This window comes from Gossypium arboreum, chromosome 10 (genome assembly GCF_025698485.1).
Source record: "Gossypium arboreum isolate Shixiya-1 chromosome 10, ASM2569848v2, whole genome shotgun sequence".
In the NCBI taxonomy this organism is placed as follows: domain Eukaryota; kingdom Viridiplantae; phylum Streptophyta; class Magnoliopsida; order Malvales; family Malvaceae; genus Gossypium; species Gossypium arboreum.
Window position 1 is genome coordinate 112,604,204 of NC_069079.1, and position 72,089 is coordinate 112,676,292.

The 72,089-nt window shown below is 33.1% G+C and overlaps 3 protein-coding genes across 4 annotated transcripts; 2 read left to right on the forward strand and 1 right to left on the reverse strand.

Annotated features, from left to right (window-relative positions):
* The first annotated feature begins 14,551 nt into the window (after window positions 1-14,551).
* Window positions 14,552-37,394, forward strand: LOC108489128 (uncharacterized). Of its 2 annotated transcripts, XM_017793425.2 has the most exons (19): window positions 14,552-14,750; window positions 15,033-15,855; window positions 15,982-16,188; window positions 16,355-16,416; window positions 16,913-17,393; window positions 18,408-18,608; window positions 19,154-19,409; window positions 23,338-23,578; window positions 23,685-23,854; window positions 23,943-24,527; window positions 25,322-25,488; window positions 26,552-26,768; window positions 26,862-27,059; window positions 27,639-27,998; window positions 28,299-28,503; window positions 29,196-29,410; window positions 30,212-30,363; window positions 31,003-31,258; window positions 36,768-37,394. In XM_017793425.2, the coding sequence occupies exons 2-19, from the start codon at window positions 15,059-15,061 to the stop codon at window positions 37,023-37,025; spliced, it is 5,028 nt and encodes a 1,675-aa protein (XP_017648914.1). In that variant the 5' UTR covers window positions 14,552-14,750; window positions 15,033-15,058; the 3' UTR covers window positions 37,026-37,394. The 2 variants fall into 2 exon arrangements, with proteins under 2 accessions (XP_017648914.1, XP_052875838.1); XM_053019878.1 differs by lacking the exons at window positions 14,552-14,750; window positions 15,033-15,855; window positions 16,355-16,416 and having other exon boundaries at window positions 16,065-16,188.
* Window positions 37,395-38,196: 802 nt separating this feature from the next.
* On the forward strand, window positions 38,197-38,917 carry LOC108489668 (uncharacterized). The gene has a single exon (XM_017794351.2). It carries the CDS (start codon window positions 38,272-38,274, stop codon window positions 38,764-38,766), a length of 495 nt encoding a protein of 164 aa, XP_017649840.1. The 5' UTR covers window positions 38,197-38,271; the 3' UTR covers window positions 38,767-38,917.
* Window positions 38,918-39,002: 85 nt separating this feature from the next.
* On the reverse strand, window positions 39,003-42,195 carry LOC108489667 (rhodanese-like domain-containing protein 7). The gene is made up of 5 exons (XM_017794350.2): window positions 41,798-42,195; window positions 41,086-41,337; window positions 40,893-40,991; window positions 39,740-40,033; window positions 39,003-39,609 (listed from the first exon to the last, which is right to left on the reverse strand). The coding sequence occupies exons 1-5, from the start codon at window positions 42,191-42,193 to the stop codon at window positions 39,226-39,228; spliced, it is 1,425 nt and encodes a 474-aa protein (XP_017649839.2). The 5' UTR covers window positions 42,194-42,195; the 3' UTR covers window positions 39,003-39,225.
* Window positions 42,196-72,089: the final 29,894 nt, after the last annotated feature.

Sequence of the window (72,089 nt, forward strand, 5' to 3'; positions counted from 1 at the left end):
CGACACATGAAACACATTATGTATCTTTCCAAACTCAGACGGTCAGGACAGTCGATACGCCACTGGCCCAATTCGCTCAGTAATCTCATACGGTCCGATGAATCGTGGACTCAATTTCTCTTTTTGACCAAACCATAATATATTTTTCCACAGCAACACCCTTAGAAACACTCGATCCCAGACTTGGAACTCAATATGTTTTTGTTTCAAGTCTGCGTACGATTTCTATCGATCCGAAGCTGCTTTCAAACTATCGCAAATTACTTTCACTTTTTCCTCAGTCTCTCTGATCAAATCAACCCCGTGAATCTTATTTTCACTGAGCTCACTCCAGTACAATGGTGTTTGACATTTATGACCGTATAAAGTTTCGTAGGGTGCCATCTTTATACTTGATTGAAAGCTATTATTGTAAGCAAATTCAATCAGCGGTAGATATTTCTCCCAGCTACCTTCAAACTAAAGAATGCAACAACGCAACATATCCTCAAGTATCTAAAGAACTTGCTCGGATTGACCATCCATTTGCAGGTGAAACGCGGTGTGAAAATGCAGCTTTGAACCCAAAGCTTCTTGTAATTTCTTCCAATATCACAAAGTAAATCTTGGATCTCTGTCCGAAACAATAGATATGGGAACACCATGTAATCTCACAATTTCGGAAATATATAACTCAGCTAATTTATCAAGCGAGAAATCAATACGTACCGTAATAAAATGAGCTGACTTCGTCAATCTGTCAACAACAACCTAGATCGCATCTTTCTTTTTTGGAGATAAGGGAAAACCCTGTACAAAATCCATTGTTACTCTATCCCACTTCCACTCAGGAATCATAATAGGCTGTAATAAACCTGACGGTGCTTGACGCTCAGCTTTGACTTGCTGACAAATCAAACATTTCAAAACAAATTCTGAGATATCTCGTTTCATGCCGTGCCACCGATAAAAATATTTCAAATCATTATACATTTTCGTGCTTCCCGGATGTACTGATCAATAACTACTGTGTGCTTCATTTAGAATCTTCCGAATGAGCTCAGAATTTCTTGGTACACATTGTTGAAACCATTTTTTTGAGAAAACGAGGATCGACTTTGTTTGAAAATAGAAATAAAAATTGGAAGTCGCCACCGACCTTTATTGGGTGCGATCGGATCACCCTTGTTTTAATAAAACATTTTAGTTTATTAAAACGACATTTTGGTCTACGAATTTTGAGAAAACGGGTTCGGGAGTCGGTTACGTACAAGGAAGGATTAACACCCCCATAACGCCCAAAATTGGTACCTAATTGATTAATTAATATCTTAATATCGAAAATGGATAATCGGGAATGGATTTGAAATACGATCTTTTCTATAAAGTTTTTTAAATTAGCTCAAAACAATTTGTTTAAAGATTTCCTTATCTCGAGATATCGGAGTATCACATCCCGTAAGTTAGGACACAATACCACGAGTTCCTGAGCACAAGGTTGTCTTTTAATTTAAATGAGAGTTTCGTGTGTTTTAAAACTCGAAAAGGATATTTTGCTATTTAGAAATAACGAGAAAATCGAAACCCCGTAAGTTAGGGCACAATTCCTTGATATCTCAAAATGCATAACTTTGCCTTATTTGGAAAATTTTATTGTTGAATAGTAACGAATGCAATATTTAAACAACAAATGTTATTTATTTGGAGTAAAAGTGGGACGATTCATATTGGATAAAACATTGAAGTTTAATAGACGATACGATGACATGAGATAAAAATATAGTAATGTGCATGGAATGATAGTGCGTAGAATAATAATGCATGAATAAAATATTATACTAGAGAATGACAATAATATGAAAATATAAATAATGAATCATAGTACATGCAATAGCAACAATCATACAATATTTAAATGATAACATCAATAAATAAGGACCAATGAATTAAAGTATAAACAAAATAAAATAAATAAAGTGTGAACAAATGATAATAAATGAGTTTTAAATAAGTAATATAAAAGGTGTCTTAAAATCCATTACCACACAAAAAAATGAATAATTTTAAAATATATAATATGTATATATAAAAGGGTAAAATAATATGTAAAAAAACCTTAAAATAAATAATAATAAAATCATTTGAAATAAGTAAAATGGGTTTAAAATAAGGTATATAAAATAATTTTAAAATAAGTAATATATAATAGTTAATTTAAAATGATATATAACAAGTAAAAAACATATAATATGTAAAAGAATTAAAGGGACAATATAAATATACTTTGTAATAGTAACAATTCAAAGATAATAAAGAGAGAGTTATTTGAAATACATAATATACAATAACTTAAAATATATAAAAGAAAAATTTTAAAATAAACATATAATAATTTTTAAAGAATTATAAATATCTAAAAAAACTTGAAATAAACTATATATAATAGCTAAGGAATAAAAAACAATAAATAATACATATAAAGTAGATTAAGGTAATATATATATACATAAAGCAAGTTAAGATAAATAATAAGAATTTGAATAATCAACATATTAAAATAAGTTAGAATAAATGTAAATAAGTAGCATATAAAATACTTGAAATAATATGTACATAAAACAAACACACAAAAAAGGGTCAATAAGTGAATTAAATAGATTTAGGTCATGACTAAAAATAAATTAAAATTGAGGTATAAAAGTATAAATACTGAATAGTTAATTAAGGATAAAAAACGAAAACCAAATAGGATCGAGGGCTAAATTTTAAAATGAAGAAGAAGGCAGAAAATGGGAAATTTGATTGAGCGGGGTTGAAAAGGAAAGGACTAACGCATAAATCCCCTTTTAGGAAAATGCCAAACCCCCTCACTATACTAAATGGCATCATCTCATCATCATCATTTAAAATCAAAAACCTTTCCTTTTCATCATTTCATCTCCAGTTCTTTTTTAAACAAAACAGAAAACTTTTTTTTCATTTTCTCCCCCCGTTTCTCTCCTTTTGGCTAGGGTTTTAAGACCCATCCTTTCCGCCGCCATCCCAACTCCACCATGGATGGTGGTTAAAACCGCAAGGAACGTTTTTGGGGCCGTTTCAGAGCCATTCAAAGGCCACGTTTCCTTTAGCCCAAAGACAAGAAGGAAGGAGATCCTTTTACCCCCTTTAGAATTGGCTCCGTCGACGGAGGTGAGGCTCCGACAGCGCGACTCCGGTACGGTCCAAGTAATTGTTTACTTCCTTTTTTGTTTAGAGAATAAATGTCTAAAAAATGATATGAAATGTAAAAAAAGGAAAATGAAAATAGAAATCGAAATCAACCTTTTTTTCTTTTTTTTGCTTTTGATTGCTTAATATGCGTGATACAATTTTTTTTCTTCAAAAAAAATCTCCCCCCCTTTTTACAATCGAGAATCAAAGGCTTTATAGCCGAATGACTCAAAAACAACAATTTTTGTCTTCTACTTTTGTATTGGCCTGTTGCTGCTCTCGTTTGTTTTCTTTTGCAGGTGCCGAGTATGGGTTGTGCGTTGGCGCTCGGGTATGGGTTCGAGTGCAGTGCGACGTGAGGCCGTCGTTGGCCCTTGACACGAGGTATGGGGCGATGGCGACGGTATGGGCGATTGAACTTGGGCGTTGTGCATGTTGAGGCCAGCACATGGAGGCAGCGGCACGAGGGTTAGGGGGTGGTTCCCTTCTTCATTTTAGGGTTTGAATTAGGCTGCTGTTGGGTTTCGAATTTAATGGGTTTTGGGCTCATCTGTTTAATGGGTTTAGGTTTTATTTGGGTTTGTATTTTGGGTCTGTAATTGGGCTAAATTTGGGTTGTACACACATATTTTATCACAAAACATCAAACAGTCATCAGGCCCTATTCAAAATTCTGAATCAGAAGTCGACTCACACTGAGCTCGTTTTGCTTGCAATTCATTATCAAATTTTTGAGCCTCACAAATCTGCTGTAGAAATAACGGTCTCGCTTTCAACTTGGCTACTATCAAACTGCCATCAAACAAAGTTAATTATGTGTTCAAAACATGTAAAGCAAATAATGACTTTCAAATCAAAGCATCAGCAACTACATTCGCTTTCCCCGGATGATGGTCAATCACTAATTCATAGTCTTTTAGTAATTCTAACCATCTCCGTTGTCGTAAATTCAAATCTTTCTGAGTCATCAAATATTTCAAGCTTCTGTGGTCGATATAAATATGACATTTCTCACCAAACAAGTAATGATGCCAAATTTTCAATGCGAACACTATCGTGGCTAACTCTAGATCGTGCGTTGGATAATTCCTTTCGTACGGCTTCAACTGTCTCGAGGCATAAGCTACAACTTTGACTTCCTGCATTAAAACATAACCCAGGCTATTTAATGATGCATCACTGAAAATTATGATTTCTTTACCCAAATCAGGCTGAACTAACACTAGTGCCTCTGTTAATAATATTTTCAACTGTTCAAAGCTCTGTTGACACTTTTCTAACCACTCAAATTTAACATCTTTTTGAAGTAATCTTGTCATCAGAGTCACAATCATCGAGAAGCCACTGGCTAGTCCGAGAAAACTACGGACTTCGGATACATTTCTCGAAGGCTTCCAATCTATAATTGTAGAAATTTTACTCGGGTCAACTCGAATACCCGTGGCTAAAACTATATGTCCCAGAAAACCAACCTCTTGTAACCAAAACTCACATTTGCTGAACTTTGCAAACAACTTTTTATCTCTCAAAGTTTGTAACACGATTCTCAAATACTCGGCATGCTCAGATTCATCACAAGAGTAAATGAAAATGTCATTAATAAACACAACTACGAATCGGTCTAAGTACAGCCTGAAAATCCAGTTCATCAAGTCCATAAAAACAACAGTGCATTTGTTAGTCTGAAAGGCATAACAAGAAATTCGTAGTCTCTGTACCTTGTTCTAAATGCAGTCTTCGGCACATCTGAGTGTTTAACTCGCAACTGGTAATAGCCCGATCTCAAATCAATTTTTGAAAACACTATTGCCCCTTTAACTGATCAAACAAATCATCTATTCATGGAAAAAGGTATTTATTCTTGATCGCTACTTTGTTGAGCTATCGATAGTCTATACACATTCTCATCGTGCCATCTTTTTTTTCACAAATAACACTGATGCACCCCAGGAAGAGAAACTCGGTCTAGCAAAACCTCTATCTGTCAACTCTTGCAACTGAGCTTTCAATTCTTTTAACTCTATCGAAGCCCTTCTGTATGGAGCTATCGATATCAGCGTTGCTCCTGGTACTAATTCAATACCAAACTCAACCTCTCTTATAGGTGGTAAACCCGGTAACTCTTCGAGAAATACATCTGGATACTCGCACACAACTGGTACTAATTCAGTATTTGTTTCTATCACTTTCGTATCAAGTACATAAGAAAGATAAGCTTCACACCCCTTTCTCACAAATCTCTAAGCTAACATAGACGAGATCACAACTGGAAAACTATTCAGATCATCAGATTCAATCTAATAGTCTCATTATTCTGACATTTCAGTTCAATTGTCTTTCATCCACAATTCACTATAGCATCATGTATCGATAGCCAATCCATACCCAAAATCATATCAAATTCATCGAATAGCAACAACATCAAATTAGCCGAAAAACAAAAATCCTGATACATTAACAGACAATTCTTGCAAACTTTACCAACCAAAATACACTTGCCTAAGGGGTTCGATACTCTAATCACAAATTCAGTAGACTCTACAAGCAAAGTCTTACTAGATATTAAATTCATACATATATAAAAATAAATTGATCCTGGATCTATCAATGCATTCACATTAGTATCATAGAGAATGAAAGTATCGGTGATAACATCTAAAGATGACGCTTCTTCACGAGAGTAATAGCGTAGGCTTTAGCAGGTGCTCCGGCTTCGGATCTTATAGCGGAGTCCTTTGTCACCCCTCGACTACCACTCACATTTCCAGTATTTTTTATTGGTCTTCCTTTAGTTGATATATTACTTGGTCTCATATTCTGAAGTCTATCTTTTTCAATCATCTCAGGATAGTCTTTAATAAAATGACCCGGTGAGCCACGTTTGAAACAAGCTTTGGTACTCTTATTCCAGCATTCACCAAAATTTCATCTCCCACACTACTGACACTCGAGTTTGTTGTCTCTCACACTGCCAATACTCGATATTGATGTAGCTTGAGCTTTAGAACCTGAGTATTGTTTTCTACGATTTCTGTTCAAATATTCGTTTGAAGCATTTGGGCGAGTGTACGAATCTCTGAATTTCTTTGATGAAGATTGATATGGCTTACTCATCTACCTTTTTCTCGAGTCTTTAGCTTTTGAATCTGCTTTTATTTTTTCTTTACTAAGATCCTCAACTTTACAAACCCTTTCAACCAAAACAACAAATTCTTTCAACTCTAGAATTCCGACTAGTAGTTTTATATCTTTGTTCAACCTGTTAACGAATCGCGTAAATATAATTTCTTTGGTAGAAACACACTCTTTGGAATACTTACTCAACCGTACAAATTCTCTTTCATACTCGGTAGGCATTCGGCCTTGTTTTAATTCTAGAAACTCTTTGTGCTTTTAATCGAGAAATCTTTGACTGGTGTATTTCTTTCGGAATTCGGATTGAAGGAATTCCCAAGTAACCCGTTCTTCCAGAACCACAGATATCAACGTGTTCCACCATTGATACGCGGTGTCTCTCAGCAAAGATACAGCACATTTAATACATTCATCAGGAGTACAAGACAATTCATTGAATACTCGAATCGTATTTTCGAGCCAAGACTTAGCTCTCTCAATATCATCATTTAACATTAGCTCTGAACTCTTCAGCCCGTGTTTGCAGATCTTGTCAACTGGAGGCTTATTCAATTGTATCGGATCTATAACTTGAGGAATAACGGGGATTTGTTGAGGAATAGGTGGGGGTGAAGGTTGTTAAGCAGCCGGATTCGTTCGAACGAACTCCGTGAACCACTCGTTCATCATTTAGAAGAAGGCTTCTTTAGCCTCTCGTCCCTGACTACCCGTCACGGATCTAGAATCAGATGGCGTTGTCCTTTGCGCGGGAGCAGGTGCATTACTCTCAATCTCATCGACTAGCTCGATTGGGATCCATTACTATACAAAAACACAATTTAAGTTGTTAGGAATCATCACATTATCGTAGAGTATATATAGCATGTACTGCTAGACTTTCACACATGCTACGTTAGTCCTAGAATCGACTAAACTGTAGCTCTGATACCAATAAAATGTAACACCCCTAACCCTTATCCGTCTTCGGAGTAGGGTTACGAGGTATTACTGATCAATTCATAACATATAACAAATATTTATCAAACATAAAGAATTCATTCTCATAAATCATTCAACACAATCACATTGTCCCTTATAAGGGCTTACGATACCTTAAACATGATTTAGAAATGGTTTGGGTCTAAACCGTTAACATATAAAAATTTTGGAAACTTAGAAAAATTTCAACCATGCAGGGGTCACACGCCGGTGTAAACAGACTGTGTGCCTCACACGGCTTCAGACACGCCCGTGTCTCAGGCCGTGTGGAAACAAGGTATGCATACTGACTTAGGTCACACAGTTGACCACACCCCCGTGTGTCTAGGTTGTGCCAAATCTATAGGGTATAATAACTTATGCAACACGACCAAGTCACACACCCGTGTATTAGGTCATATACCAATTAGGGGGTAGACTGACTTCTACCACATGGCCAGTTACACGCTTGTGTGTGAGACCGTGTGGAGCATACTGACTTCAATTCAATTTCAACACCAGAGGACACACGGCCGTGTAACATGACCGTGTCTTACACACGACTGAGACACACGCCCGTGTCTCTGCCCGTATGGATAAAAATAGGCCATTCGCAGGACCAATTTGCCACCCCAACTTTAAAGTATCTACACAAGGCAAAATGGTACCATTTCATTATACAATTAGGCAGCCAAAGTCATCAACCAAATGCACAATTCATACCATTATAATTTCATCTATTCTAATTCTCAAATCACTACCATTTACTTAGCCAAATACATGCCAAAACAATATCAAACAATATGACTCATTTACCATAATTTACACATACATAACTTACCCTATAAATAACCAACACAACATCTAAAATCATAACTCATCAAGGAATTTCTCAAGCATTTATGCTCTACAAATCAATTAACCATTTGAGCAACTATAAAACCATTACCACATTTGTACCAAAACATGCCAAAATAAGCCATCACTTATGGCTATATATACAAACTAAAACATATACATTTACAAGCCATTTCTAATAGCCAAACACATATCAATATTAACATTATTTACAAGCCAAATCTCATGGCTATAATCACAACAAAAATATCACATCTAGCCTATACATGTCATATACCATAATTGTATAATTCAAAAGTACCAACTTAGATATTTGATAGTGCGATGATGTTCCCGACGACTCCCGGATCCGAGCTAGCCTTGATTCACTATAAACGTAACACCCTTAACCCGTATCCATCACTGGAATAGGGTTACGAGGCATTACCAGACTTATACACTAGCATTTGTACAAAACCGAGTCATAAATTTGCATTCCCAATCAAAACTTTTCAAATTTCACCATAAATACCCAATATGGGCTTCGGGGCCCAATACATGCTTTAAAAGTGATTTGGAACTAAACCAGTAACCTTGGAAAACTTTAAAAAAAAATTCTTGAAGTTAGGGGCATATGCCCATGTGGCCAGCCAGTGTGGCTCCCATGGCCGTGTGGTTAGCCTGTGGGCTATTCTGACTTGCAATTTCTTAAGCATCAAAGGGGGCACACTACCTGGGCACATACCCATGTGGCTAGGCCGTGTGGTAAACTGATTTTTCACCATTTTTAAGCCATTTTCACATGATTTTGACACACGATCATACTTGAAACCCGTGTCCTTCATATGACCAACACACACGGCCATTTCTTTTGCCCGTGTACTATCTTGACTACACACTTAAGGATGCAGGGGGCACATGGTCATATCACACACCCGTGGGCTTACCGTGTATCACACACGGTCTGATCACAAGCTCGTGTGCCAGGCCGAGTGGACTCAAAATGAGCTTTTTGTCTCAAGTTTACCAATCCTGCATAACTTAAGCTTCAAGCTAATAATTTCCTCAACTTTTAACTAAACCAGAACTCGATTAAACACACTTAATACATGTCCAATTAAACAATAAATCATCCAACCAATGTACCTTTATTGGTACTATAATTCATATCAAAATTATACTACATTATCATACTGATCAAATTCATGTAAATTCAACTTCCAAAATATGTATATTTTATACCATGCTTCAATATCTTTCATGTTCATTCATTATCATTTACAAAAATAACATCTTAACAACTTAGGTACATGTCATTTTACCAAAAGAAAAGTATTTCACCACTTTGAGTCCGGGATTGGCTTGGATGCTAAGTCCCTAGCTTTCTTTCGTACCTAGTCCTGCGCACAGAAAACAAACCGTACGCTAAGTATGCATTCAGTGGTATTTCTATAAACTAACACTTAAACAAATATTAACATCAAAATGCATTTAAGTTACTTAATTCAAATCTATTGGCACTAGTTATATTTAAAGTTCTTTTTCAATGAAACGTTCAGTTCAATGATATCAGTCAGAAACAGTCGATTTTCAGTACAGTGGCACGATCATTCAATTCAATAGTTCAGTACATTAAATTACCCCTATTAACATAACTCAGACCTGAATGGATACACTGATCTAACCCACACACTGGGATAGTATATAGTGTTTCATCGGTCGAAGCCAGAATGCACCGTAACAGTAATAGTAACAGTAACAGTAGTGGTACACAAAGTACCTCATCGGAACAAATCCGGAACAGTAACAATAGTCGACACTTATAGTGCCTCATCGACACAAAGTCGGAATATCCCTGAACACTTCCAATCCTGTGGCATGCCAACTATATCTGATTAGCCCGACACTATTAATAGGGTTTTCATTTGACTTTCAAATTTTCGTATAACGGTTAATACATTTCAAATGTATCAATACTTACCTTTAATTTACTTACCATACATAATAAAGCAATACATATAGCTTTTAACTTAAAAGCTCAGTTTATAAAAATGCAAACCGTAATTCTCGAGTTTATTCGTTATCTTCGTTCACTTTCTCTTTTCCCTTCTTTGATGATGTTCCGATGCTACGTTAGCTACGAAAAAAATTTACATTTAAAATCATCAACACATATCATTTAATAACACACTCTTCTATTTTCCATGTAACTTTTACATAAATTCCAATTTAGTCCTTCCACCATAACTATTTTTTCTCTTCAAATAAATCTCATATTTTCATTTAATACTTACTTTAAACAATTTTAGCTCTTAATATTATAAAACATCAATTCTGAATTTCTTTCAATTTAATCCCTATTATGTCAAAACTTATTTTTCTTTTTACAATTCAATCTTTCTCCCACTTCTAACTTGAATTTTATCACTTTATTTCATAATTTACTCAATAGTTTAACTTAATAAACATCTAAAATTCACTAACTTCCTAAATTTCAACATAATTCAAGTAGAGCTTTGTTCTAGGATTCTAAAAACATCAAAATTACAAGAAAATGGACTAAATTGACTTACCAATTAAGCTTCAATCTCCAAAATCCTATTTTTCCTTTCTTTTCTTTCCCTTATGTTTCGTCCTTCTTCCTTTCCTTTTCTTTATTTTATTTCTTTTTATTTTCTTTATTTATTTGAACTATTATATTATATTATTATTATATTTTAGTAATTATTATTATTTACTTATAATATAAGTAAACATATGCTTTTATTACATATGTATGTATTATACTTTATACACATGTAGTTAATTTTACCACACATTTGTCACTTAAGGCTTATTTACTTATTTAGTCCCTTAAATTTTCTTTATTCTATAATTAAATTTTCACACTTGATTCAATCTAGTCCTTTCACTATATTAGCCTTAATTCAAGCTAATTCACTTAACCAAAATCTAATTAACCACACTACTAACTTTGTAAATATTTCTAATAAATATTTACGAATTCATTTTACAGAAATAATGATCCAAAAATTTAATTTTTTCGATACCCGTAAACTTTAGGTTGTTACAATAAAACATAGAAAAATAACACTAAGTAAGCTTTTAAACTTAGTAAGCCCGCATGAGATAAGCTTAATGTGATCATATAAACATAAATCAATATGTAACATTCATTAACTATCAAACCTTTCAAGTACTCATTCACAAAACTATATACTCTCATAATCATTTCTTTAATTCAAATCTAAAATGGTTTATTCACATACCTGTATCATCTCGTACCAATCTCATATACGTTATCGTCTTTCATTTACCCATTGAACCATTTGAAATAGAAATCGGATACTCAAAGGTCTCACACGATAAATACCTATACCATGGCCCGAAGCCAAATCAAGGTATCTTATCCAAAATACTGATATCATGGCCTGAAGCCAAATCAGCTTATATGCATGGCCCAAAGCCAAATCAGTTTATCTTGCACCCGAAGTGCTAAATCATGGCCCGAAGCCAACTCAAAGTACCCCTAATGACATGTCACTAGCATCCTAAACTATTCATAAGGTTTAGTTAGGATCCCAACTATCGAATTTTCGTCGAATCATTTCTGAACTTGTCCGTAATCACATAATCACAATTCATGCTATATTAAAGCACATAAAATACATTTGAAATAAAATTATAAAATACGAACTTACCTCGTATTTAGAATTGACGATCGGGTCGACTACTCGATAACCTTGCTTTTCCCCCAATCTAAACCTGAATTCTTTCTTTCTTGATCTAATTGAATTCAAAATTAACTTATTTAATCAATCATTCATTCAATTTAGTCCAAAACATACATTTAGCCCTATTTGCACATTAGCCCCTAAACTTTCACACTTTTAACAATTTAATCCTTATTTCACAAAACACAAAAATTCACATAATTCAAAAAAACCATGCTTGGCCGAATTATATATAGGTCCCTAACAGCCTAAAACTTTCATTTATTTCACATTTCAACCACACAATTTGCACATTTCACAATTTAATCCCTTTTTGACATTTTTGTCAAAAATTACTTTACAAAACTAGTTTAACTATCAACAAACTTTCATAATCTATTATAATTCATCAAATTACTCAAGCATTAAACAATGACAACATGTTAAATATTTAACAATTTTAAAATGTAAGGTACAAGCTAGATAGAATACGAAGCAACGATTACAAAAACAAAGAAATCATTAAAAATCGAGCAAAAAGGGACTTACAATTTGATCTTGAAGTAGCCGATATTTTCAAGCCCTAACTAGCTTTTCTTCATGCTTCATTCGGCCAAAGATGATGATAAAAGAATAATTTTTATGCTTTGTTTTATTTAATTCATCATTAATTATCAAATTCCAAAATAACCTTATTATAAAACTATTATAATCACTTAATGGTTGTCCATAATGGTCCACTCATGCAATCATTGGTCTAATTACCACTTAAGGACCTTAACTTTAAGGTTCTTTAGCTATTAGATACTTTTAGCTAATAGAACACAAGTTTTACGCTTTATGCGATTTAGCTTTTTTTATCAAATTAACTAACCAATCGATAAAATTAGCTCACGAAATTTTCACACATATCAAATAACATGCTGTAAATACCGAAAATAATATTAAATTAATTTTTTGACATCGAATTTATGGTTTTGAAATCACCTTTCTGATTTAGCTAAAACCAAGCTGTTACTTGTTCATTGTCTCATTTTCTTATTCTTACTTCCAAAAAAATTTTAAAGGTCCAATTCACCCCCTCTTGGTTATTTCGGTTGATCGATTGAGCTAACAAATGTCAAAGAAAAAAAATTGCTAAAATGAAAAATTAAAGGATAGCCTACAAAAATAGTCACTTAAGTATGATTTAAATTACATTTTGGTCACTACACTTTATGTTTTGGAAACTAGCATTATTAATTTGTAATATTCTAATCATTGTGTCGCTACCTAACATTAAAGGTGTTATGAAAGTCTCACAGGGCACAAATTGTGTCGTTAAATGCTAACATGTCATACACATTAGTGCTATGTAATTAAACACGTTTTTTAAAATCATTTTTCCTTTTTTCTCATTTTTACTTTATTTTCTCTCTTGTCTCTCCTAACTTACTCTCTCAAGAACACTTTTCCTCCCTTTCAAGCTTTGTTCATGATCATCATCTTCTCCAAACCTTCATCAGCATAGTTCACCATCTTCACACTGCCCAAAATTAAGCATCTCACCAACTTAGTCCCTACGTCCAACCACCACCACCATTCACCATTGAAACTTACCCTCGAAACTCATTATCACCTTTATCAACATCTTCAATACCAGATCCAATTGTCCACTCACCACCAAAGCATCAACTCACCATCATTGCCCCTTTCCAATAGACACCACTTAATTGAGAAATCAACAATAACCGAAAAATAATTAAAAAAAACCATTCCACTCAGAAAACCACAATAATTAACCCTCCAAAAAATAAACAACAAACCATTAAAAATACCAAATAGTCAACAACAAAGGAGGAGAAGAAATCCTTCTTTCGGTATCTCCAAACTAGGTTTACAAAATAGGAAAGAAAAAAAAAAGAAAATAGTGAATAGAAAATGACTTATTATCTTTTATTGTTTGGGTTTTGAGATTTGAGGCTCTTTTCGATTATCTGAATGGAGGAGAAAAAGAGCCTAATCAGGGGGAGAAACATAGCTCAAAATCATATTGATTAGATGGTCAATGGTGTTGGTTCAAAAGACCTCGGATATGGGCATTTTTGAGATTTTTCTGTAGAAATAGAAGCTCAATCTAAAGTCAGGAGGCTTTGAGTTTGATCTTGGTGGCCTTTGATTGTTAGGCTAACGCCAAAAAGTGTTAGATGTAAGAAATGACAAAAAAAGAGAGGACTTTTAGTTAGAAATGACAAAAAAAGAAAGGGCTTGTAGTTTTGGGATGAAAAGAAATGTGAAAAAAAGATGAGGAAAAAGAGAGAAAGAAAAGCCATCTGATGGTGGAGTTTTGGTCGGTGATGGTGACAACATCAGAGCATGCGGTAATGGCTCTTTGCGACAATTAAGGTTTGTTAAAGAGATAATAAAGTGAAAAAAAAAATGAAAGAAAGAAAGGAAATAAAAAATGAAAGTGAAATAAATAAAAAGAAAAAGAAAAATGTTAAAAATTAAAAAAAAAATTAAAATTATATGACCCGAATATAGAAGTTACTTAACAGTTGAATTCTTGTCACATGATATTTTTGTAACATCTTTAATGTTTCGTAATGATTCATTAACTAAAATGTTATAAATTAATAAAGTTAATAATTAAAATTTGAAAAATTAAATTTCAGTAATCAAAATATAATTAAAATATAACAAAATAAATTTGAGTAATATATCCAAAATTAAATGACGTTTCCACGCCTTTCATAGGACCCAATAAAACATAACAAAATCTATCTCCGAGTTACCGACCTTGGCAACTCGCAATTGGCGCGTGTTTTACAGTTTCACAGCAGTCCCGTCTTCCTTCAAAACCTTACGATTCAAATCCCAAGCTTTTTCCTTGTAACACCTTAATCAATGCAACCAAATTCCAACTTAATCTGTTTCCTGGTATTGCTTTTGTGTCTCTATCTCAGCTTTCATGTTCTTTTTCGTTATCTTGTATGTGCATTTCTTTCATCGATTTCTTCTTTCTTCCTTTTTTTTCTTTATATGTCTGCTCACTCAATTGAGTTCCTTTGCTTTCAGCTATTGTTTATTGCTTTTTGCGTCTCGTAATGATCTGGGCATGTTTCTTTGCATCAAAAGAACACAAGCTGCTTGTTGAATTGGCTATTTGAAAACACTCTTAAAGTTTCTTGCTTTGTTTCTAATTTTCTGTTGTTTATCTAGCTTCTATTTGTTCTGCTGTGAGAACAATGGGTAGGAAAAAGCAAGCCAATCCACGTCGATCAGGCGCCTTAATTATAGACAGCACTGGTAATGTCGAACCCAAACAAGATGCAAAAGGGAAGAGGGAACTAGTGGATATAGATAAACCATTCTTTGTAGAAGTTGATAGGGGTTCTTGGCTTTCTGATGAGCATCTTGACTTATCTGAAGTTGTTTTGATTGATTTGAATTTGAGAGAAGGGTATGCTGGTTATAGAATCAGTGAGGAGTTTTATGGGGACTCCAAGTACTCCTTAAGGTTTCGGGTTTGTAATGTCAGTGAGTTCATCAGTCGTATTAAGCTAGGACATTGGCCTGTATTATCTTCTAGTGATGTATCTTTGGAATTTATAGAAAAAAGCATGTCTGATGGTGTGGAAACCGAATCTTTGATATTATCCGGGAGTTTTGACGGTCCAGATGAAGGTGTTTCTGCTCTTGTGCACTTGGCAAGTTTGAAATTTCTCACTTTACGTCCCGTGCTGGAGGTAACAGTTTTGGAGAGCTTGTCGTCTTTTAGAGTGAGGGTGGAGATACTAAAGAGTGTTTTTGATGATTGTGAGTCACTCCTGGAGAAAACGAGGCAACTTTGGAAAAAGAGTATGGTTAATGTTATGGCTTGGCTACGTCCTGAAGTAATGGCTTCTGAGGCTAAATATGGAGTTTGTGAATCAGTGAACATGGAAGTTGATTTGTATCCAGTGACAGAAGATGAAACTTCGCGACCTGGGAAACGAGCAAGGTTTGATGTTGCTGAGTTTTATGAAGCCATAAAGCCATCAAAGTGAGTTGTCTAATCATTTTTTTATAGTTGCTGAGTTTTAGTGATGAATAACTGTCATACTCATGTTCCGACTTCCTAGTTGTGATTCCATTCTAGAAGCAAATCACTTGTATATGTCCTATGCAGAGAGAACTCAATGCTGAAGGATGACATTCCTGACTTGCTCCCAGTTTTGAGACCATATCAGCGGCGTGCAGCTTACTGGATGATACAACGAGAGAAGGGTGATTCAAGAAGTATGGAAGAATGGGAAAGGAGCATGCTGTCCTCTCCATTGTGTATACCTGTGCATTTTCTTGATACTTCTTCAAAAATGTTCTTTAATCCATTTGGGTACGTTTCTTTCTTCAGTTGGCATTTTACTTAATAAGATTGTCATCCATTGTTATTGTCATTGTGGTTTGTTGTTTTTTGCATCTCCCACTCCCACACCCTAGAAAAAAAGAAAGAACAATTTTCTTCTCTTCACTTGCTTACTACGAGGTGATTATGTCTTCAGTGGAAATGTTTCTCTGCATCTGGAGCCCATGTCTCCTTATGTCTACGGTGGTATTCTAGCAGGTACACAATGTGTCAGTTTTTCAGAAACTTTTGCAATCCTATGAACATGTTTGTGTTTAAAAGAGCTGAGTTTAATTTGGCAGTGAACCAGATGAAAAGTTTTGCATTCAGTGTGATTAATAGTTTAGAGACGTTGCAATTTTGCTACAGTAGTTACCAACTTATCTATTATATGCTTCATTTGTGCATATTTTACCCCTTCACGATCTCTGTTGAGTTTATTTGAGTTTGGCCTTTGAATGCCCAGATCTGTGAGATTGTGCTGTTCCAAATTATTATGGGAGTCTAATCTTGCTTGGTTACTAGCCTATGTGGACATTGATACTTTCTAATTCTTTTATGCTATTGTATTCATGCTCCTACAATTTTGAGGTTCCTTTTAATTGATGATTTCTGAGAAAAAATTGCTTAATTTTCAATTGTTTGAAGTTGATATTTACCCAGAAATCTGATGTCACTCTGCTTGCTTTGGCGGTGGTAATAATGAACATCACAGATGAAATGGGTTTGGGCAAGACTGTTGAACTGCTTGCTTGCATCTTTGCACACCAGAAGCCAGATTCTGAAGGTGCTGTATTTAAGGATACTGCGATAAAGGTTACAACTGATAGGAAAGTTAGTCTCAAAAGATTGAAAAGGGAGCGTGTTGAGTGCACATGTGGAGCTGTGAGTGAAAACCGCAAATATAAAGGATTATGGGTGCAATGTGACATGTGTGATGCTTGGCAACATTCAGAATGTGTTGGTTATTCACCTAGAGGAAAAGCTCGGAAAGTCAGTGAAAATGCTGATGAACAAGGACTACAAAAGCTGAAAAGAAGGAAAGAGACAGCCAACATTGTTGTCAGAGAGGGAGAGCATATCTGCAAACCATGTTTGGAGCTCCTACAAGCTACCAACTCGCCCATTGCTACAGGTGCAACTCTTATAGTCTGTCCAGCTCCTATATTATCCCAATGGCACACTGAGATCATTCGGTATAAACTTTTTCCTTGACTTCTTTTTATATGCTTGCAAATTCCAGTATCCTTAGTACAATAGTAATATTAAATTTTGCATCTTTGTTGGTTAGTGAAACTTCTTAGTTTGGTGAATCAAGGAATCTACATATCATCTTGTGAATATCACTTGATCCATCAGATTGTAAATGAAAGAAAAATATCAAAACAAATTAATGATCTGCTGGTTGAATCAAACCTGTTTTTCATGGCCAAATAGGACGTTGGAAGTTGAATCAAAATATATGATATCTTGCAATGGTAAGCTGGAATTTAATATCCACTAAGACTGTTGTGATCCTGATGCGGCTTTCTGTTTAAAAGGCCCTTATTAGAGACAGTAAGCACATCTCATCTGAACTCTGATCCCTCATCTTCAATCATGACACTTGAAGTGTAAGAGCTTGTGGTACTATTTGTTTTTTTGGGGGGGGTTAACTTTGTGTCAGTTTCTGGGCTGGTCTGCTCTGACGCTCCGTAAACTTAATGGTCTCCAACAGGCAGGTTGTGTGGTATGATTAAAGTACTGAACGATTACGGAAAAAATATTATGATGCATGCCTAGGCAATTAATGAAACATAGATAAGTCAAAGTAATCTGGTTGGATGGAAGTTGTAACTGCATCTATGGTTAATGCAACCAGAAACTGAGTCATTAGAGTTGAAATTGAAACCATTATATTGAAAATGAATCTACAATCTATCACAACCACTTTTATGCATGACATCCTAATTACATTTAATTACTTATTACAATTAGTTAACATTTTTAGTCAGTTGATTGCTAGTTAATTGTCAGTTGATTTTTAAGCTCAGGTAGTTAATTATTTCCAGTGAAAAAAATTGAAATACTTTAGATATACCTTATCTGTCAGGTTTACCTTAGTTAACTCTATCTTTGTTGAACTGCTTTACTTTATGGCTTTTACTTGTCATTCATTACTGAAAGGTACTTATATATTTATCCTTTTAACTTTTATTTGTCATTCTTAGTCACACACGTCCAGGTTCATTAAAAATTTGCATCTATGAAGGAGTAAGAACTCCTTCTCTTTCAAATGCTTCTAGAGTGGATATCAATGAACTTGTCAGTGCTGACATTGTATTAACAACATACGACGTACTCAAAGAGGACCTCTCTCACGACTCTGACAGGCATGAAGGTGATCGACGCTTCTTGAGATTTCAGAAGAGGTTCTTCCTAACTTCTTATTCATTTATTTATTCTTTAATTGGCAGTTACTAAAACTGGATGATTGGATTTTTATTTGAAGGCATTCTGAAGTTCTTATATGTTATAATTTCCGTAGTAGTAGGATACATTGCTTCTGAGATTCACTGGGTTCACTAACTTCTTGGATCTGGCTCCTTGGATGTAACCAGGCCTTCCTGAAATTTTATTTTGCCCTTTACAATCTTTTCTTCTTGAGTTCTCTTTGTAAATTCTTTACTTAAAGATTAATGTTTCCAAACTCTGTCCTAGTTGCAGAAGTATACTTTGAATTCTTTAACCGCTTTTTCCCCATCCACGCAACTTCATTTTGTCTGACTTACCTTTAAACTTTTTTCCCTCTCATCCTCTTGGCTTCTTGGAATATAAATTATTGTTATTATTAGATAAAACTAAATGATTTTTTTTAACTAACTAGAACAACTCCTATTAACATAATAAATCTAGCTTTTCTCCTGCTTTCCTTTTTTGATGTCTCAAGATGATGACATGGCTGTCTTTCTGGTAGGTACCCTGTCATTCCAACTCTTCTCACTAGAATATTCTGGTGGAGGGTTTGTCTGGATGAAGCTCAAATGGTGGAGAGCAATACTGCAGCTGCAACAGAAATGGCCATGAGATTATATGCTAAGCATCGCTGGTGTATTACAGGCACTCCTGTACAACGCAAACTTGATGACTTATATGGACTCCTAAGATTCCTGAAACTAAGTCCTTTCAATGTTTCAAGGTGGTGGGTGGAAGTTATACGAGATCCATATGAGGTATGAGGTTTCTTAACATTGTTTGCATTCCAAAAATTACATATGTTCATGGTGGCTTCCAATACACACTTGAATATAATCTTTTGATTATAAATAATTTTTCATAACTCATATAATATAATAGTTTGTCAAAAACTTTAAAACTGCACATGTGTGCCCTTTAAGTATGAATGTAACACCCCTTGCCTGACCCGATTGCTGGGTTTGAGCTACATAATTTCTACCAATTCAACACTTCATTCTCTAACATGATCATTACATCCTTATATCATAACATATAGTTTGAATCGGGATTTATACGAGCTTACGAAAGCTCTTTTGATAACCCGAGACCATTTGAGGATTGAAATGCAAAGTTTCAACATAATTCAGGTTGGAGTCATGACTTCAAGGGTGCGATGTCGCGACCTCCAAAACAATAGGTAGGTTGGCATCACAACTTAAGAATTAAAATGTAAACTTTCCAAACTTCACCGAGTTGGCATCACGACATTAGAGGTACAATGTCGCGACATTAAAGGCTAGTGCCGCGGTCCATGGGGGGGTGTTGTGACCTTGAGAACAATCTACTATAAGTTCATCTCTTTTTTCAACTAGTGTGCAACATCCATAAGGTGGTGTCGCAACTTGGTTGGTAGACTACTGCAACTTGCATCCCGTTTTGATTTCAACCTAACATTCAACATAGTCTGACAATTCTTGTGACCTATATTGGCAATCCTTACAGATAAAGGCTCATCTCAATTCATCAAATCATCATATCATGCCCCTTATGCAATTTAAGCATATGAAATCATTGAAACCAAATATTTAAATGGCACACAACTCATGAAATAAACTAGGCTTAACTAGGCCACATACCAAATTTAACTTTCAACATAAGCATAGTCACACATACAACCTTGACATTCACAACTATGGATGACCATTTACATAACCAAAAACCTTATATACATGCCACAAATTTAGATATCAAAATAAATATGTTTCTATCGTCTTGATGATAGTGTGTTATCTGCACTGGTCCGGCTTGGTGCATTTCGCAAGTTGAGAATCTACTAGTAGGAGAAACAACGATAATACGCATTTAAATGCTTAATAAGTTCAAATGAAAATTACTAAACTTACCTTGCTCATAGGTGAGCATGCTAACTACCAAGGTTTTGGCATACATTTGGCTAAAGCTTGACATCACAACAAAATGCATAACAACATAAGTATCCAAATGTGTTAGGTATTATAACATGTCCAAAACATCTTCAAATCATACCAATTCATACAAGATCATCAACATTTCATATACTACTATCAATTCACAAGTTCATGCCATTTCAATTTAGATCATACATCATAATAGCCTACCAAAGTTCGGTACATATCCTTTTCCGATTTCAAGATTTAATTTTAATGTTTCATCCAATGGAACCCTAGCAAAACAAACTCGGATATGCGGGTGAGCTACACCACACCAAGGTACCGAAGTGCAAAGCTCGTTGGCATCAAATGTTTAAACATTTTCAATTACATCCCTCTATCACACCAAGGTCTTCGTTTAGACAAAACATACTGAATAATCCACAACAGATGCTGGATTCCGAAATAACTGTCATAATCTCCATATCATCAACAATCCGTGCACAAACACACACCTTATTGGCATGCCAATTGTATCCTAACATTTTACTAAGTTCATGTGGGAATTAGTCATTCATATTTGCATATCCATACCCTTTAATAATTCATATTTGCATATTCATACCCTGTAAACATTCATATTTACATATTCATATCTTGTACAGTCACATATCAATCACTTATCACATTTCATTTCAATTCAATCCCATTTACTATCCTTATATGCCAATTTCCACCAAAACCTTAACTTACCTATGAACTTACCTTAACATAAATATAATCAAATAAACACAATAATAAATGTAGCAGAAGGAAAGGTAGTAAGCTCTATATGAACTTACCTTTTTAAAATAAAAAATGGGTAGATTCTTCAGGGATTATTTCACAATTTTTGCTTTTCCTCTACTAGTTGCACTTTGGTCTAATTCTTGGTATATACAAATATTTTTATATACCAAATCAATACCATATACATTATCACACAATGTCATGAGATGTATGATCCTAAATAATCTCTTTTTCGATTTCACACATATTTTGCATTTTATTCAATTTAGTTCTTGAACTCGGTTTAAGCATATGTTTCAATTCCTAGCTTTAGGTCAAAATCTGATTTCATATTTTTCATTAAGGACCTTCTATCACTAACATAATTTCATGACAAGTTTTACATTTATTCAATTTGGTTTCTAATATTACTAAGTTAACAAAAAAGCATAATTGATTTCACAATTTAGTCCATTTTATAATCTATACTCAATATCTATCAATTCCAAGCCTAATTCATCAATTTATCAAGAATGACAACTTGATAAAATTTGAACAATTAATCAAATTGATACTCGGACTAGCTAAATCAAGCTCCCATAATCATAAATCTGTAAAAATTATATGAAAAAGGGTTTGATTACCTTGAATTTTAGCTTGGCCGAATGATAATTGAGTTTGAAGCTTTCTCTTAGCTTCTAACTATGGTGGACGGCTAAGGATGGAGAAGAAGATGATAATCTTCTCTTTCTTTCCACCAATTTTGTTATTTATAATTTACTTAAGACTTAATTAACTTAACTAATCATGTTTAATTAACTTAAACTAATTATTAATCACACTTAATTGAGATGCCATCATCATCCACTATCTTTTAATTAGAAATGGTTTAATAACCAGTTTGGCCCTTCGGTTAATTTTTATCTAGGTCCTCAAGTATTTTCTTAATTAAAATTCTATAGCGATTGAACTTTTATAATTTAGTCACTAAGTTTTAATTAATTATTTTATCGACAAAATTTCTTATCATTCTTTAGCATTTTTTCATAGAAACTTTGTAAATATTCCTATTTTATATTTACGGACTCGGTTTACAAAAATAAGGTTCTGAAACCATATTTTCCGGCACCACTAAAAGTCGGATCATTACAATGAAAAAGATTGAATTTCAATCTTGCAATAAACTGGGTCATCTGAGTTTTCTCGAAAAGCACAGGAATGTAAAATCATGAATAAACTGTAATGATGTAGGTTGTGGCACGTGAAGGCATATTCTGCCCCTAGTCCAAGATTAAAGCTGATTGAATATGAAATAATACTCTGAAGATATTGTAGCTTGAATGTTGTACTAGTTTTCCTATAAAAGAGATAATCTTATATAACAAGTAAGAGAAGAAACTACCTCTATAAATCCATGTCTTCTCTGAGTATACCCGCTCAAAGTACTATATAAGGACATATAGTCTGGCAAGTTAGATAGCAATAGCTGGTTTAAATTTTCATTGTAGGTGATCCTTTTTGGATGATGTAGATTGCAATAGCTGTCTTAAACTTCCTGTGTGATGTTCCCTTTTTGGATGATACTGCTGAATTGTGGTATGCCAGAGAATTCACTTGAAACCTTGTCAGACAAAGGACATTGCAAGGCTTGAAAATCTTTCTTTCTTTATATTGGGGATAAGGCCCCAATTTACCGTTCAAGGTGATGGATCAAATTTACCACTCCTCTTTGGATGGGTGCAATTTTATCAGTGTACTTTTTAATTTGGCAAATTTGGCTGTAATATGTCTTTGCATGCTCAGATTCTAGCCATTTGCTGCATGCTGGGTCTTTATGTGATGATATACTATGGTAAACAAATGTAAAATATGACCTTAATGTTTCAATCAATCACAATGCGGTGTGAACACTTTTGGTTAGCATCTTTCATTGAATGTTTCTCTGGATCTTCATCAAATACCGAAGTGGTTCTAAATAGTCTTCCAGTTTCCACTTTTTTATTTTTTTTATTTGCTCCTTTTGCAGAAAAAAGATGGAGGGGCTATGGAATTCACACATAAATTTTTTAGACAAATCATGTGGCGTTCTTCAAAACTACATGTTGCAGATGAGTTGCATCTTCCCCCGCAAGAGGAATCTGTTTCTTGGCTCACTTTCTCACCAATTGAAGAACATTTTTATCAAAGGCAACATGAAACATGTGTGAGTTATGCTAGTGAAGTTCTTGAAAGTTTGAAAGAAGATTTCATGAAAAGAGAAATCCCAGGTTGTTGGTGGTTTTACATTACCTTTGTTTGAGTGAGTTTAGAAGTAATTCACCAGCTTAAAGTCAGAAAACGAGTTCAGATCTTACATCTTCATATATTTTCTAGGTGGTTTTTCATCTGGTGCAACGTTCGATCCGTTTATCACTCATACAGAAGCAGCAAAGCTGCTGAATGCACTCTTGAAGCTTCGCCAAGCCTGTTGTCACCCTCAAGTAGGAAGTTTTGGGCTGCGTTCTCTGCAGCAGGCTCCAATGACTATGGAGGAAATATTAAATGTGAGTTAAAATTGAAACATTTGATGAAACGTGCTGCAAGAGCTCTTATTATCAGTAATTTACTTTAAGAGGAATATTGTTTTTGTAGGTTCTTATTAGCAAGACCAAGACAGAAGGAGAGGAAGCGCTCAGGATGTTAGTTAGTGCTTTAAATGGGCTTGCAGGAATAGCTATAATAGAAGAGAAACTTTCTCAAGCAGTATCATTATATAAGGAAGCACTGGATATAACTAAAGAGCATTCTGAAGACTTTCGCCTGGACCCTCTGTTGAGTATTCACATTCATCACAATCTTGCTCAGATACTACCTGTGGTTACAACCTTCCCAGTGCAACTTCCGGTAGAGACACATCAATTCTCTGGAAACTCTGAGAAAGCTTCCCATGTCCACAACATTGAAATATCTGATCAAAGTTCTGTGAAGTGGCAGAAACTTGAGGACCTTGACGATTCTAAAATTAATGCTGGGAACCTACAAGATATAGCATCTGAACAATCAGAAAAAAGCACAAATAATGACCGAGATTGTAATGGTCAGTGCCATATGTCATCTGGAGCTTTAAACGAACAATCTTTGAGAATAGAATGCCAAAATTTAAAACAGAAGTACTTATCAGCGTTTACTACAAGGTTGTCTGCAGCTCAGCAAGAGTTCAGAAAATCATACATGCAGGTATAATACATGTTGTCCATAGCACGTTGGAATATGATACATGACAAATATCACAAAATGTGTATCAGATGCACAGCCTTACTAGTTATAATGTAGGCATTGTAATTCAATGCTACACGTCAAATTTACCTTACATGCTGTGCTATATTCTACATGTGTTTTCTTTGTTGTTTGGTGTTGGGAATATGAAAAAGTTTTAAGAGCATACAAAATATCTTTCTATTTACAACTGTCTCATATGAAATCATCTGCATGCTAATTTAGTAGCATATCTATAGCAATTCAGCTAATAGGCAAACCATTATGTAGTTTCCTGTCACCCACAATCTTGAAGAGTCAACACTACTTCTGCAACTCTCTTTCCATAAACAGGACTAGTATTATTCATTTTTTTCTGCATCATCCTGCAAACACATTGTTTCCCTTTGTTTTCTGGAAAAGGAAAAATTTCTCTCATGCTGGTGTGTTGCCATCTGTGTTTAGAACCAACTCTTAAGAAATGGTGTTTTCTCTTTAATCATATTACAAGATTTTAGTCAAGCTCAAATTATAGATTCCAGGCAGCACAAAAGTTTGTTTCCAGAAGAGTAAGCCTTACCTTTCTTTTTCAAAATTTGATTTCACATCCTTTACAATCTCAAATAAAGCTACCTCCTGAATCAAGTTAAAATGTGGAATATTCTATTGAATATTTCAAGCCAAAGGTGGTAATTGTCAGTTATAATGACAGCCTTCTTGTTTGTAGTATCCATATGTTTTCTTTACAATTTGTTTGTCTATCTATTGCTTTGCAGGTTTCTAATGCATTGAGTGACCTTAATAATGAATATAGAGGTTGGTGGTTGGAAGCCCTTGATCATGCTGAGAAAGACAAGGATCTCTCTAATGAGTTAATCAGAAAGATTGAAGAGGCTATCTCAGGATCTCTTAAGAGTTGGCGCACATCACGAATGTCTTCCTGGTCAGAGATGATTTAGTTTTTAGACTTTCCTCTCCTGCGTAGTGCTGACAATCCTTATCCATCATTACTTATGCTTTCTACTTTTTTTTTTTTTTCTATTTCTGATGAATAAATAATTTTTCAACTTATCCAAATAATAGCAGGCTAGCCTGCTGTAAAGAATACAACAATCTGCAGTAAAAGCAGTTCCAAGATTACAACACCAAAACAAAATTTTAAAGCAATAAAAATCTTAAGTATGTATGTTCTCTTTTAAACCCCTGATATGACGCCATAATTGATTGATTCTGTCCCTGCAATATTCTTTGTACAAATTCAGTTGTTATTTGAATCTGCCTTCATAATTTTCACTTTAAGAATGCACTGATTTATATTTTTGCTAGCAACACATTTCTTACATTTTTGTTTGAGAATTGCTGTCACCTTTTTTTATGTTGTGTCAGTGGCAAAGTATGCGGTTCTCAGTGTTTAAGGGGGAATAAACCAGATACATCAAATGCAATTCTAGTTAAACCAAATGTGGATATTTTCATAGTTTTATAAATCCGGATGAGAAATTTCTGACTGATTATTTTTGTATCTTGAAAGCTATAAACAATAAAGTTGAGCTTGAAGAGAGTTGCATCCATAACTTACAGTAGGTTTGCATAATCTTCCTTTTGAATAGAATCAGATTTTACTTGCAAACTGGGCTGGAGGAATAAACCAGATACATCGAATGTAATTATAGTAAAACCGAATGCAGATATTGCTTTAGAAATCCTGATGAGAAATTTCTGACCAATTATTATTTTTTATTTTGAAAGCTATAAAAGATAAAGTTGAGCTTAAGGAGACTTGCATCCATAACTTACGGTTGATTTGTATAATCTTCTTTTTGAATGGAAACAGATTTGCTACTGCAAGTTGAGGTTTTTATTCATGAGCAGGCTATTTAAACCATTGTTTCCTTTTTGCATGGAAATTAGTATATTATTCCTCATTGAATATATTGTAGTTGTTATATTTTTAATATTGCTATCTTCCAGATAGTGGCCAACTTTTTTTATTGGTTTTCTTACAGGTTTCAGAGTATTACTGCTCTAAAGTATCACATTCAGACCGGTTTAGATCTATTGGAATCCTTTAGGGGAAAATTGCTTGATAGACTTTTAGAAATTGACGAAACAATGGAAAAGCCAAAAGAGGAGGATATTGAGCGTGTGAGATACTGCCGTAATTGCCAGGTTATTGGTGATGGCCCAATTTGTGTTCATTGCGAACTAGAGGATTTATTCCAGGTTTGCCTTCAAACTTGTCTGTTCTTGTTGAGGTTTGACCACACAACTATAAACTGTTTTACATTCTTTACATTTTTTAACATTGTCAACCAGGATTATGAGGCAAGGCTTTTTCGGGTTAACAAAAATGATGGAGAGATGGTTACATCTGCTGAAGAGGCAATAGTTTTGCAGAAGAAGAAGTCTGCGCTTAATCGCTTTTATTGGAATTTATCACAGCCAACCAAAAATTCAACTTCATCTGATGTTGATAATAAAGAATTGAAGAGAGGTGTTCAAGAAACAATAGTGGTTGGTTACTTTATCTCATATGAATTTTGTTTTTGAAATGTTCCAGGGTTTTACTGGTTCTGGTTTACAGGTTGATTAACTTGAGTCTACATGTAGTTCATACTGCTATATATTATGGTGTTGGGCCCTAGCTCTGGTGGATCTTTATACCTTAATGCTTACTTTGGGCTTAAGATTGTGACAACTGTCTCATTATGATTTAATATGACTTCTTTTTTCCCCTATTTTCATGGTCTCCTTTTGAATTTCTTTCTTATTTGTCTCAACTTGGCCTACTTGTTGGTATTCAATCTTGATATGTTGTTAATCTCATGGCCTAAACTTATTTTTCTAGGATTTATGAAAATACTCTTTTTTTCTCCTGGAGTTAGATAATCTGAATAGCACCTGGCTGTATACTTGTCAATCCTCGGGCATCCATCTCTAAAATCATTATTGTACTCTGATCTAGGTGTATCTATAAGTTTTAATATTGTTTTCTAACATCTTCACATCTGGATGAAACTCGTTTATATGCTGTTGTGAATTCCAAAGTTACTTCCATCATATAATTTGTACTCTGTGGCTCATAATTGATAGGTTTCAAAATCTCCGTCTCAATTGGAAGTAGCTCTTGGAGTTATAAAGAGCTATTGCAAGGCTCATTTAAGAAAAGAGGGTATGTTGGCAGCTACAAAGCAGCTACAATTTCTGGAGAGCATGAGGAAGGAGTATCGACATGCAAGGCTCTTAGCAATTGCTCAAGCACAAGTTTTGAATGCACATGACGAAATCAAGATGGCAACGACTCGATTGCACATAAGAGAGTTTGAAAATGACAAATCTATTGATGCTTTAAGTCCGAATGAATTGGCTTCAGCTAGTGTGCAAAACACTAGTGACAAGTTCATGTCCTTGGCTTCATTATCAAGCATCAAAGGGAAACTTCGTTATCTAAAGGTACTGCAAGCTGGAAATTCTTTACGATCAAGTTTAATTTTCCTCACTCTAATTTTCCTCACTCCCCCTATACACCAGAGTGAGCTTTTTTGCAATATTATGGTTGACATGTTTTAGCTCTGGCCGGATGATCTATTGCTTCATTAGTTTCTTTTTGTTATGGTTCTTCATTTGCTTTTGGCCTGAAGGAAATTGCATTCCTCATATTTGTTTTCAGCCAAATTTTTCCTTAGCCTGCCTTAATATATAAATAATAGAACTCCTTTTGCTGCTATAATAATTCATATGAATTGTTTTCAGGGATTAGTACTATCAAAAAATACGATGCAAATGGAGAGTTCTAATAATTCCACTTTAACTCAAGATACGACTACCTTGTCAACCTCTATAGAGCAGAAAAGTACATGTCTATTTAAAGCTGAGGAGGAAGCTTGCCCTATTTGTCAAGAAAAGCTAAGCACTCAGAAGATGGTATTTCAATGTGGACATGTTACTTGCTGTAAATGTAAGTTCTACATCAGCCAATTCCCCCTCCTGATTTCTTAACTGCTATAAATACCATCACTAGCATTTAACTGAAACAGTTTGGTCAAAGAAATTCTGTGGTGTTCAGTCACTGCGAGTAACTTCCCCTTTCAGCATATGTGAACTGTTGGACTAGAAACCTATCTCTCAGCATATGTGGCGGCTTGCAATTTTAGGGGACTGAATAACTTAGTGTAACCCTCCCAAAAACATCACACCCTTAAAGTTAATATCATGTTTCTTTTATGATATAGTATCTATGTTTGTAGATGATATCGAAAACAGAGAAAAGATAATATACGAAAATGGAATGGAGAAAAAATTCCTTGTATTTCATCTCTTGAGTTAGTGTGTTTATATACAAGTCTATATAGTCTAAATAAGGAAAGAAGAATAAATTAGAACTCTAAAATCAATTCTAAGAATCCGTAACAGTAGACTTGGCACACTTGTCAATATCCATTCCTTCCTGTGAAATCAATTAACGTGACAAACGGCGACCCATAATTGTCAACACTCATTCCTTCTTTGCTTTATTTTGCTGTTTGTCACCATTTACAGTGACCTGTCATGTTTCCATTATTTTACCTGTTGATTTATCATATGGATTATTTTGTTTGCTGTGAACTTTTCATTTGACTCATCCATACTTCATGCCTCACTTTTTTGTAGGCTTATTTTCTATGACTGAACAAGGATTACGCCATGGGAATAAATCTCAAAATAAATGGGTAATGTGCCCAACATGTAGGCAGCACACAGATGTTGGAAATATTGCTTTAGCTGATGATAGGCAAACTTCACCAAACTCTGCTATGCTTCACGCATTTCAAGGTGGTGATAGTTGTGAAGAATTTTGTACTGTTCAAGGTTCCTATGGAACAAAGGTGCTCTTTTGCATGTTCTTGTCCTTTTTTTAATTCTAAATTTCAGTTCTTTTTTCATGGTTGAATAAATTGTGAGGAATAATTATATTTGATTTGCCCTGCTAGTTTTTTTTTTTTTTTTTTTAATCTACACCTTGCTCAAGCAAGTGCTTTTTAGTGCATAGCACTTCAATTGATGCAAATGTCTCCATAGCTGACTCAATATAATTCCATAAAACACATTTTATGCTGTATGTAAGCTATTTATCTATTTATCTTTTTTTATCTGTTAAGCATTCACATGCAAGTGTGTGGTTTCCAATTCTTTTAATATGTTACATTTTCAGTTATCTGACCATCTTGGTTGTTGTATCGTCTGTAATATCATAATTGTGTACATTCAATGCCATCCTTCTCACTTGTTTTTCTTCATTTCAATTTTATCTGTGCAACTTGTATGGGATAACTTTCGTGGGACACATCAGACAGCACTTCCAGAATCCTCATGCATTAGTCATACCGGTCAATTAACCTTGGCCAGTGGATAGTCTGCTTGTCCTTTTTGGCTGCCATCTTGTTTCTATGTCTTTATGTGTGTCTTTGTTAGACAGCTGTTTGAATGAATCCTGCTTATGCAGAACTTGGACTTTTAGTTCTCTTATATGATTCGTCTAGGAAGTCATTACCTAATTGTTCCACTTTTACCATCCAATCACCTCTTTAAATTGATAATACTGAAAATTATCAGGGTAAAAGAGAAATCTACAAGCTATTTACATCTAGATGACTATTATGCTAAACATCTTGTTGACGATTGTGCAGATCGAAGCTGTTACAAGAAGGATCTTGGGGATTAAGTCTGCTGACCCAAAAGCTAAAGTTCTGGTTTTCTCAAGCTGGAATGATGTTCTTGATGTGTTAGAACATGCATTCACTGCTAATGACATTACCTACATCCGAATGAAAGGAGGAAGGTAAAGAATCTGTTTATCAGCTCCATATATTTTGTTTATTGTATACCTGGAGAGTTCTGCAATTGCCACGAAAGAAGTGGCACCCTGGTATAAGAGTTTATTATTGCTATGCATTTCATACATAACTCTTTAAGTTTCATAAAACATAAGATAAACAAGACTGATGGATCTGGACACCTCATACTAGAGATAAAAGAATAGGGGAGGAGATCAAGCAACCTGAGCAGAAGTTTTAGTATCTTCTATCTAATTCATATTTATGTAACACCTGGCTTGTTTTGATGGAAGTAAAAAGCTTGGCTGATTGGACATGCCTATTTATATCCGTTAATTTCTACTTCCTCTGTGCTTCAATTTTCTTTTTACTCAGCCATAATAGAATTTTTTAAAACCCTAAAGGGTAGAACTAACCAAAAGATCAGTAGAAACACTGCAAACAAACATGCCTAACAAACCATAGAACACCTCTTTGCAACATGCACACCAGAAAAATGATAAAACACCTGTCCAAAGGGCATACTCCTAAACAAGAAAGAATATGCTTTAATTTCTTGATTAGTTGTGTATGTTAATACCTTTGTCATTATCTGAAATTATATATTATCAGATTGATTGAGTTATTAAGATTTGCAATCACAGGAAATCACATGTTGCCATCAGTGAATTTAGGGGCCAACAAGTTGGTGGAAGAGGACACAAGATGCAGAAGTCAGAACCCAAATTTATTCAGGTGTTATTGCTCTTGGTCCAACATGGAGCGAATGGTCTAAATCTGTTAGAGGCACAGCATGTTATTCTTGTCGAACCACTACTAAATCCTGCAGTAGAAGCACAAGCAATCAGCAGGGTACATCGAATCGGGCAGGATAAGAGGACACTTTTTCATCGTTTTATAGTATGTGCATTTTCCTATCTACTTGATATTATATGATTGGAATCTGTGCATGTTGCTATGTTTGTGGGTATTTTGTGGTTTTTAAGTATATGATCATGACTCCATGATGCAACTACCTTTGAAGGTCACATATAGAAACACTCAACTTCCCATTTAGATTTCTGGCTGCATCTCTCCACCCAACAATTGACTTGTGAAATTTATATGGTAATATGTAGAAATCAGAGTATTTTTTACTAAATAGAACATAAATCAGAGTTTTTATATACAACCTATGACACTACTTTAGGAAACTCTAAGTTAGGAAAGATACTAAATAGGAGATATGATCCCTTAAAATAAGGGATTTTAATAAAAAAATATCCACAAAATATTCCTAAAATATTTACGAATATTCCTACACTCCCCTCAAGTGGAGAATATACATTGTATAATCCCGGCTTGAATAGGAATTTATTGAACATGTGTTTTGGCAAAGCCTTGGTAAGAATGTCGCAATCTGTCATACGAAGGAATGTAAGAAAGAGTGGCTGTCTTTTTGTTGACTTGATCAGCAATAAAATGCCTATCAATTTCAACATGCTTTGTTCGGTCATGTTGAACTAGGTTCTTGGCAATCTGAATGGCGATTGATTATCACACAAAACTTCAAAGTGATCCTCTGATTTGTGCCAAGTTCTTTTAGTAATTTAAGTAGCCAAATTCCTTCAGATATCCCCAAAGCTAGTGCTCTAAATTCAGCTTCAAGACTACTTCTTGAAACAACAGATTGTTTCTTACTTCTCCAAGTTGTAAGGTTACCCCAAACAAAAGTGCAGTACCCACTAGTGGATCTTCTTTCGGTGAGATCTCCAGCCCAACTAGAGTCTGTAAAAATCTTAACAGATTCATCTTGTGTCTTCTTAAACATTAAGTTGTGTCTGGAGTTTTCTTCAAGTACTTGAGAATTCTATTTGTCACGCCATATGCTCTTCAAGAGGATTAGTCATGTGTTGACTTATCACATTTACTGGGAAAAGCTATATTTGGCCTTGTCAAGGATAAGTAGATTAGTTTCCCAACTAACCTTTGAAATTTCTCTCTGTCTACTAAGGACTCATCTTCTTTATTGAATCTCAAGTTTGCCTCCATTGGTGTATCAAAACTTACGACCAAGAAAACCAGTTCTTTGAGTAAATCAAGTACATACTTTCTCGGTTGATCACAAGTCCTTCTTTTGATCTTGCCACCTCCATTCCTAGGAAATACCTTAGCTTTCCCAAGTCCTTGGTTTCGAATTCCCTGTTTAACAACTTCTTCAAATTGCTAATCTTTTCCTCATCATCTCCAGTAAGAATGATGTCATCCACATACACAATTAGGATAGCTTTCTTATTTGTAGAAGTTACCTTGATGAAAAGCGTATGATCGGCAAGGGACTGCTTGTAGCCATTTTGAAGAATGACTTTAGTGAACCTCTCGAACCAAGCTCTAGGTGATTGTTTTAACCAGTATAGAGACTTGTTGAGCTTGCAAACCTTGTTGTTACCTTCAATAGACTTTGAGCCAGGTGGCAATTGCATATAGACTTCTTCCTCAAGCTTGCCATTAAGAAATGCGTTTTTTACATCAAGTTGGTGTAATTTCCAATCGCAATTTACAGCCAAACTTAGAGTACTCGAATAGTGTTAAGCTTTGCCACAGTGCAAAAGTTTCGTGAAGTCTATCCCATATGTTTGCGTGAAACCTCGGCCACTAGTCTAGCTTTGTATCGTTGGATACGCCATTGGAGTTATACTTTACAGCAAAGATCCATTTACTGACCGATGACCTTTTTTCCTTGAGGAAGGTCGTAATGGTCCAAGTAGCATTTTCTCTAGTGCACAAATTTCCTCTTCAATGACCCTTCTCCATTTGAGCTTCAGCTATGCTTGTGGGAACCGTTCTTTATCCAAAGTTCTGTAAATGCTTGAAAAGACGGCATCAATGAATTATAACCAGTAAATTTTCCAATAGGATGCTTGGTGCACTGTCTAACCCCTTTTCTAATAGCAATAGGAAAGTCATCTAGAGTAGTGGACTTACTGATTTCTTCTTCCATTTCGGCAATGGACCCAAATCCAATTCTCGGCAAGAATCGATTGCAAAAGCAGTCTCGGGGATATGTCTTCTTTTTCTTGTGTAGACATGAAGTTGTTTGGGTGGTGGTGTTTTTGAAGACCATCAATTGGAGTAGGTGTATTTTCGGAAGAGTGTTTAAAGTGGGTATAGGTGAATAAGTCATAGGTACTACAGGAGAATCAATGGGAGCATTCACGGTGATGATCTGCAGGTAATGGCGAACAAGATGGCAATTCTGAAGGTTGAGAATGAAGATTAGGAGGAGATACCTGTTGTGGCTGAAAATCACTCCATGTTTCCCCCTGAATTTCAGCCTGAGTGAAATAGGAATCCTGCTCATAAAATGTTATATCCATAGTGGTGAAAAATCGTTTAGAAGGAGGATGATAGCATTTATAACCCTTCTTAAGTGAAGAATACCCATCCAATACACATTTTAAAGACTTAGGATCTAACTTGGACTTATTAGGAGCAATATTTTGGATAAAAACAGTGCAGCCAAAAATTTTAAGTGGCAGAATGGAGGAGATAGGCTTAAAATGAGGAAAGTGCTGCAAAAATATAGATTGAGACGTTTGAAATTTTAAAACCTTACTAGGCATCCGGTTGATTAAATATGTGGCGATTAATAAGGCTTCCCCACAAATATTTAGGAACATTAGTGGTAAATAGAAGAGAACGAGTAACTTCAAGAAGGTGCCTATTTTTTCTTTCGGCAATGCATTTTTTTGTGGGGTTCCAACACAAGAACTAATCTGAACTATGCCCTTTTCCTTAAAAAATCACCTAAAGACCTAGCAAAAATTCACGCCATTATCGATTTAAAGAGCTGGATTTTAGACCCAAATTGAGTGAGAACCATGTTATAAAATTGCACAAAAACACTAGCAGTTTCAGATTTATCTTTCAGCAAATAAGTCCAAGTTATCCTACTGTGATCATCAATAAAAGTGATAAACCATTTACAATTATCAGCATTCTTCACCCGAGAAGGGCCCCAAATATCACTATGGATCAAAGCAAAAGGGTAAGAAGGCTTGTATGTAGAAGGAAAATAAGATGATTTAGTATGTTTGGCAAGAGAGCAAACTTTGCAAGAAAAAGAATTAGGCCTTTTATTAATGAATAGAGCAGGAAACAATTTTGCAAGGTATTGGAAACTAGGATGGCCTAAACGAAAGTGCCATAACATAACAGTATCAACTTTTCCTAAAGCGGTAAATGACTTGGAGATCTCGATTTTAGGAGAAGTAGGGAGGATGTAGAGACCATTATGCAAGCTGGCCTTACCAATCATCTTCTTGAGTTCAAGGCTCGCAAAGTACAATCACGATCATTAAAAATTACAGAGCGATTGCAAGTCTGTGGACAATTTACTAACAGAGATGAGATTGCACACGATTTGGTACAAAGAGAACATTTTAAGTGCAATCTGTTCATTGAGAATAACGATTGCCATGTCCTCTATTTTGCACAAGGTACCATCACCGTTTTGTGACTTTACCAAAGGTATGGAAAAATTGTGAAACAATGCCTTGTTACCGATCATATGATCTGTAGCACCGAATCGAGGATCCAATTAGAAGTCAACGGGAGGAGAAAAATGCGAGAGAAGAAAGGTTACCTTCGGATCTTTTATGACCAGATTACCTCACAAGACCCTTGAAACTTTTCAAATAGTTTTGAAGTTCAGCAATCTGTTCTTTAGTGAAACTAGTGAGAGGTGGCAACAAGGCTTGATTTATTATCTCGAGTGCTTGGACTTCCGATCCCGAGGCTTACCATGAAGCTTCCAACACTTCTCCTTAGAGTGGCGGGCTTTTGCAATGATCACACCAAGGTCTCCCCGTTTGGAAGAGGGAGATGATTGATGGGTCGAGAAGGCGAGATCTTCGAAGTGGAATATGGTTCATCGACAACATCACACACCTTCGGCTTTCTTCCTTCTTGACCATAGAGAAAGCCTCTCGAAAGGAGGGAAGAGAAGAAATAGCCAGGACCCTGCCGCGAACCTCGTCCAGGTCCTTATTTAAGCCTTGGAGAAATTGAAAAAGTCTTCGTTGAGTAACAATTTGCTGATAAAGAGCAGCATCTCTTGGATCTACCTAATCATAATGTGCATACAAATCTAATTGTTGCCAAAGAGCAGTAAGGGTATTGTAGTAGAGAGTAACAGGCATGGTTCCTTGTTTAAGGGTGGCTACTTGATCTTCAACATGAAATAATTCAGCAATGTTATCCGTGCTAGAGTAGGTTTCGCGGACTGCACTCCAAATTTCAGCGGCTGTGGTGTAAAGAAGAAAGTTTCGCTTATACTGGGGTCATGGAATTAAGGATCCAAGTCATAACGACCATTGTCACGCATCCACTTAGCAAAACCAGCATCATCACAGCAGGCTTCTTGATTTCACCAAGAACGTAGTCCAATCTTTCTCTGCCCAAGAGAAAAATCTTAACCGATTGGGACCATTCAAGAAAATTGTTGCCATTCAATCGATAGCAGGTGATAGTCAAACCAGACGAATCTAATGGAGCATCGGAACCAGAAAAATTTTCTGGATTTGAAGTAATCTCTGAAGTAGGAGAAGGAGTTTCGGACATGGTCTAGGTTGAAAAAGAAATCGTAACCTAAGATGATACCATGTAGAAATCAGAGTATGTTTTACTAAATAGAACATAAATCAGAGATTTTATATACAACTTATGACACTACTTTAGGAAACTCTAAGTTAGGAAAGATACTAAATAGGAGATATGATACCTTAAAATAAGGGATTTTAATAAAAAAAATATCTACAAAATATTCCTAAAATATTTACAAAATATTCCTACATAATATCATGCGGCATCACGTGAATTTCCTTCTCATAGTTACCAGATTAGTACCAAATAGATTTATTCAGAAGAAATATGAGGTGTACATGAAAGGTTGTTTATTTAGTGTTCAAGCTGGCATACCGCATACTTCAAATTTATATCTCGCGATCCTATCATTTTTACCGTTAATGTCTCGTATGTTGTTGCCATTTGTTGCACAGTGTCAACTTTTAGAAACTACAATGTAAGAACAAGGGTTTTATTCTTTTTTGAATTCCTCTACTTCTTAGTTATTATAAATGTTGAGTGTGACTATAATCTAGAGTATGAATCTGAGGATGCTTTTGTTCAGGAAGCCCATCGGACATTATTTTAAGTTTATCTGCATTCATTCTCCAATATTTAAGGAGACTGTGTCAACAATCTCTGAGTTTTGTCATTTACATCAAACATTGGCATTCAATGAACTAAAGTTCCAAGTTCTACGTATCTGAACTGAATTTTCAACCATAGCACACATTTGCTTCGTTTCATCTTCGTTTTGGTTTCTGATATTAACTTCAGGGAATATGTTTTTCTGGCCTGATATTAGGTTAAAAACACCGTCGAAGAGAGCATATATAAACTCAACAGAAGCAGGAACTCAAGTGGCTTTGTTGGGAACACCAAGAATCAAGACCAGCCTGTTTTGACACTTAAAGATGTTGAATCCCTCTTCGCCACAGCACCATCCAGAGCACAGAAAACCGATGAAGATAAGACCGAAAGTGAAAATCTGAGATACCTGCCTCCTTCCATGGCTGCTGCTATAGCTGCTGAGAGGAGACTCAAGGAAAATCTAACTGCATGACATTCATGCTGGTTGACGATACGAATAAAAAAATCCATAGTGCAATTTGTAGTTAGAACCAGTTTCAGCGGGTAGGTGAACTGGTAGGAAAAAATTCATTTGTAGCCTGTCTAACCAAAGGTTTAGTTTTTTCAGATTGTTATGTCATGCTTGAACGTATTAACATTTGTTTTTAGGGTTCCAATGGTAGAGAATGAACTTAAAGTCTTAAACTCAGCGTAATTATGTATATAAACTTAAAAATAATAAGCTTTGCAAATGCATGCATTTCACCATGTATAGAGCTAACGTGTTGATTCAGTGCGCTGAACTTGATCGTGTATATGTAATCTTTACTTTCTGTTTGTATTATTAGTTAATTTCCGGTAAGCTCAAAATGTTTTCATCTTTTTACACAAGTCAAAAACATAGAAAAGGAAACTAAACCAAACCAAGGTTAAAGAGAAGAATTGATTTGGTACAATCAACTTAAAAGATTTTGGTTTACACATGTGATTTTATGTGGAAATGTCTATTATAGAAGCAAATTAGTTTTAACTATAAATATAATATTTGATTAGTTAAAATTGTCAATAAGCTTTGAGACTAAATATCTCATTGTAATAGACTCTTAATGCCTTAAAGTGTTTTATTTTTTATTCAAGGATTATAAAAGAATTATGAATAATTTTAAATATTATATTAAAAATTAATTAATATTATTTTATAATAAAATCGATTTTTGATGAGAATTTTTCTTTTAGGGATGAACTGATCAGATTCTTGAACCAACTATTATGATATTGCATGAAAGACAAATGAATATGATTCACTAATAATTACGTGAATGACAAATGAATCTGATTCATTCACAATCATCCTACCACCCTCTTTTTCTTTTTAACAAAAAATAAAATAATAGGACCTAACCCCATTGTGTTTGAGGTTTGTGGGAGAGATAAAAATCTTGGGACAAATTGCACGCAAATACGCAATCCATGACCAAGAGAGTGACAAAGACGTGGAGTTTGATGTTTGACTTTGGACTTTGAACAGCCTGCCTTGCTTCCACGATTTTGCTTTTTATTTCTAGGACCAACACTTTCCATCTCTTGACACGTGGTTCCTATGCACTGAACCAATTCCTGACACGTGGAGCGGTGGGATCGGCCATATTTTCATCTCCAACTCTATATAAATCCACCGCTTCCATGCTCCAACTCTGAAACCAAACCACGCATAACAAGTTCACACTACTCTTCTCAACATGGAAACAGCATCTTTTTGCAACGCAACAACACACAATTTTATTACTTCATCTCTACCCATTAGGAGGATAGTCAAACAGCTTCCAAAACCATGTCAAACTCAAACTCATAATTGCTGTCACTCGGGGATGCCATTAGGTTTTAGAGGTTCGCAGGGTCATGGTTTAAATACTAAGTCAAAGCAGCGTTATGGTGATGCAGTAGCAGCAAGGTGTGCGGCTTGGGATTCAGGGCTTCTGGCTGAGTTAGAAAGAGAACTGGAGGCTAAAGAAGAAGAAGAATGGGTGAAAGTGGGAAGGCTGAGAGAGAAATGCAAGGAAAGGAAAGGAACGGTGGAGTTGTTGGAGTGTTTGGAAAGGGAAGCAATACAAGGGGAAGACCATGGAAGAGAAGCTAGTGATTACAATAGAAGGGCCCAGATCTTTGATAAGAGTTCCAAGGTTTTCCGGGCTCTCAAAGCACGCACCCAACCTACTCACTCTCAAAACTCTTGATTCCCTTTTTCTTTTTTAATGTAATTGTAGTGATTCTAATCTACAAAGTGAAAATAATGTCACCCCAAATGGCTTTTCCCCTTCTGTTCAATGTATTTAACTTGTAGCAACTTGAAAAGCATATAAAGTAGCTTATGGAACTTTTATAGAATATGATTCTCTTGTATATATAAGTATATCCCAGACAGGGCATGTTAAACTCTGCATTGCATGACACAACTTAGATTAAGACTAGATTATGTTGTAAACCGACTAACATTAACATGATGCTGAGGCATAAGGCAGGGACAAAGGTGAAAACTGAACTGAAGATGAATTCAACCTTAACCCCTCCAAAACCTATGTGCATTCATTTCATACAAAAATGGCGGACATAATCTTCCAATCAACCACAAACTAACGAATAAATCAAGGAAGTAGTTCATCCTCTTATAGCTAATTCTTTCCGACCAGCTAAGTCTAACCTGAAGCTGAATCATTGGTTTGGATTTGGTCACTCTTTATACTATCTGCCTTGGCTGCTGGTCTCCGACCCTTATCAGGACCGCCGATAATTCCCCAGGCCTCAAACTGTCTCTGTCGTGCCCTTGCCCTTTCTTTCTCTTCTTCAGACTTCGTTGAGTAACAATAGGGACATGAAACCCCATACTCCCACTCTGGTGCTTCCATATCTGCATCACTAACAGGCTGCTTACACCCATAGCAAAGCTTGAAATTTCCTTGTATAAGACCATGCTCAACAGCAACTCGCTTGTCGAACACGAAGCACTCGCCCTCCCACAGGCTCTCCGTTTTCGGGATTTCCTCTAGGTACTTCAAAATCCCACCTTTCAGATGATAGACCTGATCAAAGAATGGCACGTTATCTTTGGTTGAATGTAGATTTAAGAAGAGGTCTTTACTTCTACAGATGGTCATTCAAAAATAATTCCCCAAAATAATCAATATTATGAAGGATCGGAAGGAAAAGCACCTCCTCGAAACCTTTGCTGAGCATAAAACTTGTCGCTTTCTCACATCGAATACCTCCCGTGCAGTACATTGCAACCCTCTTTGGCATTTTTGGTTTTGAAATCTCTGCATCTTCATTGATGCTTTCATTTGATCTTTCCTTCTCCATTTCTGCATGCTCTACGTTTGCAGCATCAGGTTGGAACTGTTCCTCCACCCAAGATGGGAAATCACGGAATGCTGTCGTGCATGGATCAACTGCTCCTTTGAACATCCCAATTCTAGTTTCATAGTTATTGCGAACGTCAATTACCACCTAAAATGCAAGTAAATACGAAACAAGATAATCAAATTAGGTTAAATTCCTCCACAGCTCCACTAACCTCTAAAAGGTCATAAAAATGGGGGTAATGAGACTATTCAAAAAATAAATAAAAAAAGGGAATTCTATCTCAAACTAAGATGTCTCAACTTATCTAAACCAATCAAAGCAGAGCTGAAAGTTTTGATAGCACAGCAAGTCATTATTATTATTTTGCCAATTTTCAAATAAAAGAATGCCAGTTATTGAAGCCTTTACCGGCTAATCGGCTTAATATTGAAGTCAAATGAGTTTGCAGTAAACCAAAAGGAAATGTAGCAGCAGAAAACTCATGACAGGCACACTCCTACCGAACAAAAAATCAAAATTTGATTTTATCATTCTTTAGAATTTGGAACAATAAACATCCAAAATCAAAGTACTAGAGGAATACAAAGTGCATTTCTTAGTTTCACGTGCTTGCTTTTTAATAAAGGTGAATATCAATATAAAATTATGATCTTTCCTGGAAGGACTACTAAACCAATTCCATTGTAAGAAAAAAAAAAAAAACTGTTAACTGCTACGAATATTATTCCACTATGCCATAACAGAATAAACACATCATCATGCTAAGCATGAACTTGCTGACTCGAAAGTAAAACTAAAATAAGAAAGCCAGTGAGGTCTCTAAACAATTGGATAAACCTTCCAATTAGAATGTTAATGTGAAAGAGCAATGCTTGAAGACAAAAAGAAGCATCATGAAAGCCGGATTGAACTTTGAACGCTAAATAATATGTGAAATCCCGAAAAATGAATCAGGAAATCACAATGTAGTGACCAAAAGCAGCAACATAGTTCGCTTACTCACAGTATCTGGATCACTGATTAAAGCATTCCAATCCCCTGGGCTAACATACTTTCCAACCTTTTCAATCGGAGATACATCTGGCATTCCAAGAGTAACAATCTGCTTAAACAAGAACAGAAGAAAAAAAAGTGTTACAAAATATTTACTTAACACAAATCGTAACAAAAAGGTGTGACGCTTCAAAACAAAATACCTCTTTCTTCAACTTTACTCGCACATGGTCCCATCGAAAGGGTGCGTCCTCACCTGCTGCAAGAGGAGAGCTACTAGAATGTCCATGATGGATAGCTTCCTGCTCAGGACTAACCGGGGACTCTATCTGCCTCAACCCCTTTAGACGGTCATCGGTTTGGATGAACATAAGGACTCTTTCCACTGATTCTCGTGTACCACAAATGCTGCCATTAATCCCTTCACGAGCTAGAATGATACCACCTGAAACATACTGATGGGATCAACTTGGTAAGGCAGGAATGGGATGAAGGCATTAAGTCGCATGAACTACATGGAATATGAACAAATAAAATGTCAAGATGGCAAAATATGCGAAAACAGCATGCCAAGAATATACAAGGTGCATAAGATTAACAGCTAAATACGTTTCATACAGCTCAATCCAAGAACAAGTATTAGCATTTACATTCCATAACAAAAAGCGGGAAAATATTTTAAAAAAAAATTGTATGCTCCACCAGTGGCAGTGAGCTTCGATATATTAAAAAAAACAATTTTTATTTAAAAGAAGAAAATTCCCATGCTTTAAAAGCAGAATTCAAGGTAAAAACATGAAATAGAACTCTAAATATCAACCAACATTCCTCAAACTATCTAAAACAACTTATACTTACAAAAGATAAACCGTAAAGAACAAGAACAAGAATAGAGAGTGAAGAAATGAGGAGTACCAGGTCCTGGCAGAGTTGCCTCAAGGGCTTGCGCAAATCAGCATGGTCTGGGAAATCAGCAAACTTATAGAAGGAAACGACCACGAGTGATTGAGAGTCGGATGACTGCGGTGGGTGCGGATCTGAAGTGGGAATGGGATCAGCACCCGTGGTGGCAGAGAAGCACATGGACAGTGTCATCCTCTGAGGGTGAGAGGAAGCGCAAAAACCAGAGAGAGGAGAGTTGAAAGGTAGAACAAACAAGGGTTGAGGAGAGGAATTAAGGTGGTAAAGTTTAGGGTTTGAGAAAAATAGAGAAGATGATGATGGTGAGGATGAAGATAGCATCCTCAGGGCCAGCAATAGAGGTGATCCACACCTTAGCATCATGTGATATGATATACTGAGCATGGGCATTGGCCTATATATTATTGGGGTGAAAGAACATCAAAATGGGTTCACTCTAAGCCCATTATATTTACAAATATTTAATTTTTCTTTGCCAATTTCAATATATTTAGATTAAGCTATTCTAATTATTATTTTCAATTTCGAATTTAAATAATGGATATTTGAATTTATTTTATTATTGTAGATAATAAATTTGGATTTCAACATATCTCAATTTTAATTCAAACATGCATATGATTCTCAGATAAATATTTACCATCCGAAAAACGGAAAAAATAGAGTCTTTGTCTAAAAAAATATGTTGAGAAAAGGTGGATGTATAGAACCTTTCAACGAGATAGTGCTTTTTCAACTATTTCAAAACGGAATCTATTCCAAACATATATGTCATGGTTCCTTACTTCGACAGGGTACAAATATCTAAATTTGAAACTTTTATATACTTTTCAAACCTATTGTTAATACTAAGTAGCAATCAAAAAATTGTATCCAATTTTCATGGTATTATGCATAGATCAAATATATCATGGTGAATTCTTTAGAAAAAATTATGTCTTTCACAATGAAATCTGATAAGTGAGATTTCAAGTAAGTGTTTCCATAATTTTCTTTTGTCCGAAGAAATGATCCATCAAAATAATGAGTCACCATCAATATCAACACATCTGAAATTGCCAAATGTTCATAAGTTCCTCTATTCAATCATTTTCCTTATTCTTGTTGCTGGATATCTCATTTTTACACATTTTCTCTTTATTTCCCAATGCTATAATGAGTTACAGATAAAGTTCAAAAAGTCAAATCTTTGATAATTCCATCATACATGATTGAGTTACTAAAACTTTTGAATAGGTATCCTATATCTGAACTGAATTCTTTCTAATTAAAAAATCTATTTCTAGTTGCTCTGAAACAATTAGGAGATTCTCTAGAAAAAATACAGGGTTATGCTTTTGGCGGCAACATACTTTTCAAAAAAAAAGCATATAAAAATATTTTTATATGCATGGATTTGAAAATCTAACGAATAATTTAATTATTTTGAATTTAAAGAGTACTACTTGTAGGGGTAATATCGGTTCGGTTCGGTCGGGTTTTTAAAATTTTTTGAATCGTCCATCATAATTTGGTTTGGTTCTTGATTTTTTCATATTAATTATTTATTTTAATTTTTATACTTATTTTGATAAAATAATTTTTGTTTTATGATTTTTAATATTATTTGACAAAATTTCAAGGTATTTTTATAAATATTTTCTAAAATATTTTTAAGAAATTTAAATTATTTTCACAATTTTAAATATAAATATTTTATTATTATATAAAAATTAAAAATTAATTATATATTAAATAAAAGTTAAATTTAATTCGATTTTGTGTAACCATAATTAATTTTACGATGAAATCTATGCTGAAATTATAGATAAAATTATGAAGTTTGAGGATTAAACTAAAAATTTTGTGTTAAGGATATCTAAATTAAATTATTATTAATTTTATAATATCAAATTTTAATTTCAGCATATGAATAAAATAGGACATGGAGCAGCGGCACAAACATTTAATATGGCATAAAATTTTAAATTTATGAAAACAGATATAATAGAACATGAAAATAAAAATAAATAAAAATCTACCTCAAACAAAAGATAATAAAAATTTAATGTCAAGTTATAAAATTAACAAGAATAAATAAATTTTAAATTGATGGTTGATTCTTAGCTCGATTGGTATCGATATTATTATCAATATAAAAGGATGTGAATTTAAATGTATTGAAACGTATTATTCTCCTGTTTAAGGGTTGGGAAGGGCTTACCTAATTCTAAACATTATATAAAAAAAACATATATGATAAGATTCTATAATAAAATTAATAATAAAAATAACTTTTAAATTAAAAACATTAACTTTAAAAATAACTCATTAAAATTAAGTCTAATCATAATTGAATTTATATTTTAAAAAATAAAAATAAATTTAATTTTAAACATTATTTATTTTATCATTTTAGTTTTTATTCTCTTTTTATTATTATTTTAGCTCTCAACTTTTAAATTTAATGTGTTTACTTTTTAATTGAAAATTTGGGCAAACAACAGTTGACATGCGACACACTATTTTTAAAATTAACAACCTTTTAATATTTTTATAAAATCATTAATATTTGAAAAAATATGAAATAATTTTAAAATCCGAGGCCCTTTTTCAACACCATCATCTTTGACATCCCCGCAATCTCTTAGCAGGTTTCACAAGCCTTTTGCTTAAAATTTTAAACCAATCAGCACAAAGGGAAAGAAAAGAAACCCAAGATTTTTCTAAAATCTTGGGAAAAAAAGAAGCAAAATCAAGGTTAGAAAAAAAAAAAAAAAGTCTTCGCTTCCATGTTCTTCTCTTCTTCAGTCGCTGGCAGGTTTAATATTAAATTAAATTATTGCTTGTGAATTCAAGCCATATTCTGCTAGAATGGTTGATTTAAAAGTGAAAAGTACTTGGGGTTGGTAGACCAATATCAATGGCGTTGAATAAGGTGATGGAAAATATCTTTGGATGGATGATTTTTTATTTTATAGTTATAGTAATTAAATTTATCGTTTTTGTTATTTATTTATTAGAGATAAATATATCGCTTATCTAAAAGGATATTAAAATATGTTGTTTGAGTTAAAACATATTTTGAACCAGAAGGTGAAAGAGATCAAAATAAAGGTTTAAAACTGGAAATAACATCATATTTTTTACCGGAATCTGGAAAATTATAGGTTTTCCAGCGAAAACATGACTTGTCTAATCGTCGGAGTTCATGTCTTGAAGAACAATGAAAGGAGAAATAAAATAACAAAGAAAAAAGTAATAGTTTTAATTTTTTTTTTCAGAGTTCTTTTTTCCAATGAAAGAAAAACTAAAAAAAAAAAAGCTGTCCAGTATTATTTTTTCTAAATATGGAAAAACTAACTGTAAAATGTTGATTGTATGGCATCGATATTGTTGTTAGTGCAGGAGAATATGAGACGTATTATTTTTCTATATAAGAGTTAGAAAAAAATTATGAATAATTTTAAATATTATATAAAAATAACAGATATGATAATAACATCTAATGAAATAAATATTAAAAAGACCTTAGAACAAAAGAAAATTTAAAGAAAAATATATTTTTAATTACGCCACATGTTAGTCGATGATTAATCCGATATTAACATGTTACTTTTCGTAACAATTTCGGACAAAGTGGATAATGAAATAAAATTACAAGTACTAAAGTAAAAAAACATAAATATCACATTGTAGAATAAAGTATAATCCAAATATCAAACTGCATATTAATTATTTTTCCCATTACTTCTTTTTAGCAAAAAAAATTATTCCTAAAATTGGAGGGTGAAGAAATGGGAAAGATGATGATATCTCATCTTTCACCCCTTAGTTTACTATATATATTATAAGCAAGATTAAATCAAATTAACAATTTAATTAAATCTATTTTATTCTTTAACTTTAATTAGCTTAATTTAATTGGACAACATCATCATTCTCCACTAACATCAAACGAATAATAGTTTAATAATCACTTTAGTCTTTTGGATAATTGTATTTAAATTCTCAAATCTTTTCTTAATTAAAATTTTATAGCGTCCTAAGCTTTAATTAATTATTTTTTCGCTAAATTATTTAATCAAACTTCAATATATTTTCATAATAACTCTACAAATATTTTTTATTTAATGTTTACGGGCTTGGTTTACGGCAATGGGGTTTTGAAACCGTATTTTCTAGTACCATTACATTTTGAGTCGTTACAAGTTACAACTTGTTTTTCTATATTACGATCCGACCACGTAATACTACTAGTATTAGTTTAACATTAGATAACTAGTGAATAATATTTGCTTTCATTTTACTTTGTGTGCAAAAACTTTTGAGGACAATATACAAAGGGTGTTAATGTAATTAATAAATATTATTATTAAACCAGTTTATTTGAAAAATACAAATATACTACATTTCGAGCACCAGATCTAACATGTATTACCATTATTAAGTTGTGAGAATAAATTCAATAAATGGGATTTTATGAGAATCCATAATGGAAGATATTAGAACTTTCCACAAAGCTTCATCTTCTTCCCACACAAATTCTTTATGATTTCACCAAAGGCCTTAGTAGAATCCCATCATCTATCCTATAAGTGTCCATTGCCCACCAATAAAAGAGTTGAGTTGAAGCAAATAGTAAATGAGAGGCTAGATTACCAAAGATCGAAGTAATAAGGGAGGAAGATGAGAATATAATGGGTAACTTTGCATTTCATATTTATTTTAAGTAGAATTATGTGTTATGTATGTTGTATAGTGATGTTTGAATGTGTTTAAGAAAGAGGAGATGGTTAAGAAAAGTGACTGATAACAAGGGTAAAGAGAATGTCCTTGATTGAATAGAAGAAGAAAGTTTAGCCTCGCACTACAAGAAAACAGACATTAGCGGCGTTTTTAGTGGCGTTTTAATGAAAAACGCCGTAAAAATTATACATTAGCGGCGTTTGAAACAAAACGCCGCTAAAAACTGAGCAATAGTGGTGTTTTTATCTAAAACGCCGCTAAAAACTGAGAAATAGTGACGTTTTTTTCAAAACGCCGCAAAAAACTGAGATATAGTGGCGCTTTTGTTCCAAACGCCACAAAAGGTTGAGCTATAATGGCGGTTTTGTAAAAGTGCCGCTAATATTTATTATTTTAACTACTCTATTTTGTTATCCCCGAAATGCCTTAGTATTTTTCCAAAATTAGTTCCCCCTCCCCAAAATAAAACTTAATCAACTACTTTTTAATGCATTGATTTTTTATTTTGAATCTTATAAAATTTAATCCAACTTAAATATTAAAACTTTACGTCTCAAATTACAAATTCAACTTGAATTCGAGTTTTTACAATCTCAATTGAATCATATTAAATTAGGGACATAACTACGGGGTTAAAAGGATTTCGGCCCCCCTAAAATGAATTTTTTTTCATTTAAACCCTACCATATACAGACTAAATCCTTATAAGGGTCTAATTAAACCTTACATAAACATTAAAACTCTAAACCCTAAAAATAAATTATAAATGGAAAATTATGGGGACTTATAATGTTCCAATATGAAAATGATCATCAGATTGCATTTTCACTTACAACTGAATTTTTGCCCCTAAATGCTAATCCCAAAACCTTAAACTACTTTAAACCCTAAAATATGAAGCCTAACCCTTAAATCATAAACCCATGACTGTCTAACCCCTAAATCATAACCCATGATCTAACCTATAAACCTTTTAAACCCTAAACTCTAAAGCAATATCCTAAAACCTTAAACTACTTTAAACTCTAAAATATAAAGCCTAACTCCCTAAATCATAACCCATAACCTATAAACCTTTTAAACCCTAAAACTGATCCAAACTCTAAAAACTAAATCCTTAAACCCTTATACATAAAATTATAAACCCTAAATTTGTAAACCCTTAAAATAAATTTCACAAACAATAAAAGAGGAAAAAAAGTGAAATGGCAAAATGATGCATTTCACAAATGGATGACTAATATATCAAAATGTTAATTGATCTCCTTTTCAATTCAACATATATTTCATGTTTACTTTTAGATTTATGAAAAAAATTATTTTTGAATTCATAATTGTCTCTCTTAAATTATGGTTAGCAATATTCTAATTTAGTTCTTTGAAAACATTTTATTTGAGTTATCGAATAACAAGTGTCTTAACAATCATATTCTTCTGTCATTTTAGTTGTTAGCTTTGGGCATTAAAATTTGGCTATCTAGATTAGGGTATAAAGTGAATCAAATTTTAATTAAGTTAAACAATAGTGGCATTTTTATTAAAAACGCCATTAATATGCATTAAAAAGATATTAGAACGCTACCGTTTAATGCTGTGTAATTAGTGGCGTTTTCTACAAAACGCTGCAAAATGTTAGGCATTTGTGGCGTTTTTATTCAAAACACCACAAATGTGTATCACGAGTCCAAAAAACGACGGCGTATTATCCTTGTTTTTAGTGGCGTTTTTCCAAAACGCCGCAATAGGTCATACATTAGCAGCAAAACGACACCGTTCTATGTTTTGTTTTTAGTGGCGCTTTTTACAAACGCCACAAAAATGTATTACGAGTTGAAGAAACGACACCGTTTATCCTTGTTATTGGTGGCGCTTTGACAAAAACGCCTCAAATTTGTGTTATCTGTTTTCTAAACGGCACCGTTTTATTCTTTGTTTTTAGTGGCGCTTTATATAAAACGCCGCAAAATTGTATTCAGGTTTCAGTAGACGACGTCGTTTTGGCAATGTTATTAGTGGCGCTTGGTTCCAAACGCCGCAATAAGCTATATATTACCGGCGTTTTATCCGGAAGCGCCACAAATATGAGTTAAATGTTTGCAAAACGTCTGCGTTTCATTATTTGTTTTTAGTGGCGTTTTATTAGAAACGCCGCAAATTGATTCAGTTTTATGAAAATGTCGTTGTTTTTTTCCATCCAGTATATCTATAACCCTAAACCCGAAATAACTTAGTTTTCCCCCACCCAAATTTCCCCAAATCCCTAACTTTTCCCCTAATCCCTAAATATTTACCCAAATCAAAATCGAAATATTCTTCTGCCGTTGAAGACTCCGACTACCGTTGAAGACTCCGAGTGGACGACCTGCTACATCGCCGTCTCCTTTACTACGACCGTCACTTTCGCTCCTCTCTGCCACAACCAATCGGTAACTTTCAGTACTTGTTTTATATCTTTCCCTCTTATTCAATTCCAAAAATCTTGCTTTATAATTTTAGTTTAACTATAAAATTGAATTTTGAACAATAAAAAATGTTTTTGTACTCAAATTGGTGGTCAAAATGGTCACAGTTATCTATTCTTAGTTCGATCGATCGAATTGTCAATTTATTTTCAATTAAATAATTTGTTATAATTCTATAAATTTATAAAATTTATAAAATATGGTTCAATCATCAACCAATCAAATTTTATCCCAATTCATATGGGTTCTTTCCCTTACTTTGGATCGGTATACTATACTATTTCTGACCCAATTTATTGATCAGCTGGTTAGGTCCGATTTTCACAACATAGACAATTAATGGTATTTATTTCTCCTTCAAATGGGAAAAAATTGTTTATTTTGTTAACGATGGTTTAGATTTTAGGATTTAGGTTTGAATATGTTTTGATTATCAATTTAATTGTATTTTGTAATGATTTATATTTTGATTATAATTATTTGAATGTGCTATTTAGTTTTAAACGTGATTGTACTGGTAATATCTCAAAAAAAAATATTTATTTTAAGTTTTACTTTTTATAATCGAGCAAGGGAATGAAGTTACTTGAAATCAAAATATTTTAAGTTAATTTTATAAATTTATGCTTTGATGTATTATCAGTGCACACTACAGCAAACCATTTGCAACAACTGCTGCATATTTTTGGGCTGAGAAGTTTATTTTGACTGAATTATATCGCAAAACTGACATGAAGTTTTACTAAGGAAATGTCATTGTCTTTCAATTCTCCATCACTTGATCTTGAACATTGACTGGATTACTCACATTATGCCTTATATCAATTTTCAATTTAGATGGTTGTAGTTTGAAGATGATCTATTTTGGTACAAATCAGTTGGATTTTGCTGACATTTAATTTTTAAACTTTTTCGTGGTCATTCTTTCAGATCACATTTCGAGACGCAAGTAAGTTTTTTACTTAATTACTTTTACATTTATGTTCTGTGTATTGAATCTAATTTGATAAATCAATGCATTCTAGGGAGCAATTGAAAAAATAATCAGCCATTCAGATTGATAATTTTTGTATCGTTTGTTAGCATCCTTATCAAGTATCAAATGCCTATCTTACTTCTTGCACATCGCAGTTGGTTATATAATTCCTTCTTGTTTGGGTTATTCATCAAGATTTACTTAGAAACTGTTCTATTTTACAATATTAACTAATGTACTAAACTTCATGATACCGAGTACATTACCAAATTAATATATCATAGTATTTGAATTAATTTTGTACAAAAATATTTTTACTTTTTTTGACGCTTTTAACCAAAACCTAATTTTTTCTTCCCTATTTTTGTACTATGACAATTGTTAATAAATTTAATTATTACTATAATAATTATATGAAGTAATATATATAAAGTATAATTATATTGTATACTAAATATGGTACATATACTTTAATTCCTTGTGTTTTGACTTTTAGGATATAGTTCCATGTGTCGTATTAGTGAATTAATGTTGTACGTATTTGATTCATCGCTTCTGCTCCTCCTGCAACTATTGGTTCAACTGAAGTCGTCATTTAATCTTCGAATTAATATTTGGTACTGCTATAGATAAAGTTTTTATATTTGCTTAAACTGAAATATATTTGGTGCTACTCTTATAATCTTACATCTGTTCTAGGTACTATCGAGCACTTGAATTAATATTTGGTGCAACTAAATACACCACAGCCATTGACATCTGTTCTAGGTACAGGTTTCGTTGCTAAATTTTTTTCCTTATTTCTATGCATTTTCACTTTAAATTACTTAACAAATATGCATTTGTGGTTGTTATAATTCGGCTCAAGTGAATTAAGTATGGTTGTTGGATGTGTTTTGGGTATGGTTTATTATTGAATTACATTTTGACTGTAATTTGTTTATTTATTAGTTTGGGAAATGGCAGTGATGAGCTGTTATATTTGGTTGATGATAGATAAATGAATACATATGTACTTATGTCATGAATTTTGGTGATTTGGGATGTAAAGGTCAAATGGTTATATATATATATATGTTATTGTATGTTCGGCTATGATATTTGACTATTTATGTTTGGTTTACGATGGCAAGAATGAATATGTTTTAACTGTTATATTGAAGTCATATTAAATGACCGAATATATATAAATTGATTTACTTGTGTATATGAAATTTCAGCATGATTTATAGCATATGAAATTGACATGTTTTGATTTGGCTAAATGACATGAAAATGATTAATGTTAGTCAAGTGAGCAATGTATGAATTGGTTATGTTGCAAGTGAAATTTGGTTATTTAGATATGCTTTTTGTGTATGTACAATTTTGCTTACTTAACCATGAGGTATAGTTCAACTTACAGTAATATGCGCATGTGGGATATCCTTTATGGGATAGAAAAACAAGCATACCCTTTATTTCATAACATTAATCAAATGTATGAATTGCAGCCCTTTAAATGTATGAATTGCAGCCCTTTAAATAAACTTGAACCAGACCTGATTCTTGTAGCTTAATTATTATTTGAAGTATGAATAAGTTTTTATATTTGGTTCAACTTAATTATTATTTGATTCAACTTAAGTTTGAATAAGTATGAATTAATTTTATTACCATGTAGCTTGCTTGTCCATTAAAATTACAACAATAGCTGACCTTCTCTCCAACCTTATTTTAAATATTTTAAAGATTCAAAGTATATAGGCTGGAAACCTGACGGGTTGCCTTATATCGAGCTGTAAGATATAATGGATCCTCCCAAGGTGTAACAATGCCACATATGATGAATCTTAAAAAATTCAAAAAGACTTGGAAAAAGCATATATCATATAGTTTAAAGTTGCATAATTTACATAACAACTTACATAACTCACATAACTTACATAATTTACATAACTCACATAACGTACATAACAACTTACATAACTTAACTAATACATGTAGTTTAATCTAATAATTTCCTTAAAAGCATATAGTTTAAAGTTCAAATTTCATAACTTACATAATCTACATAACTTACATAAAACATAAAAATATATCATATCAAGACTTACATAATAAACAACTTACCCGTGTAATTTATTGCCAACTTTAGACTTCAACAACTACAAAATGGATAGGACTTGGATGAATTTCTCAAGGGCAAGCAACGAGTATCAAAGTGGAGTGCAATCTTTTTTAGATTTTGCATTTCACAATTCAAGCCAAGAGAATATGATTCTTTGCCCGTGTAAGAAGTGTGGCAATATCTATTGACATTTTCGTGAAGTTGTCTACGAACATCTAATTGTTAATGGCTTCATTCGGGCGTATAAAAAATGGATTTTCCATGGATAGTGTACACCTAGTGGAGCCTCTTCGACGATTAATCCAGGTTATCCTTATAGTGGTTACCGTCAGTGTAACACCCCTTTCCCATACCCAAGGCCGGGATAAGGTACGAGGCGTTACCGGACAAACATACAAACCTTAAACTAAAATACGGGCCATAAAATTTCATTCATATTTCAAAACGTTCATTCACTTACACATAGTCCCTTATTTGAGTCTACGAAGCCCAAAACATACTTTAGAAAGGGTTCGGGACTAAACCAAGAACTTACAAAAATCTTGAAAATTTCATGCTTTAAGGCTCCACACGTCCATATCCCAAAGTCATGTTCCATACACGGCTGAGACATATGGTCGAATATACCTAGGCTATTTTCCAAGCTTTGGTCAACCTTAATCTCTTACACACTTATACAAAATCAAAAGCATATAACATGGTATTCATTTAATGATTAAATATTCTCAATTAAACCACAAACATAGCATTTGTATATCATCATACATGTGTCTCTCATACTCATTTTACCTTGTTTATTATAGTACCACTTATATATTTATACCAAGATTATCATCTTACCAAATATCTTCAGCTTAATCATCAAGCATTCATATTTAAAATTAGATCATATCTTTATAAAATACCACAATTTAGATGCGCAAATAACATGTTTGCCTAAAACATTTTAATTCAACTCCATACCCTACAAGCATTACATTGAGACTAGTCATATATATATATACATGTCATGATACATATCATTCTCTTTCTGTTTTCTTATAAACACATATCATTTATTTCATTATATCAATATTTCATATACCATAGTTTCCATGTATTCCACATATATTTGTTTTCCTCCTCCTCTTCTCCATTCCACATCCTTAATGTATATAGCATTTTTGTAAGTACGATTTCACAATTTACTAATAAATGCTCACATCAAACTATCCACACAAGTCATAGTCACTTACTTATTTATAATTCGAGCTACAGAGCTCCAAATTAAGATCCGTAAATTTCCCCTAAAACAAGACTCACATATCTTTGCACCATAAAATTTTCATAATTTTTGGTTCAGCCAATTAGTACAGTTTATTCATTAAAATTTTCCCTATTTCACATTCTGACAGTTCTAACCTCTCTTCACTAAAAATAAATTATCTCACAATACAGAAATCAGATAATGTTCTTGTTGATTTATATTGAAAATATACTCATTAAGTATTTTAAAAATATAATTTTAAGCCTCTAATTATTTTTATCCAAATTTTTGTGATTTTCCAAAGTCAGAACAGGGGATCACGTAATCATTCTGAACCAGTCTCACTAAAACATAAATATATCAAAATATAGAACTCCTTTTCTTGCTTTGTTTCTTTTATATGAAAATAGACTCATTAAGCTTTAATTTAATAACTCATTAAGTCTCTGATTCAATTTATACTATTTTTGGTGATTTTTCAAAATCACGTCACTGCTACTGTCCAAAACAGTTTTATTGCTAATTCACTCTTTCACACTTTCTTTGTATTAACCTCATTTTAACATACATATCACAAATCATTTTCAGCACATTTCATACATCACAAGTATAGGCCCATGATCACAAGGTCACCATAAAATCATCCTCATGTATAACTTACTTGTTTGTAACCTTACCACATCCTGGTCACTTAATGAACACATCATTCACATAACCAAGTTCTTGCACTTATTCATCACAAAACTCACAAAACAATACATAGAGAGTCTCTCGTTGAACACTTCGAATCAATCCTTGATACTTGGTGGTTTCAGCACATAGCTCCACCCATCATAGAGTTCGGCTCTCTTGTACACATGGTGAAAACTCAGTACCACCCATGTGACCTAGCCAATTTATCTCATAGCTCTCTTGTCTACATAGTGTCCTTCACCTGAAGCCACGCATGTGACCTAGCTACATATATCCCGTAGCTCTCTTGTCTACATGGTGTACACATAGTATCACCCATGCGACCTAGCTACATCATAATGTCTTGTAGCTCTCTTGTACACATGATGTGCACTCAAGACCATACATGTGACCTAGCTACATACTATCAGATCATCCAATCTTTCCGAAGGTTCAACTGGGATTTCTCTCTCGTTTCCAATAATTTCACCAATCAAGTAATTATCCACAAACATATTTCCAATATTATTATAAAATATCATAATACAAGTAATATTGATGTATTACTTACATATAAACTTACATCTCATTTAATATCGGGCAATAACATTAAATTACACATTGCCTTATTAAAAATCATATGAACTTACAATTTCCAATAATATCCATAATCATAGAAATCACATGTATGTATGATAATTCAATGCACTTCATGTACCATAGACATATTTTTAAATCAATTCATAAACTTGGCACCATAATCATTTAATTTAACATAATTCAATTAATTCACTAAATTTAACTTTCAAATATAAATTACAAGATTATTGATGTATTATTATCATACCAACTTACATACTTTCAACACCTCGAAAATTATAATAAATATATCAATTTTACATTGAAACATGCATAAATTAATGCTTATTATACATATGAACTTACCTTGATCCTAAAACGATCATTTTACCAACTTTCTCAATTTTCGATTTTTCTCTCATTCTAGGTTCAAATCTCATTTTCCGGGATCTAAAACATCATATTTTACTTATTTAATTAATGTAATATTCAAAAAAGTCCTTAACTCAAACTTTGGAAAAATTACAATATTGCTCCTAAACTTTTGCATATTTACACTTTTGCCCTTAGGCTCGAGAATTAAACTTCATCCCTTATTCTTATGTTTTATGACACGCTGATCACTTTTCCCTTCTATGGCAACATCAAATTCTCACTCTAACATATACTTATGACTATTAGGTATTTTTACCGATTAAGCCCTTTTACTCGTTTTCACTCAAAACCGAGTAGCACAAGTTGTCTAACATAATTTAAAACCTAATATTCTATCATAAAATAGCAAAATAAACACATTTCACCTATGGGTATTTTTCCAAATATGAACCCTAGCTTAAATTATTGCTAGAATAAGCTTAATCAAATTACCGGGATTCCAAAAACGTAAAGAACTTGAAAAACAGGGTTAGAACGGACTTACTATTGAGCTTGGAAAGCTTGAAAACCCTAGCCATGGTTTCCCCCATGCTAATTTCGGCCTCCATGAAAAAGATGAGTAAATTTTGGCTTTATTTTCTCCTTTTTATTTCTTTTAATTACCAAATGACCAAAATGCCCTTCCTTACTAACTTTCAAAAATTCCATCCATGTCCAATTTTTTTCCATCACTTAGAAATTGGTCAAATTGCTATTTAATATCTCCTAATTAATATTTCAAAGCAATTTCACACTAGAAACTTCTAGAATGCAAGTTTTGCAACTTATTCAATTTAGTCCCTAACTTTAAATTGAGCACTTTATGCATAGAATTTCTTCACGAAATTTTCACACAATCATGCAATCACATCATAGACCTCAAAATAATCATAAAATAATTATTTTTTTCTCAGATTTTGTGGTCCCGAAACCTCTGTTCCAATTAGACCCAATTTTGGGCTATTACAGTCAGTATGTTAGAGAAGATGACATGTAGAGGTGATCATGGGCCGGGCGGCCCGGCCCGGCCCGAAGGCCCACTCAAAAAATAGGAGGGTTTGGATAAAAATATAGGCCCAAAAAATGGACTTGGGCAAAAAACGAGGCCCGTTTAGAAAATGGGCCGGGTCTCGGGTAAGATTTTTTTGGCTCGGGCCTGGCCCGGCCCGACCCGAATTTTATATTAAATTATTTTTTAATTATTTTTTATTTTTAACTTTAATTCTTTTAACTTTATTCTTTTTTTTTCACTTTCATTTTATCATGCTGCTGCCTTCCTCCCCTTTTTCCCATTTCTAAAACCCAAATCCCTAGCTCACCTCACCACCACCTCCACCGATCCATCCAAATCCCAATTTTCTGTCGGCCACCTCCAGCTAGCCTTAAGCTCAGATCAGCTTAGCTTCTTCATTTTTGCTTCTTCATTTGTAATCTCGGTAGCCTCTTTTTTACGGTAAGCTTCTTCCTCTTCTTCACTGCTGTATCTTCTTCTTGCATGTTTTTGACAGTGCATCTTCTTCATACTATAATTATTTTGGTGCTCTCTTTCATTATAGTTCTTATATTTTCTCACCCGCACCACCCAAAAAAAATGAAAATGAAGACAAATTAATTTGGTTTGGCGAAAAGGCATGGGAGTTAGGCATTTGTCTAATAATAGCAAATGTGACCCAGTCAAAGTGCACGTTACATTACTATTTTTGCACTTTCACATTTCATTCTTCAGTTAATGGCATGGATCAATGTTAGGATTTTCTTTTGGTGTTAAACCTAACTTAATTCGTTTGGGGTTATAATTCAATCCACCTAACTAATAAAAAAAAACATTTTATTTAAAATGCCTATTTCTTTTCTAAAAATAAATTCACCTTTTTTCTTAATTTACTCCAAATATGAATACGTATTTAAATAAAATGTTTTATTTATTTTAGGAGTACCTTCAATTTGAAGTTGAAAATTAAGCAAACCCCATTAAGATTTTAATAAATGTAGTATTTTAATTTAGATAACATGTGGTGGGGAAATTATTTTAATAACATGTAGATATGTGGTGGGCGAAAATTATAAATGGTAAATTAAATAGAGAAAAGCGAAAAAGGAAAATTAGTCACAGAAGCCATTTGTTAACATATTTTCTTGACTTGTCAAATAAACATGCTCTGTTCACATATTTTCTTGACTTGTGAAATGAGGGTAGCATTTGTATGCTTTTAACGTGCAAATCATGGCTTTTCTTTAAATGGGGATATTTTTTTATAATTATTTTGAGTGTACTTAATGTATTAGTTTGTAACTTGGGTACTGTCTTTCACATTTATCCACTTCCTACATACATAGATGTGCTTTCTCTTAACTACCTAATTACAATTACCATTAATTTAATTGCCCTAAATTATTTAAATTGTATCATAATTATTAAATATTTTTAGTATGAAAATTAATAATCTTTTGATTTATTTGGATTTCAAGACTTGATTTTTTATGACTATGGCTAGTTCGAACACTCCTATACCTGTGGGCGATGGGTTTAATGAGTATGAAAGTGCTGCCAAACATCAAAAGTCTACCACTTCAAAGGTGTGGGATGAAATGACAAAGCTTGAATGTGAGAACAAAAATGAATTGAAGGCACAATGTAATCACTGTAAGACTGTCTTCTCTGCTAAATCTTCTAGCGGAACCTCTCATTTAAGAAGTCATTTAAATAGCTGTTTGAAAAAAGCTAATAAGGACATCACTCAATACACCATAGCCAATTAACCATCATTAGGAGGTGTTCCATTTATAAAAAAATACAAGTTTGATGCTGATGAGTGTCGTCAAGCTGCTTCTATTTTTCTTGTGTGTGGCAAGCATTCATTTAGGACAGTTGATGAACCAGGATTTAGGCACATGATGAGAATTGCTAGTCCTAATTTTAAGAATATAAGTAGACATACAGCTGCTAGGGATGTCCTAAAGTATTATGCAAAAGAGAGAGATCGTGTTAAAGAAGAGTTGGCTAAAACACCTAGTTTAATTTGTCTAACTTCTGATAATTGGAACTCGGAGCATACTAATGATGAATATATTTGCATTATTGCTCATTGGGTTGACAAAGATTAGAAGCTACAAAAGAGAATCATAAGGTTTAGTGCTTTATTTCCTCCGTATGATGGTTTGAACATAGCAGATGAACTTGTTTTGTGCTTATCTCAATGGGGTATAAACAAGAAAATTTTTAGCATCACTTTGGATAATGCTTCTTATAATGATGTTATGGTTTCTTGTCTTAAAAATCGTTTTCGTACAAACCGAGCTATTTTGTGTGATGGTGCTTTTTTTCAAGTTAGATGTTGTGCACATATATTGAATCTTATAGTTAAAGCTAGTTTAGAACTTGTTGATGATGTTGTTGGTAAGATTCGAAATGGAATTAAGTACATAAAAAAGTCGAAAATTCGTAGGGAAAGATTTTATGATGTGGCCGACAAAAGTTTTCATTTGAATGTGACCAAAAAGTTGCGTCAAGATGTGTGTGTGTGATGGAATTCTACTTATTTGATGCTTGAATCTTCTCTTTATTATAAAGATGTGCTAGATTATTGGGCCCAACGGGATAAAGATTATCAAATGTTTGCACTTTCTAGCGAGGAGTGGAGAAATGTTGCTATTCTTTGCAAATATTTGAAAGTCTTTTATGATGTGACTTGTGTTTTTTCTGGTTCTAATTATCCAACGGCTAATCTTTATTTTAGAGGGGTTTAGAAGGTTCACAAGGTCTTGCTTGATACAGTTAAAGGTCCTTATTCGTTTTTAACTCCAATGGTTAAGCAAATACAAAAGAAATTTAATAAATATTGAGCTGAGTATTCGTTGATATTGTCATGGGCTGCAATTTTAGATCCTCGTTACAAGTTGAATTATGTGCAGTATTGTTTTACTACAATCTATGGTATTCATGCTTCAGATTTTGTTGAAACCATTCTTAGCAATCTTAGACTCTTGTTTGACGAGTATGTTAAGAAATCCAAATCCACTTCTTCCTCTTTGGCTGGGAGTTCTAATGTTTCGGATAAAAATCCTGTTGATTCTAGTTTGGATGAACACAATGTTAATAGTGCTGATTTTAGGGGAGATTTTGATGAGAGTGATGATTATAAACGGTATTTAAATGAATCTAGCACTAGGAGTGAAAAGTCACAGTTGGACATTTATTTGGAAGAACCGGAGCTTGAGTTGAGTAGTCAAATAGATGTTTTGGATTATTGGAGCAAAAGTTCAGTTCGATACAATGAGCTTTCATTATTGGCTCGTGATCTTTTGGCAATTCTAATATCGACTGTAGCTCCCGAATCGGCTTTTAGCATGGGTAAGAAAGTTATCACACCTTTGAGGAGTTCACTTAAGCCAAAAACGGTTCAAGCCGTTGTTTGCTTGGATGATTGGATGCGAGCTAAGGGATTTTCAACAGGTAATTATTATTCGCGTTTTATTGTTGTAATTTTATATTATTTTTTTATCAATTTGATTATCTAATTATTTATCCTTATTTCATGTTAGAAATTGGTTGCAAGAATGATGAGGACGATGAGGACGATGAGGATAATGTTTCTTCGATTGCTTTTCCTTTGTAATTGTTGACAATTTAATTTAGCTTACAATTTATAGTTTGTTATAAAATTAAATATGTTGATTGGTTAATGTATAGGTATGCTGGTTGGTTGATTATATTTTGCAGGTTTTTTGTGCTATTTTGGTGTTTTTGGTGATGCTATTTTTGTGCTGTTTGGTGCTGTTTTTTATGCTATTTTTATGCTGTTTTGGTGCTGTTTTGTTGCTGTTTTGGTGTTGTTTTTATACTTAGGTATAGGTACATGTTTGACATGAATATAAGCTTTCCCCTATACTATACAACAAAGGTCATATTCTCACATTAGTATCTTCTTTGAAATAACCATCATATATTTGACATGAATATGTTAGGCAAAAAAATGTAGACTAATCCATTTATGATGCAAATGTCATGATTTAATTAAAACTAACATGAAACTTTTTAAGTGGTATTTCTTTGGGTAGAATATGTTAAGTTAGGCCAAAAGAAAAATCATAATAGAACCTATGAGGTGCAAAAAGTATAGCTTTTAAAGGCATAATTTTTTCTAAAATTCTTGTAAAATGATTTATTCGAGTACATTGAAAATTTGGCATTCACACATTCTACTTTCAGTTGAACTGGTATTTTATCTTAAATATAGAGTTTTAGTAGTAATTTTATGATGCTATCAGTCTTTTCTCTTTCTTTTCTTTTTCTTGTGTATATGAACATGGGATCTCTTTCTCTTGGACGTGTAGGTTCTATTGTTTCTTATATTTTCCTTTTAATTGTACCCCTGTTCCAGGTACGAAGAATTTCTCTTAATGGGGATCAGTGTGGGGATGGAGATTCTTTTGATATTGGCAGTCAACCGAAGGACTTGAGCCTTGCCCTTCTTTCTCCTGAACTTGCTTTGGTGCTGTTTTGGTGTTGTTTTGGTGGTGTTTTATTGTTCTTTTGCAACTATTTTATTTTGGTGCTACTTGCTTTGGTTACAACATAATTTATGTTGTTTGTTGTCATTTTAACATTATTTCTATATTGTAAAACTTTAGTTTTATTATTAATTTGGTTAGTATTTTAGACTTTTTAGTTCTAATTTGTTTCAATTTCAATACAATCACTTTTTATTATATTTTCAATTTGTGTATTATTTTAAGAATTGTTTTAGTCTCATTTTTATTTGTTTCGATTTTAATATTTATTTTAAATTTAAATTTATTTTAAATTTTTTATTTTTAGTTCTAAAAAATTAATCTGGTAGGGCCAGTAGGGCCTCAAGCTTTACTTTTTTTCGTTGGTAGGGCTTGGACAAAATTTAGGCCCATATTTCAGGTGGTAGGGCAGAGCCTAGAAAATGGCCTAAATTTTTTTGGGCCTACCTACTTATGACCACCTCTAATAACATGGAAGGTATGATGCGGGATGCATTTAATATGCGAGTGAAGGTTTCAATCATTTCCACCAAACTATGTTGCATCCGATGATTATAATATCGGTGGGAATACTTTTATGGAAACGAGAAGAAGTGTACGGATGAACAACCGAATGAAGAAGCGGCGAAGTTCTACACGTTACTTGGTGAAATGAATGAAGAACTTTATGAGGGATCAAAATTTTCGAAAATGTCATTCTCAGATTCGCCTTTTCCACTTAAAATGTTTGGGAGGGTGGACCGAAACTCTTTGACAATCTTGTTAGAGCTTTTGAGAGAAATGTTCCGCTTGCAAAAATCTCTCAATCATGTAAAGACATGAAGAAAGTGATAAAAGATTTGGGCCTTGGGTACAACAAAATTCATAGTTGCCCAAATGATTGCATGTTGTAATGGGGTGATCGGAGAAATCAACAGTCTTGTCATGTTTGCAGTAAATCTCGTTGGATGAATAGAGATGCAGAAGATGTTAATGAGGATGAATATGGGCCACAGTCAATAAGGAAGCCGAACAAGATTTTGTGATGTTTCCCGCTAATCCCAAGGTTTCAAACGCTATTCATGTCATCAAAGACAGTAGAGTTTATGACGTGGCATCATGATCAACGAACGGATGATGGATTATTAAGGCATCCTGCAGATTCTTTAGCATGGAAATCATTTGACAATAAATTTCCAAGCTTTGCAAGTGATCCTCGGAGTGTAAGGCTCTGGTTAGCATCTGACGGATTTAATCCTTTTAAAATCATGAGCACCTCGTACAGTACTTGGCTTGTGGTCCTTGTTCCTTATAATTTGCCTCCATGGCTCTGTATGAAGCAATCTTCTTTGATATTATCTATGATTATCCCCAGAGAGAAAGGCCCCGGATATGATATTTACATATATCTGCAACCACTTATTGAAGAGTTAAAACAATTATGGGCGGGTGTTGAGACGTATGATGTATTGAGAGAGGAGAACTTTTACCTACGCGCTGCTTTGTTGTGGACAATTAATGATTTCCCAGCATATGCGAATTTATCTGGTTGGAGTACCAGAGGACGTCATGCTTGTCCTTGTTGTGCTGCTCAAACGTGTTCACAGTGGTTATATAATGGGAAGAAGTTCTGCTATATGGGGCATCGTCGGTGGTTAGATGAAAATCATAGCTATAGATTTCAGAGGGCTTTATTTGACGGTACTGAAGAGTTGAAAAAAGCTCCTGAGCAGACCATTAGATCTGAAATCTTATTCATGTTAAAATATATGGATTTCAGTTACGGGAAGCTGAATCAACCATCTAACAGGCAAACAAATAGACGATCAAGGGATGAATCTGATGATGAATCTGACGAAGAGGATGACCCTAATAAGGTAGACTTGTGGAAGAAAAGAAATATTTTTTTTAGTTACCTTATTGGGAGCATCACATATTACACCACAATCTTGATGTAATGCATATTGAGAAGAATGTCTGCGAGAACATCATCCAGACAATTTTAAACGTCGATGGTAAATCAAAAGGTAATCTTCAGAGTCGACTTGATTTAGTTCACATGGGAATTAGGCGTGATCTTCATCCCCAAGTACTTCTTAATGAAAAATATTGGTTGCCGCCAACAATTTTTGTAATGTCAAAGGAAGAGAAAGAAATGTTCTGCACGGTGTTGAAGGATATAAAGGTTCCGGATGCGTATGCATCAAATATATTTAGATGTTTAAGTCTTAAAGATCGAAGACTATATTCATTAAAATCACATGACTATCACATCTTGATGCAAGATCTACTTCCAGTTGCTTTACGGTGCTATATGTCAAAGAAGGCAACGTCCTGTATAATTGAACTGTCCAATATAATGAAAGCAATTTGTGGCAAAGTTCTGAATGTTGAAGAACTTGAAAAAGTACAAGATCGAGCTGCTTTGACATTATGCAATTTGGAGAAGATCTTTCCACCTTCCTTCTTCGCTATTATGGTGCACCTTGTCATTCATCTCCCTCGTGAAGCAATAATTGGTGGGCCGATTTTCTATCATTGGATGTATCCAATTGAAAGGTGCTAATTTATTTCAAAGGCATTCACCTTTATACCTATAGTTACCAGTTTTGATAATGTTGTATATGGTGTTTAGGTTCCTAAGCAAATTGAAGTCTTATTGCCGTAACAAGCGTTATCCGGAAGGATCAATTGCTGAAGGCTACTTGGCAGAGGAGTGTATGACATTCTGTTCTAGATATTTAGAAGATGTTGAAACAAGATTGAATAGACCAAGTAGAAATGCCGGACTCAATGATCCTAGCTTGGCCGAAACTTATTTATTTCAAAGTTATGGAGAACCAATCGGCAAAGTTGAAATTGCAGAATTAGATGACCGATCTTGGATACAAGCACATAGATATGTTATTTTCCACCACGATGCACTTGAACAATTACGCAAATAAGTTCTAGAATATGATAAATATTCATCTTTTTTTTATTTGTTTATTTTTTAACGAATTAAACATGTTTTTAACATAGTGAGTACAAACAAGTCTTAAGATCTTGTTCACACTCACGAAGATTACAACATCGCGAGATTTATAGGTTATTCCCAGAATCTTTTCATGAATGGTTAAGCCAAACGGTATGCAACTCAACATTTTATTGACAAATAATAATGTTTTCTCATAACATTTACAATTACTCAATTTACTTTTAATTCAATAGGTTTTGAGTGGGAATATCGTTAATAACGAAGTTAAGTGGCTTTCCCAAGGTCCGAATCGAGTAGTAAAAAGATATAGTGGTTTCATCATGAATGGATTCGGATTTCATACCAAATATCGCAAGAGATTGAGGAGAACTCAAAATTGTGGAGTAGTTGTTAATTCTTTAATTACAAGTTACGCTAGTGCTAGGGACAGTAATCCTGTCGAGGGAAATGTGGAGTATTACGGACTTCTAACCGACATTATTGAGTTGGATTACTATGGAAAATGGAAAATTGTCTTATTTCGATGTGATTGGGCTGATGCTAATACGCTCATGAATTAAAATGATCAGTTTGGTTTTACAATGGTGAATTTCTCTCGATTAATTCACACTTGGAGAACATTTGATAGACGAGCCGTATGTATTTTCTTCTCAAGTTAAACAAGTTTTTTACTCGAAAGATCCAATTGATGAGGGTTGGTACGTTGTACTCCGAAACACCCCTAGAAACTTGTTTGACATGGGGAATGGAAGTAGAGATGACATCGTTGAAAGATCAGAAACTTTGCCTTTCCCAGAACAAAACTTAAATGAAAATATCCTTAGTACTAGTACACAATTTCAATGGGTTCGTCAGGATGTGGACGAAGATATTTACGATTTATGATGTAGTAAGATTTTATGATTTTTTATTTATATGTAATGTTATAATTTTAACATTGGTCATGTTATATAATTTAACTATTTTATATTTACTATTGTTGTTATTTCTTACTAAAATTTTAACTATTTTATGTGTTGCAGGAAAAATGCCTAGAAGAAGATTAAGAGATCTTAGTATTGTACAGAATACTACAAATTCGGAAGAAGTAAGTACTGAACAACAGACAGTTGTTGGATCTTCAAGCGTGCCGGAGACACTTGACGAGTCTGTGGAATTTCAAAGTAATGTTAAGTTTATTTTACAAATTGTATTAAATTTTATTACTGATTTATTTTTAAATTTCAATATAGTAATAATATATTATTTTTCAGCTGAAAATGGTGGGAAGCGCAGAGGTCGAGGATGTACACTCCTAACAGATTTATATAACTTAAATTCTGTCGAGCGTGTCAAAGTAACTAGAAACAGCCATGGTCAGCCTGTTGGACAAGAAGCTCGACTTTTAGCAGGCTATTTGGGCATTATAGCACGAAATGCCAATATGTTGCCCATCAACTACGAATCATGGCATAACATGCCTGATAGCAATAAAAATCAAGCTCTCTCTAATATTAAGGTAACAAAACATTAATGTAATTTATAATATTTTGGTTTAAGTTTCATTTATATTTAATTCCTAAACTTGTGTTTTTTAGGAGAGGTTTGCTTTAGAGGTCTCTGATGCCTATATCAAGAAGGCATTGGGTAAAAAATAGAGAGACCATAAAAGCAGTTTGAAAAAAGAATATTTTAAAAAACCCATAAGCCTCAAAGAAAAATTGCAAAATGTCCCACCGGGAATGCTGAGGTACCAATGGGAAGATGTGGTTCGATTTTGGAATTCGAAGAAAGGAGAGGTATTATGTACTTGCAAACTCTTATAAATTTTTCGGTTTATAGTACTTACTATATACGTAATAATAATTTCATTATGTAGGACCGTGAGCGAGTTGGAACAAGCAGCAGGCAAAAACAAAAATTTACGCACACGGCAAGGTCGAGAAGTTTTGCTTGTGTAGCTCAGGTCGCGGTACTATGGATTTATTAATTCTATCAAGTATTAATGACTTTTTACTATTAAATAATATTTTACTACTATATTGTAGGAAGCCTCGTCTGGTCAAAAGTTGGACGCCTTGACTTTTTGACATTACATATAGGAAAAAGATGGAACTCCGATGACATTTGAGGTCAGAAATTATGGTATATTTACTTAATAAAATTTGATTCATTATAAATATTTATAATATTTAATTATAATGTTTTAATTAAATGCTTTTATTAGTTTAATTTAAATAATGTTATGTTGTATTCCTTTTATTGTATATTTCGTTTCTAACTCTTTGGTGATTTATTAGGAGAAACTAAAAGATAAGAAGGCGAGTATGAAGCGATCGCTCAATCGATAGTTCTGTTAATTTTGAGGATATTGATAGCGAATTATTAATGAAGTTTTGGGTCCTAAAAGGTATGTCGGGTTAGATTTCAAGGATCCGTGTTAACTTGCCCAATATTTTGGATCCACCTCGCACCAATACATGTCTTCCGGAGTCAAAGTCAAGTCAAGTTCGAGGCTAAAAGATCGATAGTTCAGATACAAGCTACCACAGATGAGCAAATTTCTCAACTTAGAGCGGAGGCGGAAATACAGGAGGCGGAGGCAGCAGCGAGGGAGGCGGAGCAGAACAGAAAATACAATGAACTCCAACTACAGCTTCAGTCTATGATGACTATGTTCCAGCAATTTCAAAATCCGCCATCTTAGACATTTGTTTTCTTGTAACTTTTAAAATTATTGTAAGAATATTTTGAATATTCATTTACAATTTATATAATATATTTTTCGTATAATTTTGTATTAGTTAAATTTGCGGGTTTTGGTTGGATTTCATGGTATATTTGCTGTTTTTGGTTGAATTTCTTGCAGGAGGTTTGGATATAGGTGCAAAAATACCTATTGAAAAACTAGGCAAATTAGCGGCGTTTTTTATAAAAGCGCCGCTAAATATCATGACTTTTAGCGGCGTTTTTTTAAAAAAGCGCGCAAAAGTCCTGGTCTTTAGCGGCACTTTTTTCAAACAAACGCCGCTAATTTTAGCGGCGTTACATAAAGCGACGTCCCAAGCGCCGCTAATACTTTTAGCGGCGTTACATATAGCGACGTTTTTTGCAGCGCTTTAGCGGCGCTTAAAAACGCCTCTAAAAGTCTATTTTCCTGTAGTTTCGTTTTGAAAGCTTTGGAAGACTCTTTTACCTTGTATACATTTTTAGATTAAACTATGCATGATAGATACTTGGCTGAAGTATGTAAAGTCATGAAGTTGGTTAAATTTGGTAAATTTTATGACTTCAGTATGTGTTCTGAATGTGTTAAATGTCATTAATTGTACAATATCATGTTTATAAGATTAAAGTGTCAAAAAGAGGTAAGTTAAAAGATAAAGCTAAAGTGAGTTGAAATGAGTTATGGCTAGTTTGACAATACTTTTGAGAAATATTTTTGAAAATTTTAGTTTAAAATTTGAGTGTTTATCATATGTCTATTTTAGACATGCTATTATCAAATAACAAATATACATTTAAATAATATTTAAATTAATTAATATTATTATATTTTAGTAAGAATATAAAAAATTATTATAACTTGTTAATATTTTAATATATGAAATATAAATTTTAAATATTTTTAAGCAATAAATATTAATTATTTATAAAATTTAATTAGAATATATAAACTATATTTTAAATATTTAATTATAATCATTAAATATTTGTAATTAGTATTTTAAAAATATATTTTTTATTTTTAATTAATGATTTTAACACATCGTAATTAATTACCAAGAAAAAAAGGAAAGTACTATGTTATTGGAAGGGTGAAAAAATAATTAAGCACTAAAAGTGCTTTTGGGAGAATAAAAGCTAAAAATTTTAACTTCTCTTTTCCAGAAGTGATTTTCAAAAACACTATTGAAAAACTAAAAATTTCAACTAAAAGCAGCTTGTTTAACAAAGGTTTTTTTCCAAATGCGCTTTTGGAGTCAGAAGTGTTTTTTTTAAGCACTGCAGAACAAGCCAATGTGATGATTATATGAATTGGGAAATATGCATTTATTATAATGAATGGATAAATGAATGAGTCACAAATTAACTCGAAAGATAAATTTATTCATTCGAGTTGATTTGAAAAATTAAATAATTTGAATAACTCGACCAATATATTTAAAATTTAAAAAAAAATTTGAGTCAAATCAAATTTTACTCATCTTTAATTTTACTATAATTAAATCGAAAACTAATGGTTTAATCGTTTTCACCATCAATTTAATTCAATTCTCATACTATTGATGACCATATAAATAATTTGTGTTGATTTGATTAAGCTTGTAATTAGATTATTCTATAAAAATATCAATATTCATGAGTTGTTAGCAACAAGTTTAAGGCACGTTTGGGTCAGAGAATGTAAGATTACCCTGTGAAATGTTAGGCATGTTCAATTACTGGTAGTTTCAATTCTCATAAAATAATAATAAATTATGATAATTTCTATTTTTATTTCAATTTATATATTAATAAGTAAATACACTATGTTAAAATAAATTTATAGATCATAATTATAATATTTATGAAAAGTGATTGGACCACAAACCATAATTTATAGATCATAATTACAATCATAATTAATATGTTAATAAATAAATATTTAGAGTAAATATAATAATTATAATTTTAAAGTATGGCGTCTACTATTTTCACCAAAAAAAAGAGAAAATTTTGTTTTCAATTAAACCTAAATTTCATTTGGAAAAACGATTAAAATAATAAAATAGGGATAAATTGATCTAAAATTTAAGATTATATTCATAATCTAATATAACCTAAAAAATAGGTGGTGTTGAGGTTACCTTCAAATCTTATCATATCCTACATTTTTTTATCTGAATTTTATATAAAAGACAAAAAAACCTTTAAATTAATATTTATTGCCTTATTAAAATAACAACCTTTTATTAATTTAACAACTAAATTAGGATCTAGTCATACGTGGCATCAACGTCAAAATCTTTATATGTAATATAGATTCTAGTGTTAATAATACTTTTAATATATATATATTTTTAAAAGAAAATTTGATATTTTATTATTAATAATTTATTTAATTTAAAATTTTGATCTTTTTATATTAATAGTATGCAATCTATATTTTGTTAGAAAAATTCAATTAGACTTTTAGGATTTAAAATATATGTAAAACCAAATGAAAATTTAGTCAAAAATTAGAATTTTCAAATAAATCATAATCAAATGAAAATAAAATTTCAAAATCTTTTTAGTGATTTTGAAACCAAACAAAATCAATGATTTTGAAGTCAAACAAAATAATAATAATAATAAGATTTTGAGATTTTGAAATATATCAATTTTTTTCTTTTGTTTAAGGGTAAAAAAATCCCTTAGTAGAAATAAAAATAAAAATGCACCTAAGCACTTAAAGAAAAAAAAAAGTTCTTCTTATTGACTATCTGAGTACTTAGTGGTTTCCAAAGAAATCAATTAGGCGTTTTTGTTAACGAAAATAGTTAATTGATCAATTTGACCGCTAACTTTGCTAATGTGGTAAACAACGTTAATGTGATAAACTGACATGTAAAACAGTGCTGACCTAGGATGCTACATCAGCAAAAAATTAAAAAAATCGTGTATGCAGACGTGACATGTAACGTCAACAAAAAATTATAAAATATTTTAAAATTAATAAAAATATATATTCATTTAGAATGAACTTGGACAATCATTTGTTCAGATTCATTCAAGATGAGTACTAAAATTATAATATTTTTAAAAATTATAAAATTTGTTAAAATTACTAAAATTATAAAAATTTAAATATGTAAAAAATATTAAAATATTACAATTCTAGTAAAAATGCAAAAGAAGATGCCATGAAAGCATTCAAAATTACGAAAGCTTGCAAAAAATTAAACGAAAGTCATGAGTCAAAATGAAAAGGGTGTCGTGCGATCGAGAAAACAAAAACAAAAACAAAAATATAAAATATATATAAGGAAAATAACTATTAATGTTTTTATAAATTATAAATTTTTTGTAATTTTTATATATTTTTTACATATTTAAATTTTTATAATACTTTTTATACTTTCTAGTAATATTTAATAATTTTTATAATTTTGTATTCATCTTAAATGAATCTGGACACTGGTTGTCTAGATTCAAATGAATTTTGACAAGTACCTGTCTAAGTTCATTCTATATGTATATATATTTTTTATTACTTTTAAAATATTTTTATAATATTTTTGTTGATATGACATGCCATGTCAGCATATCATGTAAGCGTCTTTGCCACATCAACAAAGTTAACGATCAAACTGGTCAACTGATACTTTTCGTTAACGAAGGGCCTAGTTGATTTTTTGAGGGGTCCCTAAAGACTCAATTGGATGAACTTTTTTTCCCTTTTATTTTTTTTTTACTAAAGGCTTTGTTGAAATTTAAGCTTTTTTTTTTAAAATATTGCATTTTATTTTGATAATTTATCTTCACTTGATAATTTTAGTGTTTATTATATTTGCAATTTACTATCAAGATTATATGATATAAGTTGAAATTGCATATGTTACGACCATAAAAATGATAATTACAATTTGCAAGTTATGAATTAAAACAAAATAATGATTTAGGTCTACAACATAATACTTATGTTCAAGTTATTTTGGGTTATTTATTCTGATCGCATTGTTGATTTTTTATGGTCAAATCAAATTAGGTTAGATTTAGGTTGTTAACTTTTCAAGGTTAAATCTAGATGAGTCGAGTTCAAGTCATTCAAGTCAAATTTCTGGATTCAAATCAAAATTGACAAATCCAATGGTATCAAAATATTTATATGATGTAAATATTAAGCGATGATAAATTAAAATAAATAATTTGACAGGATAATTTGTTTTGGCAATGAACGGGGCAAATTATTTTTTGGGTCGATGATGTAACGCCCTGACATTTAAACATCTGTTTGATAAATTTTATTAATAATTAAGTTTTTGTATTTGTGGTTAAATATTCTATTTATGTGGTTGAGATTGGCGGTTCGAGTTCCCTTTTTTGAATTTTTACTATTTATTTTAGTTTAACCCCTATCCTTGAACTCTTAACTTAAGTTTAATTTTGCATCAACTTGTATTAAGAATGAGCTTGCTAGTTTAATGGTTAAGTTTTTTATATACTCTGTGATTTTGTGTTCGAGTCTCTATGTAAGTGAAAAGGAACGCATTGTTTTTACTAATTTATAAGAAAAAATAGTTATTTTAAACAATCATATTGTTTCCTCTTCCTTTTATTTCTTTTTACATTTTTTTTTCTTTTTCTTCCTTCTTTCTTCTTTCTTCAATACCGTTTCTTCTTTTCCTCTATGCTTTTTCTTTTTGCTTGACTTTGTGGCTTGCAATTAGAATAATCGAGGAGTTTGCATTTGTCGTTGTTCAATTGAAAGATTATTAGTGTAAGTGCTACCGTTGTTTCATTTGTTTTCATTAGATTGTTTCCTCATTATGGTTCAATTGAATAATATTGTTGTTGTTTGTTGGTAAGCGAATAATCCTCATTTTAGAATTTGTTCGTCGAAGTTTTCAACATAATTTGAATTGTTGGTTAATTTAGCATTTTGACTCAGTTATTTTCTCTAGATGGGACAATTGGTTGTCGTTTTTAAGTTTCAAGGTCTCCTCCGTTGCTTCTACGTCAAAATCGTACCAGGTGTGTAATGAAAATCTAAAATCTTGTGAATGAAAGATGCTGGAAAACATGGCTGTTGACGCCACAAGGTCGTGTGGTAGGCCATGTGAGCCATACAACTGTGTATCAAGCCTTGTAGTAGGTCGTGAACTCACTGTTATGGAATTAGGGACACAAGTGTATGTTCAGGCCATGTAACTCACTGTTTTGGAATTAGAAGCACATGGGTTAGGGACACAAGAGTGTGCCCAAACCGTGTAACCTACTATTTTCGAATCAAGGACATACTGGCGTGTGTCCAAATTGCATAACTCATTTTTTTGAGCCACACGGTCGTATGTTAGGCCATGTGGACTATACGGGCCAACCACCCAGGCCGTGTGAATCCACACGCACGTATGGGCCAAAAATTAAGATTTTTTTCCTAGGGTCATAATCGTCATTTGAATCAAATGTAGGCCTATCATAAGGTCTATATAATCTAAATTAGATAATGTAACTGTCATATGACAATCTGTTACTAAATAATCTATTATTTTCATGTAAACACTATTTATGAAATCTGATATATAAGTGTGATACATAACCTAAGTATGAAATGAATTTGTACTACCGTATACGCAAATCTGATATTTGTTAAATATGTATCTGCATTAAGCTGGGATTGACAAAAGGAGGAAGTGTGAGCAGTTTAATAATCTGCCGAATTTGGTGGCTAAGCCACAAACGTATATCTGATTTTGGCGATTTATCATGTTATGATCTGATAGCTAGATTACAATTATTTTAAAACGTGACACATAGTCACTATGTGGTGTGTAGGGATAGATGGGTACTTGATACCCTAAATGGTGTATAGCGATTAGGGTTGGGAATCTGCATCTAAATCTGAATGTTCTGCAACTGATCTAATGTTTTCTGTTTCTGTTTGTGTTTGAATCCAAAAATTGACTAG

What these genes read in the sequence shown, in the direction of transcription:
- LOC108489667 (XM_017794350.2), bottom strand. Translation starts at nt 42,193, where the DNA reads ATGCCCATGCTCAGTATATCATATCACATGATGCTAAGGTGTGGATCA. An exon ending in GGCAACTCTGCCAGGACCTG is followed by an intron (nt 41,338 to 41,797) that starts GTACTCCTCATT and finishes TGATCCCATCAG; the next exon opens with TATGTTTCAGGTGGTATCAT. An exon ending in TAATCAGTGATCCAGATACT is followed by an intron (nt 40,034 to 40,892) that starts GTGAGTAAGCGA and finishes CTTGCATTTTAG; the next exon opens with GTGGTAATTGACGTTCGCAA.
- LOC108489128 (XM_017793425.2), top strand. Translation starts at nt 15,059, where the DNA reads ATGGGTAGGAAAAAGCAAGCCAATCCACGTCGATCAGGCGCCTTAATT. An exon ending in ACATCACGAATGTCTTCCTG is followed by an intron (nt 25,489 to 26,551) that starts GTCAGAGATGAT and finishes GTTTTCTTACAG; the next exon opens with GTTTCAGAGTATTACTGCTC. An exon ending in ATCCGAATGAAAGGAGGAAG is followed by an intron (nt 30,364 to 31,002) that starts GTAAAGAATCTG and finishes TTGCAATCACAG; the next exon opens with GAAATCACATGTTGCCATCA.
- LOC108489668 (XM_017794351.2), top strand. Translation starts at nt 38,272, where the DNA reads ATGGAAACAGCATCTTTTTGCAACGCAACAACACACAATTTTATTACT.